The sequence below is a fragment of the Meleagris gallopavo genome, unplaced genomic scaffold (assembly GCF_905368555.1).
Source record: "Meleagris gallopavo unplaced genomic scaffold, MGAL_WU_HG_1.1 scaffold_2, whole genome shotgun sequence".
Lineage (NCBI taxonomy): Eukaryota > Metazoa > Chordata > Aves > Galliformes > Phasianidae > Meleagris > Meleagris gallopavo.
This window is the reverse complement of record NW_028147016.1, coordinates 111,424-181,197: the sequence shown is the minus strand read 5'-3', so window position 1 is coordinate 181,197 and position 69,774 is coordinate 111,424. Positions and strand designations below refer to the sequence as shown.

Genomic DNA, 69,774 nt, shown 5'->3' with positions numbered 1-69,774 from the left:
AAAGTCCAGGGCAGCAATCTTGCTTTTTGCCTCACTTCTTCCACCCGAGATATTGAACTCAACCAGCTCGTGATCGCTGCATCCCAAGCTGCCCCCAAACTTCTCATCCCTAACAACCCCATCCCCGCTGGAAAGAACAAGGTCCAAAATCACCCCGCTCCTTGCTGACTCCTCCAACACCTGCGTGACAAAATTATCTTCAGCGCGTGTGCCTGGCCATATTGCTTACCCTGCAGACACCTGGATGATTCAAGTCCCCCATGAGAACCAGCGCCCATGGGTTTGCAAGGCTACTTCCAGCTGCGTGTAGAAGGCGTCATCGACTTCATCCTCCTGATCTGGTGACCTGTAGTACAATACCCACAACAGTGTCAGCCATACCAGCCCTGCTTTTCATTTTCACCCACAAGCACTCCACACGTTCTTCACCTCTCACGAGGTGCACCTCAATCCGTTCTAGTAGCTCTCTCACATAAAGGGCAACTCCTCCACCTCGCTTCCCCAGCCTGTCTTTCCTGAAATGGTCTTCCATGAAAGCATTCTGATCATGTGAGCTGTTGCACCACATCTCCGTGATTGCAGTGAGATCACTGGCCCTGCGGTGACTGTACACAGATCTCCAGCTCATCTTGTTTGTTTTCCACGCTGCGCATATTGGTCTACAGGCTCTTTAGAGAAGCAGCAGTCCTAGAACACAGGAAGAATTTGGATGGGGTATTGGCAACATGACCTTCTCTGAGGAGTCCCCGTATGATCCTATGGGACAGCTCAGAGGCTTTTCCCTGCCATCTCCAACAGTGACAACCTCGCCTAGTCCTTCTCTGCCCAATTCCCCTCCCTTCCCCCTTCAAAACTAGTTTAAAGCCCTGGTAATCAACCCAGACAGCTTGCTCCCCTCAGCACTTGTGCCCTGCTTGCTCAGTCAGAGTCCATCAATAGCCCACTACCCGCTATCACAAAGGCCTGCACAAGATCAGAATACCCAAAGCCTTGATCGAGCCTTGATCAGTTGGGCAGCAAATGGGAGCCTCAGTGCCCCCCAGCCAGGAGCCCCCAGTTACCAAGACTCTCCATGCTTTTTTGGTGGCACTGGTATTGATGCAGCACTCTGTCCGTCCCCAGTCACAGATCACACAGGTTGGAAGGGACCTCAAGGATCACGATTCTCCAACTCCCCTGCCACAACCTTCACATTTAATACTAGATCATGGGCTACCAACCTTCACATTTAATACTAGATCAGGCTGCCCAGGGCCCCATCCAACCTGGCCTTGAACACCTTCAGGGACAGGGGCATCTGCAACCTCTCTGAGCAACCAGCACCTCACCACTTTCTCTGTAAAGAACTTCCCCCTGACATCCAACCTCAATCTCCCCACCATCAACTTAAAACCATTTCCCCTTGTCCTGCAGTCATCAATCCCTTCAAAGAGTTGATTCCCCTCCCGTCTGTAGGCTCCCTTTAGGTACTGAAAGGCTGCAGTGAGGTCACCCCACAGCCTTCTTTTCTCCAGGCTGAACAAGCACAGCTCCCTCAGCCTGTCCTCAAAGGGGAGATGCTGCAGCCACCCGAGTCATCTTCGTGGCTCTCGTCTGGACCCTCTCCAACAGCTCCCCGTCTTTCTGTTACTCCCCGCATTCTCAACGTGCTTCTCCGGGAATGAGTTCTGACTATTTTTCTGATCCTCCTGGCCCGTTTCTGGCCCGAGAAACTCAAATCTATTACGTGGGGAACACTTTGCAGGGCTTGGTGGCACACACAGCACACCCGTCACAGGACCGTTCCCACCACGTCTCACTCATGCTGATGCTGCTGGAGCACACAGGGCCTCCAACTTTGGATGCCAACGTGAAAACCCAGTAACACATCTCACTCATGCTGATGCTGCTGGAGCACACAGGGCCTCCAACTTTGGATGCCAACGTGAAAACCCAGTAACACGTCTCACTCATGCTGATGCTGCTGCAGCACACAGGGCCTCCAACTTTGGATGCCAACGTGAAAACCCAGTAACACGTAACAGCCTTGCACATGGGCGCCTGGGGGGATGGTTGTTCCCTTGGGAGCTCTGTCTGTGGCCGTGTTGATTCCACGAGTGCAGAGGTGACCTGCGACGCAGAGGGCACAGCTTTCTGCGGGGTGGATGCAACTACTGGTAGAATTCACCAGCACCAAGCCTCCCAAGTGAACATCCAACCTGAGAATGGAAGCCCCCCTCCTCCATGCCCACCATTCCACCACCACAAGGAAAACAAACCGTTGTGGCATCTGAAATGCTCCTGTTCCTGCAGTCGTGGCACTGCAGTCACAACTGTGCAGGGACTCATGTCCGCAACAAAAGGACTTTTCCCCAGAGCAGAGGGAAAGCAGGGAAGTTTAGAGGCAGATGAGTTTTCTTACTCTGAATGCAAATAAACGTGACGTGTGACAAACCATGGGGAGGGAAATCCACCATTAAAATGACTTTTTCAGGAAAAAAATAATGGAAAAACAGCTTCGCTGGCTCACCAAAATCAACCTCCACTTCCTGCCAACTGCATTCCAAGCACAGCAGCTTTAGCTGTGCCCAGCAAACGTGAAGGCCCTGCTGTAGGAGATCTCGGACTTCCCAAAGTCAAAGCAAAAACCTTCAAGCTCAAAAGGGATCACTTGCAAGGCAAGCACGCGCTGGAGAGCAGTCTGATATCTCTGTGCTGGGGATGAGCTGCTTGTGCAACCTGAGGGTTTGCACTGCCTTCTGCTCCCTCCACCTCCAGACAACTGTGATGGTGCACTGAGGAAGAACAAGCTCAGCTTTTTGTAGTTTTATCGGAGACAAACAAGGCTTGGTGTTATACAGCTGATCAAAGCATTCGAGAAGGGCAGGAGAAACGATGGTTGGGAAGCATGGTTGGGAAGGATGATAGGGTCGTGTGAAAGAAATGCCTTTTCAAAAGCAAGCAGTGAGCTGGAGGAGGCACCCAAACCAAATCCTGCTTGCACCTTTCCCTCTCCTCATTCCACAGGCTGACATTTATTTTCGGAACAAAAAACAAGACTACAGTGAAGAAAGCTTCAGTACAACTCAGCTACTTTATTCACCCCCTTCCCTTTCCATGGCAGGTGATTCTCAGAAAACCTCCAAGAGCCACGTTACTGCTCTGTGACCCTTCTCTCAGATTCATCAGCGCACTCACAAATTACTGAGAGCAACACATGCACACAGACACACAGAACATCCCTACACGGCCGCTTCTCCTTAGGAAACGGCATCGAAAAGCTGCTGGCAGGAAGAGCAGAAGAGGAAGCCAGCATGGTGAGAGAACTGCTTTGGGTAGCAAGGAGAGGCCATCTGAAGCTCCTGGGTTAAGTCCCTTCTGAGAGGGTGCCGGTGATGCACCAGCAACACTTGTAGGGCCGGTGAGGAGCTCTGCGCTCTGCACAAAGCCCTGCTCACACTCGAGGCATTTCTAAGGCTTCCTGCCATGTGAACTCACTGGTGCAGGCACGGATTGGACTTCGCCCAAGTGCAGACACTCTCCCCTGGTTCTTCGGGGTCTACTGAGGGTTGAGCTCCAGATGAAGCTCTTCCCACACACCCTGCAGACAGGATTTTTTCCCTCCTGCTGACAAATCGGCCCAGTTGAGGTTTCCTTTGGGTCCTCACCTGCTGCCCCACAGCAGAGGAGTTTCTATGGGGAGGTAAGAGGTGACTGTCCTTGCACACAGCCCTGGCAGAAACGTGTCGCCTGGCAGGGGGCTTCCATGGCTGTGACACATCCCACTCTGGATTCTCCACCGTATGGCCACTCAACACGGCTGAAGGACAGCAATATGCATAATTCTCACGCGAAGAAGGAGAAAGAGGATTCGGTTTGGCTGCAGAGCTCTTCCACTACTCAAGGGATTCGTAAGGTTCATCACCGCACAAAGCCACAGTCGGTCACCAGGCCGGGGCTCTGGCTGAATCTCTTCCCACGTTCGGGGCTCTGCAGGCTCCGTACCTTGCGTGGCTGTTGAAGGTTCCCAGAGTCTTGAGATGCTTCTACGGCCCGTGTGCGCTGTGGATGTGCTTGTGGGCGCTGAGACTGGAGCTGCTTTTGAAGCTCTTCCCGCACTCTGGACACTTATAGGGTCTCTCCCCTGTGTGGATGCGCTGGTGGTAGACGAAGTGGGAATGGCTTTTTAAGGTCTTCCCACACTCGGAGCACTTGTAGGGTCTGTCCCCTGTGTGGAAGCGCTGGTGGCGCTTCAGTTCAGAGCTGCTCTTGAAGCTCTTCCCACACTCGGAGCACTTGTAGGGTCTCTCTCCTCTATGGAAGCGCAGGTGGTAGATGAGGTGGGAACTGCTTTTCACCGTCTTCCCGCACTCGCAGCACTTGTAGGGCCTCTCCCCCGTGTGGCTGCGCTGGTGGCGCTTCAGTTCAGAACAGCTTTTGAAGCACTTCCCACACTCGCAGCACTTGTAGGGACTCTCTCCTGTGTGGAAGCGCTGGTGGTAGGTGAGGTGGGAGCTCCTTTTGAAGCTCTTGCCACACTCGGAGCACTTGTATGGACTCACTGCTGAGCGTCTGCCCTGGCGGTTAACGACGCCGGAATCTTTTTCAAAGCTACTTCCACACTCTGCGCATGGATTCTGCTTTTTCGTCTGGCTCACATCCTTGCTCCTGGGTTCTTCAGGCTCCTTTCGGCCTGTGTTCAAGTCCAGCGGGCTGCTTCCTGTCTTTGGCACGCAGTTTCCCAGCGGCTCCATGATGCGCTCACCCCGACCTTGCTCCAGGCCTCCTTGGACATCCCTTCTGATTTCTTCCACACAGACACTACCCCAGCACTTTTCGGCCGCACCGCTTTCCTGCAGATCCTCCAACACATCTGAAATCTCAGTTCCTGCTGGATGACAGGAAATCCAGAAATAGCGCACAGTGCCCAAAATAAAACACAGACGGAGACGGCTCTTCCAGCCCCAACCTCTTCCATCGCTCCACCAACTCACCTGGGCTGAGGTCTCCTGGAGCAGCCTCAGGGCTGCGCACATCTGGGATACAGGGCTCTTCCCCTCCTTCAAGCAGGGAGATCAGCACGGGCTTGGGGGCTGGAAGTGGAGCTTCGATGTGAGAAACAGGGGAGATGAGAGCATTTCCATCGTTCTGGCATAGTGCCTGCTCAACATCTCCACTCTGCGTCCCTTCCCAGGGAGAAACCACACTTGGGGCCTGAATGACACTGGGCCCACAGCTTCCTTTGAATGACCAAAGAATGCTTTTACAACTCTGAAAATTATGAAGGGATATTTTCTTTAAAATTAACTTGTGAACGGCACGTTTATTTTCTGGCAACGTACCTATCACCAAGGCGTCAAAATGTCTATGGCAACTGAATGCAAAATCCTACATTGTAAAGGAGTAAGCAGGGAGCCATCTGTTAGCTGGAGCTGGTGGCACCATGCAGTGCAGCAACACAAGGGCTGGTTTTCTCCCTCCTGGCTGATGCCTGCTGGCCAGCACTGACACCGGGGCTTTTATCAGAGGGTGCAGCATACAAAACCCTCCTGAAACTCACGCTTCCCAGTATTTCCTTTGCTGCTGCTTGTAGTGATCAATATGTAACTGCACTGCACTTATTCAAGACCCAGTCTGCAGAGGCTCATTCTGCACAGCCTGAGCTAACGAGCAAGAAGGAAAGGCAGCAAAGCCCTCACCCAGCGAGGCCACGCACTGGTACGTCTCCAGCATCACGTCCCGGTAGAGCGCTCGCTGCTCCCTGCTGAAATACACCTCCGCAAAGCTCACGGGCTCCTGCAAGCAAAGAGCTCCTTGCTGGGAACAGCCCAGGCCCAGGGAAGCAGCTCGCACAGGACACAAACTCCCGTCCCGGCCGCTTCTCTGGCCCCAGCACACAAATGCTGGCTGAAGCCATCCCTCTCCCCCCTGCATTCACATCCCTTGCCCCTTGCCCTCTCCTGCCCGCTTCCCCCAGCCACCTGAGATGGATGCGCTGCGGCCATCTGCTGCTCTCCTGCAGGACCGATCACGGCTGGAAGGCAGGAGTTGAACTGGAGCCTGCAGGGACAAGAGCAATGGCGGGAGAGCTGTGATCGCAGCAGTCCCTGTCTTTCTCCAGCCCAGCTGCCTGCCTTGGCCTTGCACAGGAAGGCAAGCAGCAACGCACTGAGTAACACTCTGGCTAAAGCTGATTACAGGTCACAAAGCTACTTCGAATTGGGTGGCAGAAAGCACTGACAGCAGAGCCCCGGTTCAGCAGCTGAGGGTACAGGGAGCGTGTGCCTAAAGGCAGTGCATAGCAAGGAGTCGGTCATCTTAATTACCCCCTAAACAGGGAGCAGCCCAAGCTCCCCTTGAGCCCTCCTGCACAGCAACGGGCTGCACGACGAGCCCTCCCCACAATCAGGGATGTCTCTCAAGGTCACACCTGTACGGAGAGCCCTCTCAGCTTGACGTCAAGACACCCTGCTGCTGACGCAGATCTTCTGTAAGAGACCAACAGTTAGGTTTGAGCTTCGTGAGCTTCTCTAAGGTGATGCGTTACAGTGAAGATCTGAAGGTAATCACAGAAATATAGAATGGCCTGGGTTGAAAAGGACCACAATGGCCATCTAGATTCAACCCCCTGCTATGTGCAGGGTCGTCATCCACCACACCAGGCTGCCTGGAGCCACATCCAGCCTGGCCCTGAATGCATCCAGGGATGCAGCATCCACAACCTCTATGGTTGCAACCTCTTCCACTGCGTCACCACCCTCGGAGTGAAAAACTCCCTCCTAATTTCTAACCAAAATCTTGCCTGTCTCAATTTAAAACCATTCCCCCTTGTCCTTTCACTATCCACCCATGTAAACAGCCGTTCCCCCTCTAGTTTATGCATCTCCTTCAAGTCCCGGAAGGCCACAATGAGGTCTCCCCGGCGCCTTCTCTCCTCCAAGCCAAAAAAGCCCGGTTCCCTCACTGTAGTTCTCACTGCTGGGCAGAGCTGTCAGTATCTCAGCCCTCTGCCCACCCGACAGCACCCGAAGGCTCCGGCTGGATGCGCGCCATCCGCAGCCATCCGCACCCAGAATGCCTCGGCGGCTGCATTTCCCTCGTCCCCCGTGAGGGGGCGCTCCTTCCCATTCAGCTCAGCACGCCCACGGCGCTCACTTGCAGGGGACGCTCTCCGGTGTGAGAGCCGTAGAGACCCGCACCGTGCGCCCTTTGCACGAGGCAGCCCGGGCTGCACTTTGCTGACGTTCTCAGCGTGTGCTCCAGTCAGCCCACAGCCTGTCAGCTTTTCGGCGTCTATTACACAGCCCAGTGCCGGAGCTGGCGCAGATGCTGGACGTGCTCAGGGCCCGCAGCTGTGCGCTAAAGCTGCCGGGACAGCCTGAACAAAAGCCTTGGCAGGGGTTTGCACAACCCCAGGTGAGCCATCAGCCCAGCGCTAAGCGCGCTGAAAGGGCCGCTAGAGGCAGATCTGTTGCCTGCTGAGTCCCCGAAGGAAAACTGCGGGCTGCCGGGAGGGGAGGGGAGGCGAAAGTCCCCCCTTGGAGGCTTCACATTCAGGCACTCAAAAGGAGGCACCGGGGAGTTTGACGCTTCCGTCGATCCATGCGTGCAGAGCTGCGGAGCGAGCCTCCCGTGCTCTCTCTCGTGCCTCCCGTGGCCCAGAGGGAGAAACGCGGTCCCAGCCGGGCTGTGTTACAGAGAGCCAAGCGGGCAGCAGAGCACGCTGAGCTCCTCCGCTCACTTCCTCGCTGTCCCAGCACCAACCCCTTCCTGCGCCCCTCCATATACAGCCCGGGCTGCAACACGCCTGCGAACCGCCGCTCCCCTCGGTGCAGCCCGTCGGGCCCAGCAAACCCGCCGTGCCGGGCAGGAGCTGGAGCCGGGACCGGGCTCCCGACGGGGCTACAGCAGTGCCGGTTCCGCCCCGCCCGGTTCCGCTCCCCGCTCCACGGTGCTGCTGGCAGGGGGCAGGAAGCGTGCGCTCCTCGGGACGAGCCACCAAGGGCACCTACCTCGGGTGCGGAGCAGGGCTGCTCCCACCTCTGGTGCGGGCAACCGGGCTCCTGGGAGTCGCGGAGAGCAGAGGATGCCGAGCGCCCTCAGCCCGGAGCTGCCCGCAGGACGCCTTGCTGCACCTCCTGCCACCGCGGGGCTGCCGGACGGCTTCCAGCCAGGCTCCGGCCGCTTCGGCACAGCCTCAGGTCCAGGCGGCGATTCCCACACGAGCGCGTCCGGTGCCGGCCGCCAGACCTGGGGCGGTTTCACAGCTCGTTCTCCTGGCACATCTGCACCCGGGGGAGGGGGGGAGGGAGGGACGGGGGCTGCGTTTTGTTACGCTAATGAAGCGTCGCTCTCTGCTGGGGCTCTTGGCTTCCTTTGCCGGGGACGTTCGCACATCATCGTGGTCGCACATCCCCGCGTTGCTGTCCTGGCGATCCTTTAACTCCTCTCAGCCGTGAGCGGGTCCCAGCAAGAAGCAATCTCCTGCTCTCGAGGGCAGCGTCTCCCTGCAGCCGTCTCGCTTCCAGGCGAATACTAAAAGCTGCCTTACGTGTGCCTGAGGACACTGAGCTCGCGCTGCAGCTCGGGCTGGTGCACCCACCCATCAGTGGTCCCACACTTCGGCTCAGCCTCAGGGATGCAAAGCGGCATTTGCTCCATAGCCAGCAGTGAGGAGAAGCTGGAGCGTCAGAAGTGCAGCACTTTGAGAGCACCGCGAGATAAGATCCTCGTTAAAAGCGTCGATTCCTACCCGCTCTCAGCAGGAGCTGTAACTCCTTCTCTGCCGTGACTCAGAATTCCTCTGCGCTTCCTTCTCTTTGGTTCCTTGCCTTCTCCATGCTTGTCATAGGAGGCTTCCTTAGGAAGACAGAAAACCGCTCAGAGCTACTCTTTCTTCAAAGACTTTCCAGACATTTTCTGCAGGTTTTACTTTCTATTTATTTGTTTTCAGGAGGACTAAGCGACCTGGTCTCTCTATCAGAGAAGCGTTTGTAAGAACGAATGCCAGCCGTCAGACTTTTAATGCCAGTGGGAACTTGGCACCAACGCAATGGCACCCCGTACCCCGCGAGCACCCGATCCCCGCAGTGCTGGCACTGAGAACGCATCTGGGTCATCCAGCAAGAGGCGCTGGGACTTGGGTTGGATTCTGGGTCTCACCTCAAAAAGCAGCAGCGGGTGGCCTGTGCGTTCTTCATCTCCCAGGCCCATGGCAGTAATCGGTGGCTTAATGCAACTTGTGGCTTTAGATGTGCAGCATCAGGCGAGGGTGCTACAGTACTGCTGGTTATGCTCAGCAGTAGTGCTGCACAGCTTTCGTGTCGGTTTCCTGATGAAGAAGCATGCCCGTTTTGCCCTACGCAGACGCAGCCTATGCAGCAGGAGACAAAGCGGAGCAGAACAGAGCAGCTGACAGCCTCCAGTTTGTGCCTTCACCCACAAACTGGTGCCTCTGCCCCGCATTCGGGCTTGGATTTGGCAGAGAGTTGGTGCCTCCCAGAGCACGACGTGACACGCAGCAAACGGCTTGGATGGGACACGACGGCATTTGGCAGGGAAACTGCTGCTGAGAACAAGAGCCTGCAAGGAAAGTGAAGGGAAAACAGAAATGCCATCACATTTGGTGCAGAAGCCAACCATGCCTCCTTGCCAGCTACTTGCTGATGCTGCCAGACCCGAACCTCCTGCCTGCAGCCCAGAAAGCCCGGCACAGCAGTTAGCAATCTGTTCGCACCCTCATTAAGCCATTAGTGATGGAAAAGCCTCTGGAAATGCCACAGTGCCACTGCCCTGAGACAAATCCCTCCTAAGTGGAGACATTTCTTACATACTATGCCAGCATTAATTTGAATTCGAAGAGAAAAGAAAAAAAAAGAAAAAAAAAAAGAATTAATGCAGCAAACTGCTTCAGTAGTGAACATCAATCTGTTTCATCAGAGCCCTTCTTTCATTAGTCCTAGGTCAATTACACCAACTACTTCTTTTCCAGGATAATTCTTCAGCTATTAAAAAACTGCTTGGAAAAAAAAAAAAAAAAAAAAAAAGCGGGCAAAAGGGGCGAAAGGAATCAGTGGGGGGCAGACGGGCGAGGAGGGAGAAGGAGCGGGACTCGAACCCGCGGCCCTAAGCTCCCGTGGCCACGCCCCCTCCCTCTGACCACGCCCTCCTCCCCTGTGGCCACGCCCCCTAGGAGCCTTTCCTGCCGGGCGGGGCTGAGGCGGCGCGCGGTAGCGTGGCCGAGCGGTCCAAGGCGCTGGATTTAGGCTCCAGTCCCCGAGGGGACGTGGGTTCGAATCCCACCGCTGCCAGCGGGGCGCTGCGCCCGCTTTTGTGCTTCCCCCCCCCCCCAAATGTCCTGGGGCTGCCATACGGTGAGGGGGGGGGGTTCCACTATTCGCCCCCCACCCCTTTAAGGTCCCGGAGGTACCACGTGGTGAGGGGACTCACACTTTTGTGCCCTCCCGGTCCCCACAAATGTCCTGGGTGGTCACACAGTGTGGGAGGGGAGGGGGCACATTTGTGCTTCCCCCCTCCCAAGGTTCTGGGGATCCCAATTTTGTGCCCCGCTCCCCCCAAAGATCCTGGGTGTGGTGCAGGAGGGGCTCCCGCTTTTATGACCCCCTCACCCACCCCCAAGGTCTCAGAAGTTCGCAATGTTGTTCCTCCCCCCCCCCCTCCTCCCCCCCCTTCCAGAGGTCCTGGAGGAGTCACACAGTGCGAGGGGGGGGGCTCCCACTTTTGTGCCCCCCCACAAAGGTCCTGGAGGGTCAAACGGTGCTGAGGTGAGGGGTCCCCAATTTTGTGCCCAGCCCCTCACAGATCCTGGGGGTGTCGCACTGTTTGGGGGGGGGAGTGGGGGGGGCACAGATGGGCACACACCAAGAAAGTGAAAATCAGTAAAACCTTTTATTATTTCCCCGAAAACTCAATTACAACGATTTTTTCCCCAAGTAACACAAAAAGAACCGAAGTAAATGAAGGGGTGGGGGGAGAGGCAAAAAAAAACAGCCCCCCCACCCCACCCCAAAACCACCACCATCGCCGTGGGGTGCATCACAACAACACCTCCCCTCCCCCCCCAATTACCCCCATCTCTGTCTCCCACTCATTAACTAACAACATTCCCCAATTAACACACGCACCCCACCCTCCCCCTCCCCCGCCCCGTTCAATTCCCACAGGGCCGCATCCGCAGCCCCCCCCCTGCCCCACACTTGGGGTCAGCCCCACAACCTAAGAGGGACCCCCCCACGCTCAATTGTCGTCGTCGCTGTCGTCGGGGCTGATGGCCGGGCTGGTCAGGCTGTAGGTGGGCGATGTGGGGCTGTAGCCCGGCGATGTGGGGCTGTAGGTGGAGCCCTTGGGGCTGGTGGGGCTGTAGGTGGGTGAGGTGGGGCTGTACTTGGGGCTGGTGGGGCTGTAGGTGGGTGAGGTGGGGCTGTACTTGGGGCTGGTGGGGGTGTAAACGGGTGAGGTGGGGCTGTAGGTGGGTGAGGTGGGGCTGTACTTGGGAGTGGTGGGGCTGTAGGTGGGCGAGGTGGGGCTGTACTTGGGGCTGGTGGGGCTGTACTTCGGCGAGGTGGGGCTGTACTTGGGGCTGGTCGGGGTGTACTCGGGGGAGCTGGGGCTGTAGGAGGGGCTGGTCGGGGTGTACTTGGGGGAGGACGGGCTGTAGCTGGGGCTGCTGGGGCTGTAGCTGGGGCTGCTGGGGGTGTAGGTGGGCGACTGTGGAGTGTAGCGTGGGCTGGAGGGGGAGTAGCTGGGAGATGTGGGGCTGTAGCTGGGGGAGGTGGGGCTGTAGCTGGGGGAGGTGGGGCTGTAGTTGGGGGAGGTCGGGGTGTAATTGGGCGAGGTCGGGCTGTAGCTGGGAGAAGTCGGGCTGTAGCTGGGACTGGTTGGGGTGTAGTTGGGGCTGGTGGGGCTGTAGTTGGGGCTGGTGGGGCTGTAGCTGGGCGAAGTCGGGCTGTAGCTTGGGCTGGTGGGGCTGTAGCTGGGCGAAGTTGGACTGTAACTGGGTGAGGTTGGGCTGTAACTGGGAGAAGTTGGGCTGTAACTGGGCGAGGTTGGGCTGTAACTGGGTGAAGTTGGACTGTAACTGGGCGAGGTTGGGCTGTAGCTGGGCGAGGTTGGGCTGTAGCTGGGCGAGGTTGGGCTGTAGCTGGGCGAAGTGGGGCTGTAGCTGGGCGAAGTGGGGCTGTAACTTGGAGAAGTGGGGCTGTAGCTTGGAGAAGTGGGGCTGTAGCTCGGCGAGGTCGGGCTGTAGTTGGGGCTGGTGGGGCTGTAGCTGGGCGATGTCGGGCTGTAGCTCGGAGAGGTGGGGCTGTAGCTGGGGCTCTGCGGGGTGTAGCCCCCAGGCGAGCGCGGCTCGTAGGCAGGTGATGTGGGGCTGTAGCTGGGGGACATGGCCCCGCCTGCAAAGCCACAAAGCAGAGTGGGGGTGAGTAAGGGGTCCGGAGGCGTCCCAGTGCTGGGGGGTCCCCCGGTGGGTGGGAGCACTGACCTGGGGAGGGGATGTAGGGGCTGGAGGGCCCCGGGGATCCAGGGGAGCCAGGAGTGGGTGACCAGGCAGGTGAATAACCGGGGCTGAAACCGCTGGCGTCTGAAGCAGCGCTGGGGGAGAAGCCGGCCCCCCCGGGGTCATGCCGCTGCCTGGGGGGGGGAGGAGAGAGAGAAAAGGGTCAGGGGGGGATCAGAGCGATGCACAAAGACACCCCACGTGGGATCACCCCATGCCTGTTCCGTAGAGTCCAGCAGCTCCCCATAACCCTGCCCCACATCCCCCCCCACATTCCCCCATGCATCCCAGAGATCTCCAGAAGGCCCCCCCCACCCTACCCCCACTGCTTCGCATGGACCCCCAGAAGCCTCCCCCCACCCCTGCACCCCAGAGACCCCCAGAAGCACCCCCACCCTGACTCGCTGCCCCCCATGGACCCCCTATGAGCCACCCTGCCCCCCACAATATACCCCAGAGACCTCCAGAAGCCTACCCCTGCCCCCCACTACCCCCCCCTCCCTGCCCCCCATGTTACCCTGACTGCTGCAGTTCACCCCCCCCCTCCCAACCCCTCCTCATGTTTCCCAGGGACCTCTAGGAGATCCCCCCCACCCAACCCTGTCCCACATGTTACCTCCAGGAGCCCACTCTGCCCAGACCCCCATGTTGCCCCCTCCCACCCCCCCAATCCCCACCCTGCCCTCCCACAACGTATCCTGGAGACCTCCCCCCCATCCTGTCCTCCACTGACCCCCATGCAACCCAGTGATCCCCAGGAGCACACCCCACTCCTGCCCCACGTTACCCACGGGAGCTCACCCCCCTCCTCCCCCCACCCCTGTCCCACATTACCCACTGGAGCCCAGCCCCTCCTCCCCCCCCCCTGCCCCACATCACCCACGGGAGCTCACCCCCCTCCTCCCCCCACCCCTGTCCCACATCACCCACTGGAGCCCAGCCCCTCCTCCCCCAACCTGCCCCACATCACCCACGGGAGCCCACCCCCCTCCTCCCCCTGCCCCACATCACCCACAGGAGCCCCCCACCCCACAGATCTGTGAGGGCCCCCTCACCTGTCCCATACCACCCCCCTACCCCCCCCACCCAATCTCCCCAGTGCTCCCAGTACGCCTCCCCCTCACCACCCCCCCACGCACCCACACTGGGGGACCAGGCCCCATAGGCAGGAGTGGCCCCCTGGTTCCAGGGCGTCATGGCGGGGGACATGTTCCCCATGGGGCTGGGAGCCGAGCCGAAGAACATCCCGGTGGCTGCGTGGAGAGAACGTCAGTGGGACAGACTCCAAAATGTGGGAGTCCCCCCAGTCCCAAAGCGGGGACCCCGAAGTCGGTCACCCCCCCATCCCACTGCAGGGATCCCAAAAACGGGGACTCCCTAAATCCCAACTTGAGGTCCCTACAATCTCACTGCAGGGAACACAATATGGGGTTCCACGGGGGCTGCCCACTACAGGGACCCCAAAGTTGGGGTTCTGTTGGGACCCCCCAGTCCCAACATGGGGTCACTACAATCCCACTACAGGGACCCCAAAGTTGGGGTTCTGTGGGGACCCCCCAGTCCCAACATGGGGTCACTACAATCCCACTACAGGGACCCCAAAGTTGGGGTTCTGTGGGGACTCCCAGTCCCAACATGGGGTCACTACAATCCCACTACAGGGACCCCAAAGTTGGGGTTCTGTTGGGACCCCCCAATCCCAACATGGGGTCACTGCAATCCCACTACAGGGACCCCAAAATTGGGGTTCTATGGGGACCCCCCAGTCCCAACATGGGGTCACTACAATCCCACTACAGGGACCCCAAAGTTGGTGTTCTATGGGGACCCCCCAGTCCCAACATGGGGTCACTACAATCCCACTACAGGGACCCCAAAGTTGAGGTTCCATAGGGATCCCCAAAGCAGGGACGCCAAAGCAGGGACCCCCTCAGGGCTCTCAGTTTGTCCAGCCCACCCCCATCCCACTGCGGGGACCCCAAAACCGGGGACCCCTCCATCCCAACGCGGGGACCCCAGAGCGTCACCCGCACATCAGAGACGCCTACAGCCCCTGAACCTCCCACTGCCCCCCGTTGTCACCCAGCCATCGGACGGGCAGCTGCAGCCACCACCCCCCGACTCACAGCCGCCCACTCCCAGGCCAGGGATGGCACTGGGGATCTCCATCCCATGCTTGCACTTCTCAGCATCCAGCAGCAGGTCGAAGCAGCCGGTGCCAGCAGGGGCCAGCTGTCCCAGCATGATGTTCTCTGACACCCCTTTCATCGGGTCGCTCTCGCCGTGCGCTGCTGCCTCCATCAGCACGTCCACCTGCGGGACCCTCGGGAGTCAGACCCCAGAAATGGGGATGGCGAGGCCAAAATCTGGCACCTCGACCCCAGAAATGGGGATGGCGATGCCAAAATCTGGCATTCGACCCCAGAAATTGGGATGGTGACCCCAAAATCTGGCACTCGACCCCAGAAATTGGGATGGTGACCCAAAATCTGGCACCTCGACCCCAGAAATGGGGATGGTGATCCCAAAATCTGGCACCTCGACCCCAGAAATGGGATGGTGATCCCAAAATCTGGCACCTCGACCCCAGAAATGGGGATGGTGATCCCAAAATCTGGCACCTCGACCCCAGAAATGGGGATGGTGACCCCAAAATCTGGCACCTCGACCCCAGAAATGGGATGGTTGACCCCAAAAATCTGGCACCCACCCCAAATATGCAAACCTCGACCCCAGAAATGGGATGGTGATCCCAAAATCTGGCACCTCGACCCCAGAAATGGGGATGGTGACCCAAAATCTGGCACCTCGACCCCAGAAATTGGGATGGTGACCCCAAAATCTGGCACCTCGACCCCAGAAATGGGGATGGTGATCCCAAAATCTGGCGTCCGACCCCAGAAATGGGATGGTGACCCCAAAATCTGGCTCGACCCCAGAAATGGGATGGTGACCCCAAAATCTGGTGTCCGACCCCAGAAATGGGATGGTAGACCAAATCTGCTCGAACCCCAGAAATGGGATGGTGACCCCAAAATCTGGCGTCCGACCCCAGAAATGGGGATGGTGACCCCAAAATCTGGCATCCGACCCCAGAAATGGGGATGGTGACCCAAATCTGGCACCTCAACCCCAGAAATTGGGATGGTGACACTGAAATCTGGCATTCGACCCCAGAAATTGGGATGGTGACCCCAAAATCTGGCGCCTCGACCCCAGAAATTGGGATGGTGACCCCAAAATCTGGCATTCAACCCCAGAAATGGGGATGGTGACACTGAAATCTGGCGTCCGACCCCAGAAATGGGGATGGTGACCCCAAAATCTGGCGTCCGACCCCAGAAATTGGGATGGTGACCCCAAAATCTGGTGCCTCGACCCCAGAAATGGGGATGGTGACCCCAAAATCTGGCACCTCAACCCCAGAAATGGGGATGGTGATGCCGAAATCTGGAGTCCCAACTTCAAAACTGGGGATGGTGACCCCAAAAACCAAAAACTGATCCTGACCCCAGAAATGGGGATGGTGACCTCAAAAACTGAAATCCTGACCCCAGAAATGGGGATGGTGACCTCAGAAGCTGGCACCCTGACCCCAGGTATGGGAACCAGGACCCCCAAAATAGGTATTATAATCCTAAAAATGGGTGCAGCAACCCCAGAAACAGGTCCTCTGACCCCGAAAACTGGTGTAGCAACAACAAAACAGGCACAGCAACTCCAAAAATGGAGACTGTAGCCCCAAAAATGGGTATTATAGTCCAAAAAATGGGTAAAGTAACCCCAAAAATAGGCATTAACCCCCAAAATGAGCACAGCAATATCAAAAAAAGGGGGTGGTGACCCCAAATCCCTCAAGAAAAGGCATTATACCAAAAAAATGGGTAAAGTAACTCCAAAAACAGTTATTAACTCCAAAAATGGGCGCAGCAATCCCAAGATCAGGGACTGCAATCCCCAAAAAAGGGCACAGTGACCCCCTAAACGAGCGTCATAACCCCAAAGATGGGGGAACAGCAGCCCTAAGACCCCACAGACACCCCACACAGCTGCTGACCGTCTCCTCAAAGGAGCACTTCATGAGGGGCCCGGTGTCCTGCCGGTTGACGCCGTGCCGGGTGATGGCCATCAGGTGTCCCCTGGACGTCATGGTGTCGCACAGCAGGGCCAGGTGACGGTAGTTGACGTAGGAACCGTCAAAGGAGATGACGTGGTACAGCTCCCGCTCCAGAGCCTTGCGCACCGCCTCGATGCCCAACACCTGAACAGGGGGACACAGAACGCTGTAACAACACGCCGACAACCCAAGGACCATCCGCAACACCCGCAGGGCGCAACACCCGCAGGGCGCAGCACCCGGCACGCTGCGGTGTCACCCAACACCCTGAGGACCATCCGCAACGCCCACAGGGCGCAACACCCGCAGGGCACAACACCCGCAGGGCACAATACCCGGCATGCTGCGGTGTCACCCAACACCCTGAGGACCATCCGCAACACCCGCAGGGTGCAACACCCGGCACACTGTGCTATCACCCAACACCCCAAGGACCATCTGCAACACCCACAGGGCGCAACACCCACAGGGCGCAACACCCACAGGGCGCAACACCCGGCACACTGTGGTGTCACCCAACACCCTGCGGACCATCCGCAACACCCGCAGGGCGCAACACCTGCAGGGCGCAACACCCGGCACACTGTGGTGTCACCCAACACCCTGAGGACCATCCGCAACACCCGCAGGGTGCAACACCTGCAGGGCGCAACACCCGGCATGCTGTGGTGTCACCCAACACCCTGAGGACCATCCGCAACACCCGCAGGGTGCAACACCCACAGGGCGTAACATCCGGCATGCTGTGGTGTCACCCAACACCCTGAGGACCATCCGCAACACCCACAGGGCGCAACACCCGGCACGCTGTGGTGTCACCCAACACCCCAAAGACCATCCGCAACACCCGCAGGGCGCAACACCCGCAGGGCGCAGCACCCGGCACGCTGCGGTGTCACCCAACACCCCGAGGACCATCCGCAATACCTGCAGGGCGCAATACCCGGCATGCTGCGGTGTCACCCAACACCCTGAGGATCCTTCGCAACACCCGCAGGGCGCAACACCTGCAGAGTGCAACACCCAGCACGCTGCGCTGTCACCCAACACCCTGAGGACCATCTGCAACACCTGCAGGGCGCAACACCCTGAGGACCATCCACAACACCCGCAGGGCGCAACACCTGCAGGGCGCAACACCCAGCACACTGCAGTATCACCCAACTCCCTGAGGACCATCTGCAACACCTGCAGGGCGCAACACCCTGAGGACCATCCACAACACCCACAGGGCGCAGCACCTGCAGGGCGCAACACCCAGCACACTGCAGTATCACCCAACTCCCTGAGGACCATCCACAACACCTGCAGGCACAACAACCGGCACGCTGCGGTGTCACCCAACACCCCAAGGACCATCTACAACACCCGCAGGGCATAACACTTTCAGGGCGCAACACCCTGAGGACCATCCACAACACCCGCAGGGCGCAACACCCGGCACGCTGCACTGTCACCCAACACCCTGAGGACCATCCGCAACACCCACAGGGCGCAACACCTGCAGGGCGCAACACCCAGCACGCTGCGGTGTCATCCAACACCCCAAGGACCATCTGCAACACCCGCAGGGCGCAACACCCAGCACACTGCAGTGTCACCCAACACCCTGAGGACCATCCCCAACACCTGCAGAGCACACCTGGAATGCTGCAGTGTCACCCAACACACCAAGGACCATCCCCAGCACCTAATGGAAAGTGATACTGTAGCGTCACCCCAAAATCCCAAGGACCATCCTCCAACAGCTGCAGAGAACACCTGAGGGTGACACCTGGCACACTGCAGTATCACCCACCAGTCCTGAGGACTGTCCCCAACACCCTGGGGAAGGTGACACCCAGAATCTGTAGCATCAACTCCAAAAGCCCCAGAGCCACCCTCAACACCTACAGAGTGCAACATCTGGAACACTGCAGTGTCACCCCAGCACCCCGACAACCATCCCCAGCACCCACAGAGGAACCCACGGGTGTCACCCAGCACACTGCTGTGTCACCCAACACCCCGACGACCATCCCCAGCACCCACAGAGGAACCCACGGGTGTCACCCAGCACACTGCAGTGTCACCCCAACACCCTGACAACCATCCCCAGCACCCACAGAGGAACCCACGGGTGTCACCCAGCACACTGCAGCGTCACCCCAACACCCCGACAACCATCCCCAGCACCCACAGAGGAACCCACGGGTGTCACCCAGCACACTGCAGCGTCACCCCAACACCCCGACAACCATCCCCAGCACCCACAGAGGAACCCACGGGTGTCACCCAGCACACTGCAGCGTCACCCCAACACCCCGACAACCATCCCCAGCACCCACAGAGGAACCCACGGGTGTCACCCAGCACACTGCAGCGTCACCCCAGCACCCCGACGACCATCCCCAGCACCCACAGAGGAACCCACGGGTGTCACCCAGCACACTGCAGTGTCACCCAACACCCCGACGACCATCCCCAGCACCCACAGAGGAACCCACGGGTGTCACCCAGCACACTGCAGCGTCACCCCAACACCCCGACAACCATCCCCAGCACCCACAGAGGAACCCACGGGTGTCACCCAGCACACTGCAGCGTCACCCCAGCACCCCGACGACCATCCCCAGCACCCACAGAGGAACCCACGGGTGTCACCCAGCACACTGCAGTGTCACCCAACACCCCGACGACCATCCCCAGCACCCACAGAGGAACCCACGGGTGTCACCCAGCACACTGCAGTGTCACCCAACACCCTGATGACCATCCCCAGCACCCACAGAGGAACCCATGGGTGTCACCCAGCACACTGCAGCGTCACCCCAGCACCCCGACAACCATCCCCAACACCCACAGAGGAACCCACGGGTGTCACCCAGCACACTGCAGCGTCACCCAACACCCCGACAACCATCCCCAGCACCCACAGAGGAACCCACGGGTGTCACCCAGCACACTGCAGTGTCACCCAACACCCTGACGACCATCCCCAGCACCCACAGAGGAACCCACGGGTGTCACCCAGCACACTGCAGCGTCACCCAACACCCCGACAACCATCCCCAGCACCCACAGAGGAACCCACGGGTGTCACCCAGCACACTGCAGTGTCACCCAACACCCTGATGACCATCCCCAGCACCCACAGAGGAACCCACGGGTGTCACCCAGCACACTGCAGCGTCACCCAACACCCCGACGACCATCCCCAGCACCCACAGAGGAACCCACGGGTGTCACCCAGCACACTGCAGTGTCACCCAACACCCCGACAACCATCCCCAGCACCCACAGAGGAACCCACGGGTGTCACCCCACGACTCACAGTGAAGATCTCGACGATGTCATTGGAGGTGGTGCGCACCGGGTCCACGTCCTTCTCGCTCAACACCCGCATCAGACTGACCCCGTCAGTCTCCAGGATCCACTCCTGCAGTGCCTTGAACTCCCCATCCTCCGTGATGATGATCTTCTTCTTGTTGTCTGTCTGGGGCAGGTGCATGTACACCTGGGGGAGGAGAGGGAGGTCAGCACCCATGGGTGCTTCCGTGCGCCGGCAGAGCGCCTGGCAACCCTGAAACCTCCCAACAGCCACCACTATGAGCACCCGTGGGTGCTCGGGTGCACTTGGAGGACCCCAATGATCTCCTTGGGATCCCACGGGATGTACTCCGAGCCCTCACGGGTGCTCCCATGGATCTACAGGACGACCCGGGCACCCAAACACCTTCGAGAGTTCCTGTATCCAACCCCAATAAGCACCCATGGGCGCTCCTGGGGCACCTGGAGGGACCCCAAAACACCTCCCTGGGTTCCGACACCCAACCCCAGCAGCACCCCCGGGTGCTCCCCCAGCACCTTGCTGATCTGCTCGATGCCCTGCAGCGTCATGTCGGTCAGCATGTTGGACTCGATGCAGCGCAGGAAGACGTCGTCATCCATCTTGTCCACCACCTCCTCCTCCTGCGGGCAGCGGGTGACAAAGGTGTGACGCCAAGCGACAGACAAGTGGCACTGGGGTGACCGACGACACGGTGACAGCGGAGAGACAGCGGGGGACTGAGCGAGGGGTGACAGCACGGAACAGAGAAATGGCACTGGGTGACAAGAGGGGGTGGCATCAAGTGACAGAGAAGTGACGCTGACCGACATGGGGGAAACACTGGCTAAGTGACAAAGGAGTGACGTGGGGAGGTAGGTGACCAAGGGGTGACAGCTGGGTGACACCAAACCGGCAAAGCACTGGGGTGGCACCGAGTGACAGGGAGGTGACAGAGGGGGGTGGTGACAGCACTCCCACCTCCTGCATCTTGTTCTCGTCGCTGTTCATGATGCGGATGCGCAGCACCAACTTCTCGGCGTTGTCGTCGTTGAAGATGCAGTTGAGGTCATCTCCAAAACCTGGGAGGTGGGGGAACGTGGGGGGGGGGTGACCCCAACCCATCAGGATCTCCCCCCAGGACCCCCCCCCCCCCCCTTGCAATGCCCTCGGCTTTCATTCAGAAGCCCCCTCCTCACCCAGCATCGCCCACCCGGGATCCCCCTTAATGCCTCAATGCCCTTCAGAACCCCCTAAAATCCCCCCCAAACCCCTCCCCTCCCCAAGCCCTCCTTTACGTGCCTCCCCCACCCCCCTTTAATCCCCTCAAAATCCCCCCCCCCCCCCCCCCCCCCCCAGGACTGCCCAACACCCAAAGCAGCCTCTCCCAACCCCCAGGATCCTCTGACCATCCAATTCACCCCCAATCCTGGACCCCCCCCCCCCCCCAAGGACCCTCCAAATTCCAGGACCCCTAAGGACCGCTCCCACATCTACCTCCTCAAACCCTCCCAAAACACCCAGGACCCACCAAAAGCCTCCCAAAGAAGCCAGCCAGCACCCACCCAGATCCCTTCAAGCCCATCCTAGGACCCGAAAGCAAATCCCCCTCCCCCCCCAGCCCTCCAAACTCCTCTAGAGCCCCAAAGAAGCCCCCCATGACCCTCCAGGACCTCCAAGAAACCTCCTAGGACCCCCTCAAGGACCCTCCAAAACCCCTTAGGGCCCCAAGGCAGCCTCCCATGACCCTCCAAACCCCCCCCAGGATGTCAAGGAAGCCCCCCAGGACGGTCTAGAATCCCAAGGAAGCCCCTCAGGACCCCAAACAACACCTCCAGGACCTCCCCCCAACACCCTCCAAACCCCCTTAGAGACCCCAGGTCCCTCAAAAAACACTCCCAAGACCCTCTAAACCCCCCCAGGACGCCAAGGAAGCCCCCCAGGACGCCAAGGAAGCCCCCCAGGACGCCAAGGAAGCCCCCAGGACAATCTAGAATCCCAAGGAAGCCCCCAGGACCGTCTAGAATCCCAAGGAAGCCCCCAGGACGGTCTAGAATCCCAAGGAAGCCCCACAGGACGGTCCAGAATCCCAAGGAAGCCCCTCAGGACCCCAAACAATACCTCCAGGACCTCCCCCCAGCACCCTCCAAACCCCCTTAGGAGACCCCAGGTCCCTCAAAAAACACTCCCAAGACCCTCCAAACCCCCCCAGGACGCCAAGGAAGCCCCCCAGGACGGTCTAGAATCCCAAGGAAGCCCCTCAGGACCCCAAACAATACCTCCAGGACCTCCCCCCAACACCCTCCAAACCCCCTTAGGAGACCCCAGGTCCTCAAGAAACACTCCCAAGACCCTCAGAACCCCCCCAGGACGCCAAGGAAGCCCCCCAGGACAGTCTAGAATCCCAAGGAAGCCCCCCAGGACGGTCTAGAATCCCAAGGAAGCCCCTCAGGACCCCAAACAATACCTCCAGGACCTCCCCCCAGCACCCTCCAAACCCCCTTAGGAGCCTCCAGGTCCCCCAAAAACCACTCCCAAGACCCTCCAAACCCTCCAGGACCCCTAAGAAACCTTACACCCCCCCCCCTCTGCCCCTAAGGGGACCCACCAGCGTTGATCTTCTCGGCGATCTGCTCCATGGTCAGCTTGCGGTCCGTCATGTGCTTGCGGTCCAGCTCGATGCGGAGCAGCCAGGGAGAGATGCGGCTGACGTCGAAGTCCGGCATCTCGTAGTAAACGTTGACCCACTCCTGGTCCTCGGCCACCACCGTGCTCTGCGGGTTGGGGTCGTAGTAGATGGCAGTGTTGGCTGTCACCTTGCGCAGGGTGGTGTGCTCCAGGCGGCACAGGATGTCCTGGGGGGGGGGAAAAAGGGGTGGTGGTCAGCATCAGGTCATGAGGACACAGGGGGTCACGGGGATGTGGAGTCAGTGGCCACCGCTGCAGGGCTATGAGGACACAGAGACACAGGGTCAGCATCAGGGTGCGAGGACACGGGGCCACCAGTGGGCCACGATGCCACAGAGACACAAAGAGTCACGGGGCCACCAGTGGGGCACCAAGACATGGGGCCACCAAAGGGCCGCCAGGACACGGGGGCCACCAAAGGACCACCAAAGGGCCACCAGGACACAGGGCCACCAAAGGAACACCAGGACACGGGGGGCCACCAAAGGACCACCAAAGGGCCACCAAAGGGCCGCCAAAGGGCCGCCAAAGGGCCGCCAAAGGGCCGCCAAAGGGCCGCCAGGACACGGGGCCACCAAAGGAACACCAGGACATGGGGGCCACCAAAGGACCACCAAAGGAGCACCAGGACACGGGGGGCCACCAAAGGAACACCAGGACACGGGGGGCCACCAAAGGACCACCAAAGGGCCACCAAAGGGCCACCAGGACACGGGGGGCCACCAGTGGGCCATGAGGACACGGGGGCCACCAAAGGACCACCAGGACACGGGGCCAAAGGACCACCAGGACACAGAGGCCACCAAAGGACCACCAAAGGGCCACCGAAGGACCACCAGGACACGGGGGCCACCAAAGGGCCACCAGGACACGGGGGCCACCAGTGGGCCACCAGGACACGGGGCCACCAAAGGACCACCAAAGGGCCACCAGGACATGGAGCCATCAAAGGACCACCAAGACACAGGGGCCACAAAAGGACCACCAGGACACGGGGGGCCACCGAAGGACCACCAGGACACGGGGGGCCACCGAAGGACCAACAGGACACGGGGGGCCACCAAAGGACCAACAGGACACGGGGGGCCACCAAAGGACCAACAGGACACGGGGGGCCACCAAAGGACCAACAGGACACGGGGGGCCACCAGTGGGCCATGAGGACACGGGGCCAAAGGACCACCAGGACACGGAGGCCACCGAAGGACCACCAAAGGACCACCAAAGGACCACCAAAGGACCACTAGGACACGGGGGCCACCAAAGGGCCACCAAAGGACCACCAAAGGACCACCAAAGGACCACTAGGACACGGGGGCCACCAAAGGGCCACCAAAGGACCACCAAAGGACCACCAAAGGACCACCAAAGGACCACTAGGACACGGGGGCTACCAAAGGGCCACCAAAGGGCCACCAAAGGACCACCAAAGGACCACCAGGACACGAAGGCCACCAAAGGACCACCAGGCCACGGGGGCCACCAGGCCACCGCAGGGCTGTCCCCAGGTCCCACCTTGGCACGTTCAGCATCGCGGGCGCTCTGTCCCAGCAGGAAGACGGTGAGTGATGGAGTTTTGGGTTTCTTGGAGATGTTGATGAGCTCCTTCAGCCGTGGGACGCCCAGCGTGACGTTCTTGGCTGACACACCAGCGTAGTGGAAGGTGTTGAGGGTCATCTGCGTGGCCGGTTCCCCCAGGGACTGCGCTGCCAGTGCACCCACCATCTCGCCGGGGTGAGCCTGGGGGGGTCAGAATCACGTCCTAAGAAGGTCCCAAAGGTGGTCCTGGACACCAGCACCAGGTTCTAGACCCTCAAGGGTCCCGAATGTGGTCCCAAAGTGGTCCTGGGCCCCAAAATCCAACCCCACACATCTCCGTGGGGAGCAAATGGGACACACTGGGGGATGCCAAGACCACTGAATGACCCCAAGTCAGTCCCTATACCCTCCAAATACGGCCCTCCACCTTCACTAGGAGACGTGGGGACACATGGGGGGAACACCAGGGCCAACTGATGATCCCAAATCTGACCCTACATCCCCCAAATCTGACCCTACAACCCCCAAATCTGATCCTACAACCCCCAAAATCCATCCTTACACCCCCCCCCCAATCTGATCTTACATCTCCACGGGGAGAATTTGGGACACGCGGGAAGACCCCAAGACCACCCGATGACCCCAATTCAGTCCCCACGGCCTCCAAACAGGGCACTCCTCCTTCACTGGGAGACATGGGGACACGCGGGGGGAACATCAAGACCACCTCACGTCCCCAAATGTGACCTTACACCCCCCAAATCTGTCCCTCCACCTCAATGGGGAGCCACCGGGACACACGGGAGGACCCCCCCCCAGGGCCTCCCACCCCCCGAATCTCGCTCACGATGGCCTGGTTGAACTTGGACTCGATCTCCCCCAGCAGCCAGTCGAAGGCCTCCCCGCTCAGTCTGAACTCCTCCACCATGCGGCGGCTGCAGAGCGTGGAGCGCAGGTGGATGTTGAAGAGCAGCGTGGCGTTTTCCTGCGCCTGCCTGCTCAGAGGGTCCTCCCCATTGACGATCACCAGCTTACGGCTCAGCTCCTTCACGCCTGGAATTGGGGAGGAGGAGGCAAGGCGGGGGGACCCCAGGTCACTTCAGAGCTGTTATTGGGGTCCGTGGATCATCCAACGCCACCTTATGGGGACCTCGAGTTCTTTCGAGGGGGCCCTGAGGTCTTCGAGCTTGTTCTGGGTGCCCATGAGCTCCTTCTGGGGGTCCGTGAGCCCCTCAAGTTCCTTTGGGGATCCCTGGGTTCCTCCTGTGGACCTCAAGTTCCTTCTGAAGGTCCCTGAGCAACTACGCCTGGGGTCTCCAAGTCTGTTCTGGGGGTCCCTGAGCTCCTTATGGGGTCCTCAAGTTCCTCCTTGGGGACACTGAGCTCCTTACGGGGTCCTCAAGTTCCTCCTTGGGGACACTGAGCTCCTTACGGGGTCCTCAAGTTCCTCCCCGGGGACACTGAGCTCCTTACGGGGTCCTCAAGTTCCTCCCTGGGACACTGAGCTCCTTACGGGGTCCTCAAGTTCCTCCTTGGGGACACTGAGCTCCTTACGGGGTCCTCAAGTTCCTCCTTGGGGACACTGAGCTCCTTATGGGGTCCTCAAGTTCCTCCCTGGGGACACTGAGCTCCTTACGGGGTCCTCAAGTTCCTCCCCGGGGACACTGAGCTCCTTACGGGGTCCTCAAGTTCCTCCCCGGGGACACTGAGCTCCTTACGGGGTCCTCAAGTTCCTCCTTGGGGACACTGAGCTCCTTATGGGGTCCTCAAGTTCCTCCCCGGGGACACTGAGCTCCTTACGGGGTCCTCAAGTTCCTCCCCGGGGACACTGAGCTCCTTACGGGGTCCTCAAGTTCCTCCCCGGGGACACTGAGCTCCTTACGGGGTCCTCAAGTTCCTCCCCGGGGACACTGAGCTCCTTACGGGGTCCTCAAGTTCCTCCCCGGGGACACTGAGCTCCTTATGGGGTCCTCAAGTTCCTCCTTGGGGACACTGAGCTCCTTACGGGGTCCTCAAGTTCCTCCTTGGGGACACTGAGCTCCTTACGGGGTCCTCAAGTTCCTCCTTGGGGACACTGAGCTCCTTATGGGGTCCTCAAGTTCCTCCTTGGGGACACTGAGCTCCTTATGGGGTCCTCAAGTTCCTCCCCCGGGACACTGAGCTCCTTACGGGGTCCTCAAGTTCCTCCTTGGGGACACTGAGCTCCTTATGGGGTCCTCAAGTTCCTCCTTGGGGACACTGAGCTCCTTACGGGGTCCTCAAGTTCCTCCCCGGGGACACTGAGCTCCTTACGGGGTCCTCAAGTTCCTCCTTGGGGACACTGAGCTCCTTACGGGGTCCTCAAGTTCCTCCTTGGGGACACTGAGCTCCTTACGGGGTCCTCAAGTTCCTCCTTGGGGACACTGAGCTCCTTATGGGGTCCTCAAGTTCCTCCTTGGGGACACTGAGCTCCTTACGGGGTCCTCAAGTTCCTCCCCGGGGACACTGAGCTCCTTACGGGGTCCTCAAGTTCCTCCCTGGGGACACTGAGCTCATTACGGGGTCCTCAAGTTCCTCCTTGGGGACACTGAGCTCCTTACGGGGTCCTCAAGTTCCTCCTTGGGGACACTGAGCTCCTTACGGGGTCCTCAAGTTCCTCCCCGGGGACACTGAGCTCCTTATGGGGTCCTCAAGTTCCTCCCCGGGGACACTGAGCTCCTTATGGGGTCCTCAAGTTCCTCTTTGGGGACACTGAGCTCCTTATGGGGTCCTCAAGTTCCTCCTTGGGGACACTGAGCTCCTTATGGGGTCCTCAAGTTCCTCCTTGGGGACACTGAGCTCCTTATGGGGTCCTCAAGTTCCTCCTTGGGGACACTGAGCTCCTTACGGGGTCCTCAAGTTCCTCCCTGGGGACACTGAGCTCCTTACGGGGTCCTCAAGTTCCTCCTTGGGGACACTGAGCTCCTTACGGGGTCCTCAAGTTCCTCCTTGGGGACACTGAGCTCCTTACGGGGTCCTCAAGTTCCTCCCCGGGGACACTGAGCTCCTTACGGGGTCCTCAAGTTCCTCCTTGGGGACACTGAGCTCCTTATGGGGTCCTCAAGTTCCTCCTTGGGGACACTGAGCTCCTTACGGGGTCCTCCAGTTCCTCCCTGGGGACACTGAGCTCCTTATGGGGTCCTCAAGTTCCTCCCCGGGGACACTGAGCTCCTTATGGGGTCCTCAAGTTCCTCCTTGGGGACACTGAGCTCCTTACGGGGTCCTCAAGTTCCTCCTTGGGGACACTGAGCTCCTTACGGGGTCCTCAAGTTCCTCCCCGGGGACACTGAGCTCCTTACGGGGTCCTCAAGTTCCTCCTTGGGGACACTGAGCTCCTCACGGGGTCCTCAAGTTCCTCCCTGGGGACACTGAGCTCCTTATGGGGTCCTCAAGTTCCTCCTTGGGGTCTCTAAGCACTTTCTTTGAGTCTCCAAGTTCCTTATGGGGTCCCTTAGCTTCCCCTTGGGGTCCTCATGATCTTTCCTGGGTTTCCAAGTTCTTTTTGGGGGTCCTCCAGTCTCTTCAAGGGATCCCTGAGCTTTTTTTTACGGGGGGGGGAGAGGAAAGGGGAGGCAGATGGGGGTGTTTCTCAAGTCCCCTAAATCCCCCCTTGGCGTCTCCCAGCGCCTCCAGAGGGGTCTCCCGAAACATTTTTGGGGTCCCCCCCCCCCCTCCTCTCACCTTCCACCACCTTGACGGGGTGCAGGTCGGAGGGCAGGCGTGAGTTGATGTGAAAAATCTTCTGAGCGTTCCAGATCATGCGCAGGAGGTTACAGGGCAGCACCACCTGCAGACCCCCCCCCCCATCAAACAAAAAAAAGACATCGTGACCCCCAAAAAATGACCAGATCCCCCCCCCCCCCCCCCAAATCTGAAGACTGGGCAACAGAGCATCAAAGGGGACGACAGACCCCCAAAAAGGGAGCTGCCTCCCAACCCCTCCCCCAGATACAGAGACCCCAGTCTGGGTGACAACTCCCTGCTACAGCATCCTGACAACCCCCCGACGTTTGGGTGACAGCACCCTGCAGCAACACCCTGACATCAGCCCAACACCTTTGCCTCAGCTCCCTAGAACCACCACCACCCCAACAACACCCTGACATCAGCCTGACGGTTCCCTAGAACAACACCACCCTGACAACACCCTGACATCAGCCTGACGGTTCCCTAGAACAACACCACCCCAACAACACCCTGACATCAGCCTGACGGCTCCCTAGAACAACACCACCCCAACAACACCCTGAGGGCTCCCTAGAACAACACCACCCCAACAACACCTTGACATCAGCCTGACGGTTCCCTAGGACAACACCACCCCAACAACATCCTGACATCAGCCTGACGACTCCCTAGAACAACACCACCCCAACAACACCCTGACATCAGCCTGACGGTTCCCTAGGACAACACCACCCCAACAACACCCTGACATCAGCCTGACGGTTCCCTAGAACACCACCACACCCCAACAACACCCTGACATCAGCCTGACGGTTCCCTAGAACAACACCACCCCAACAACACCCTGACATCAGCCTGACAGTTCCCTAGAACAACACCACCCCAACAACACCCTGACATCAGCCTGACGGTTCCCTAGGACAACACCACCCCAACAACACCCTGACATCAGCCTGACGGTTCCCTAGAACAACACCACCCCAACAACACCTTGACATCAGCCTGACGGTTCCCTAGAACAACACCACCCCAACAACACCCTGACATCAGCCTGACGGCTCCCTAGAACAACACCACCCTGACAACACCCTGACATCAGCCTGACAGTTCCCTAGAACAACACCCCAACAACACCCTGACATCAGCCTGACGGTTCCCTAGAACAACACCCCAACAACACCCTGACATCAGCCTGACGGTTCCCTAGAACAACACCCCAACAACACCCTGACATCAGCCTGACGGTTCCCTAGGACAACACCACCCCAACAACACCCTGACATCAGCCTGACGGTTCCCTAGAACAACACCCCAACAACACCTTGACATCAGCCTGACGGCTCCCTAGAACAACACCACCCCAACAACACCCTGACATCAGCCTGACGGCTCCCTAGAACAACACCACCCCAACAACACCTTGACATCAGCCTGACGGTTCCCTAGGACAACACCACCCCAACAACATCCTGACATCAGCCTGACGACTCCCTAGAACAACACCACCCCAACAACACCCTGACATCAGCCTGACGGTTCCCTAGAACAACACCCCAACAACACCCTGACATCAGCCTGACAGTTCCCTAGAACAACCACCCCAACAACACCCTGACATCAGCCTGACGGTTCCCTAGGACAACACCACCCCAACAACACCCTGACATCAGCCTGACGGTTCCCTAGAACAACACCCCAACAACACCTTGACATCAGCCTGACGGTTCCCTAGAACAACACCACCCCAACAACATCCTGACATCAGCCTGACGGCTCCCTAGAACAACACCACCCTGACAACACCCTGACATCAGCCTGACAGCTCCCTAGAACAACACCACCCCAACAACACCCTGACATCAGCCTGACGGTTCCCTAGAACAACACCCCAACAACACCCTGACATCAGCCTGACGGTTCCCTAGAACAACACCACCCTGACAACACCCTGACATCAGCCTGACGGTTCCCTAGAACAACACCCCAACAACACCTTGACATCAGCCTGACGGTTCCCTAGAACAACACCACCCCAACAACATCCTGACATCAGCCTGACGGCTCCCTAGAACAACACCACCCCAACAACACCTTGACATCAGCCTGACGGTTCCCTAGAACAACACCCCAACAACACCTTGACATCAGCCTGACGGTTCCCTAGAACAACACCACCCCAACAACACCCTGACATCAGCCTGACGGCTCCCTAGAACAACACCCTGACAACACCCGGACACCCCAGCGGCGGTAGCTCCCAAACAACAATCTCCTCACACCCCCCAAAACCATCGCTATACCCCAAAACCACACCCCAAAGGCACAGCCCCCCAAAAGGATGGCACCCCACAGGGATGCCCAGCACACCGCACTGACAACCTCCACCTACACCCCGAAAAGAACCCACCAACAGCCACAGGGTGGGAACAGCCATCCGAACCCCCCCCCCCCCCCGAAACAAAGCCCCGAGCCCCGACAACAGTCACAGGCGCATCAGGCTGTCGCTGTCACCTTGCTGTCACCGGTGGGGAAGATGACACGCAGCACCTCGCGGTCCTCGCGCATCCTCTCGAACTCCCGCTCCAGCTCGTTCTGGATGTGGGCATTGCTGAGGATGTCCTTCACCAGCTCCTCCTGCAGCGTCCGGCGCAGCGCACGCTCGTTGGTGTAGTCGAATTTGAACCTGGTGCGATGGAGAAAAAGGGAGGGTGGTGATGTCAATCGGACGAGGCAGATGGAGGCTGTGGGGCTGCGGAGACCCCAACACGCGTCCTGATGCGGGGAGGAGGAGAATGAGGACCCCAGAATGTGCCTTGATGTGAGGAGGAGAGGATAGGGGGCCCAAAAATGTATCCTGGTGTGGGAGAGGAAAGGATTGGGGACCCCAAAATGTGCCCTGATGTGAGGAAGAGAGAATTGGGGACCCCAAAATGTGCCCTGATGGGAGGAAGAGAGAATTGGGGACCCCAAAATGTGCCCTGATGGGAGGAAGAGAGAATAGGGGACCCCAAAATGTGCCCTGATGTGGGAAGGAGGAGCATGGGGACCCCAAAACACATCCTGGTGTGGGAGAGGAGAGGATTGGGGACCCCAAAATGTGCCCTGATGTGAGGAAGAGAGGATAGGGGGCCCAAAAATGTGCCCTGATGTGGGGAGGAGGAGCATGGGGACCCCAAAATGTGTCCTGATGTGGGAGAAGAGAGGATTGGGGACCCCAAAATGTGCCCTGATGCGAGGAAGAGAGAATTGGGGACCCCAAAATGTGCCCTGATGTGGGGAAGAGAGGATAGGGGACCCCAAAATGAGTCCTGGTGTGAGGAAGAGAGGATAGGGGGCCCTAAAATGTGCCCTGATGTGAGGAAGAGAGGATAGGGGGCCCCAAAATGTGCCCTGATGTGGGGAGGAGGAGCATGGGGACCCCAAAATGTGCCCTGATGTGGGGAGGAGGAGCATGGGGACCCCAAAACACATCCTGGTGTGGGAGAGGAGAGGATCGGGGACCCCAAAATGTGCCCTGATGTGAGGAAAAGAGGATTGGGGACCCCAAAATGTGCCCTGATGTGAGTAAGAGAGGACTGGGGACCCCAAAACACATCCTGGTGTGGGAAGGAGGTGCATGGGAACCCCAAAATGTGCGCTGATGTGGGGAGAAGGAGCACGGGGACCCCAAAATCTGCCCTGGTGGGAGGAAGAGAGAATAGGGGACCCCAAAATGTGCCCTGATGTGGGGAGGAGAGAATAGGGGACCCCAAAATGTTCCCTGATGTGGAGGAAGGAGGATCACGGGGACCCCAAAACACACCCTGGTGTGGAGAGGAGAGGATCACGGACCCTAAAATAGGCCCTGGTGTGGGGAGAGGCAACCAGGGCCCCCAAAACCCTGGAGATTTGTGATCCTTGAGGTCCCTTCCAACCCAGGCCACTCTGTGATGGGGGGAAGCCCGTGGTCCGAGGGGATTTTTGAAGCTGGGTCTCAACTGGCATCTGGGGCTGAGGAGAGGATCGGGGACCCCAAAACAAGCCCTGGTGTGTGGAGATGCAACCAGAGCCCCCCAAAACCCAACCCGCCAAGGGGAGGGGCGGCTTGGGGACCCCGTGATGCGATTTTGGGGTACCGGCGGGGTCCTTACTTCTTCTCAAAGGCTTTGTTGGAAGGCTTGAGGGTGGCGAGGTTCTGGAACTCGACGCTCTCCCCCGCCAGCCCGTCCTCCCCGTAGCGCAGCTGCACCACCTGGTTGATGGAGTTGCGCACCGTGGCGTCATACTTCACCATCACCGACTCCATGGATTTGATCAGCCGGCGCTGGATGTACCCTGGGGGAGGGAAGGATGGGAGGGGGGCACGGTCAGACCCGGGGAATTTTGAAAGGGTTGGTAACCGCACGACAAGGGGAAACGGTTTGAAGTTGAGGGAGGGAAGATGTCGGGGGATGTCGGGGGGAAATGCTGGGCAGGGAGAGCGGGGAGGTGCTGGAACAGCTGCCAGAGAGGCTGCGGATGCACCGTCCATCCCTGGAGGTGCTCAAGGCCAGGTTGATGGGGACCTGGGCAGCCTGGGCTGGTGTGAAATGGTTTGTGGCCTGTGGTGGGGGGCTGGAGATTTGTGATCCTTGAGGTCCCGTCCAACCCGGGCCATTCTGAGATGGGGGGAAGCCAGGGGTCCGAGGGGAGTTTTGAGGCGGGGTCTCAACAGGCTGAGCTGAGAGGTGGGCGCACCAACAGGCAAGCTCACACCCACCCCCAACAGCTGGGTACCCACCCCCCCAACAGCTGGGTACCCACCCCCCCAACAGCTGGGCCCCCACCACCCCAACAGCTGGGCCCCCACCCCCACCTCCAACAGCTGGGCCCCCACCCCCACCTCCAACAGCTGGGACCCCCACCCCTCCAACAGCTGGGACCCCCACCCCCAACAGCTGGGCCCCCACCCCCAACAGCTGCCCCCCCCCCCAACATGTGGGACCCCCACCTCGCCAACAACTGGGACCCCCCACCCCCCCCGAACAGCTGGGCCCCCACCTCCCCAACAGCTGGGCCTCCAACCCCCAACAGCTGGGTCTCCACCCTCCAACAGCTGTGGTCCCACCCTCAACAAGTGGGTCCCCACCCCCCAACAGCTGAGCCCCCACCTCCCAAACAGCTGGGCCCCCACCCCCACCAGCTGGGCCCCCCACCCCCACAGCTGCGCCCCCACCCCCCACAGCTGGGCCCTCACCCCCAACCCCAACAGCTGGGCCCCCACCCCCTCAACAGCTGGGCCCCCACCCCCTCAACAGCTGGGCCCCCACCTCCCCAACAGCTGGGCCCCCACCTCCCCAACAGCTGGGCCTCCAACCCCCAACAAGTGGGTCCCCACCCCCCAACAGCTGAGCCCCCACCTCCCAAACAGCTAGGCCCCCACCCCCACCAGCTGGGCCCCCACCCCCCACAGCTGGGCCCTCACCCCCAACCCCAACAGCTGGGCCCCCACCTCCTCAACAGCTGGACCCCCACCCCCCACAGCTGCGCCCCTACCCCCCACAGCTGGGCCCTCACCCCCAACCCCAACAGCTGGGCCCCCACCCCCCATTAGCTGGGCCCCCACCTCCTCAACAGCTGGGACCCCACCCCCCCAACAGCTGGGACCCCACCTCCCCAACAGCTGGGCCTCCAACCACCAACAGCTGGGCCCCCACCCTCCAACAGCTGTGGCCCCACCCTCAACAAGTGGGTCCCCACCCCCCAACAGCTGAGCCCCCACCTCCCAAACAGCTGGGCCCCCACCCCCACCAGCTGGGCCCCCACCCCCCACCCCCCACAGCTGCGCCCCCACCCCCCACAGCTGGGCCCTCACCCCCAACCCCAACAGCTGGGCCCCCACCCCCCAACAGCTGGACCCCCACCTCCCCAACAGCTGGGCCCCCACCCACACCCCCAACAGCTGGGCCCCCACCTCCCAACAGCTGGGCTCCCACCCCCCAACAGCTGGGCCCCCACCCTCCAACAGCTGTGGCCCCACCCTCAACAAGTGGGTCCCCACCCCCCAACAGCTGAGCCCCCACCTCCCCAACAGCTGGGCCCCCACCCCCACCAGCTGGGCCCCCACCTCCCCAACAGCTGTGGCCCCACCCCCAACAGCTGTGGCCCCACCCCCCAACAGCTGTGGCCCCACCTCCCAAACAGCTGTGGCCCCACCCCCACCAGCTGGGCCCCTCCCCCCCCCTACAGCTGGGCCCTCACCCCCAACCCCAACAGCTGGGACCCATCCCCCAACAGCTGGACCCCCACCTCCCCAACAGCTGGACCCCCACTCCCCAACAGCTGAGCCCCCACCTCCCCAACAGCTGGGCCCCCACCTGCACCCCCAACATCTGGGACCCCACCCCCCACCAGCTGGGCCCCCACCTCCCCAACAGCTGTCCCCCCCCCCCCCCCCCACCAGCTGGGCCCCCCCCCCTCCCCCACCAGCTGGGCCCCCACCCCCGCTGCAGGATGCCCCCACACACTGGCAAGGCCCCCTCCCTCAATACTTGGACCCCCCCCCCCCCCCCCCAGCACCAGGCAGCCGCCGCTCACCGGTCTCGGCCGTCTTGACGGCGGTGTCGATGAGCCCCTCCCGGCCGCCCATGGCGTGGAAGAAGAACTCGGTGGGGGTGAGCCCTGCCAGGTAGGAGTTCTCCACGAAGCCGCGGCTCTCGGGGCCGTAGTCGTCCTTGATGAAGTGGGGCAGCGTGCGGTGCTTGAACCCGAACGGGATCCGCTTCCCTTCCACGTTCTGCTGCCCCACCACAGCGATCACCTGCAAGCGGGGACGGGACAAGGGGTGCAGGTTGAGGTGGCCGGGGGCACCTTTGGGTGCGAAACCCAGCAGGAACGCTCCCCAACCTGCAAGAGCTCCCAAAGACCCCCCCCCTCCCCCCAAGAACCCCTACGATCCCCCAAAAACTGGGAGACGTTGGCCTTGGAGCACACGGACCATCGCCAGACCCCCCCAAAAAGACCCCGCTCCACGAGATCCACCAAACCCTACAGGTACCCTCCCCAAACCCACAGAGCTCCTGCAGTCCCCCCTAGGATCCCAAGACCCCCTGGGAACCCTAAAGATGCCCCAGGATCCCCCAAAACTGGGAGACGTTGGCCTTGGAGCACACGGACCATCGCCAGACCCCCCTCCACGAGATCCACCAAACCCCACGGAGCTCACGGGGACCCCCCCCAACCCGCCCAGGACCCTCCCCAAATACCTGGGAGATGTTGATTTTGGACCCCTTGGCCCCTGAGACCACCATGGACTTGAAGTTGTTGTACTCAGAGAGGGATTTCTGGGCAGAGGAGCCGGTTTTGTCGCGGGCGTCGTTGAGGATGCGGTTCACCTGGTTCTCAAAGGTCTGCCGCAGCGTGTTGCCTGGGGTGGGCTCCAGCTCGTTGTTGTGGGCCTTCTCAATCACCTGCGGCAACCCAGGGTGGGATTGGGGACCCAGAATCCAAGAGAGGGGCGAGAAAAACCCAAAACGGGACCAAAAATCCCCAAAACGGCAGCAGAATCCCATAGAGAGCACCAAAATCCTATAGAGAGCACCGAAACCCCATAGAGCGCACCAAAACCCCACAGAGACCCAAAACCTAAGAGAGGGGTGAGAAAAACCCAAAACGGGACCAAAATTCCCCAAAACGGCAACAGAATCCCATAGAGAGCACCAAAAGCCCATAGAGAGCACCAAAACCCCATAGAGGGACACCAATATCCCAGAGAGACCCAAAACCTAAAAGAGGGGTGAGAAAAAACCCAAAACGGGACCAAAATCCCCAAAATGGCAGCAGAATCCCATAGAGAGCACCAAAATCCTATAGAGAGCACCGAAACCCCATAGAGCGCACCAAAACCCCACAGAGACCCAAAACCTAAGAGAGGGGTGAGAAAAACCCAAAACGGGACCAAAATTCCCCAAAACGGCAACAGAATCCCATAGAGAGCACCAAAATCCTATAGAGAGCATCGAAACCCCACAGAGAGCACCAAAAGCCCATAGAAGGACCCCAATAACCCAGAGAGACCCAAAACCTAAGAGAGGGGCAAGAAAAACCCAAAACGGGACCAAAAATCCCCAAAACAGCAGCAGAATCCTATATAGAGCACCAAAACCCCATAGAGAGCACCAAAACCCCATAGAGAGCACCAAAACCCCATAGAGAGCACCAAAACCCCATAGAGACCCAAAACCTAAGAGAGGGGTGAGAAAAACCCAAAACGGGACCAAAAATCCCCAAAACGGCAGCAGAATCCCATAGAGAGCACCAAAATCCTATAGAGAGCACCGAAACCCCACAGAGCGCACCAAAAACCCATAGAAGGACCCCAATAACCCAGAGAGACCCAAAACCTAAGAGAGGGGTGAGAAAAACCCAAAACGGGACCAAAAATCCCCAAAACAGCAGCAGAATCCTATATAGAGCACCAAAACCCCATAGAGAGCACCAAAACCCCATAGAGACCCAAAACCTAAGAGAGGGGTGAGAAAAACCCAAAATGGGACCAAAAATCCCCAAAACAGCAGCAGAATCCCGTAGAGAGCACCAAAATCCTATAGAGAGCACCAAAACCCCATAGAGGGACACCAATATCCCAGAGAGACCCAAAACCTAAGAGAGGGGTGAGAAAAACCCAAAACGGGACCAAAAATCCCCCAAACAGCAGCAGAATCCTATAGAGAGCACTAAAAGCCCATAGAAGGACCCCAATAACCCAGAGAGACCCAAAACCTAAGAGAGGGGTGAGAAAAACCCAAAATGGGACCAAAATCCCCCAAATGGCAGCAGAATCCCATAGAGAGCACCAAAACCCCATAGAGAGCACCGAAACCCCATAGAGTGCACTGAAACCCCACAGAGAGCACTAAAAGCCCATAGAAGGACCCCAATAACCCAGAGAGACCCAAAACCTAAGAGAGGGGTGAGAAAAACCCAAAATGGGACCAAAATCCCCCAAACGGCAGCAGAATCCCATAGAGAGCACCAAAACCCCATAGAGAGCACCAAAACCCCATAGAGACCAAAAACCTAAGAGAGGGGTGAGAAAAACCCAAAATGGGACCAAAAATCCCCCAAACAGCAGCAGAATCCCGTAGAGAGCACCAAAATCCTATAGAGAGCACCGAAACCCCATAGAGCGCACCGAAACCCCACAGAGAGCACTAAAAGCCCATAGAAGGACCCCAATAACCCAGAGAGACCCAAAACCTAAGAGAGGGGTGAGAAAAACCCAAAACGGGACCAAAAATCCCCAAAACAGCAGCAGAATCCTATATAGAGCACCAAAACCCCATAGAGAGCACCAAAACCCCATAGAGACCAAAAACCTAAGAGAGGGGTGAGAAAAACCCAAAATGGGACCAAAAATCCCCAAAACAGCAGCAGAATCCCGTAGAGAGCACCAAAATCCTATAGAGAGCACCAAAACCCCATAGAGGGACACCAATATCCCAGAGAGACCCAAAACCTAAGAGAGGGGTGAGAAAAACCCAAAACGGGACCAAAAATCCCCCAAACAGCAGCAGAATCCCATAGAGAGCACCAAAACCCCATAGAGAGCACCAAAACCCCATAGAGAGACACCAATATCCCAGAGAGACCCAAAATCTCGTAGAGATGCACAAAACCTCACGTAGGAACCCCAAAATCCCATAAACGGCACCGAACTCCCACAGAGGACCCCACAAACCCACAGAGACAGAAAGACTCGAAACCCCGCAGAAGGACCCCAAATCCCTGCAGATCCCAAATCCCACCCGACAAACCCCAGACCCCAAAGCCCCCCCACCAAGCTCCCCAGTCCCCCCCCATCCCCCCCCTCCCCCGATCCCAAACCCACCCAGGAGCCCCCACCCCCCAAATCCCCCCGCAGACCCCCAACCGACCCCGACCCCAAATCCCCCCCTGACCCCACACCTCCCAGCTCCCTCCACACCCTCAAAAAAAAAAAACCCCAAATCCCACGACCCCCCCCGCCCCCAATTCCCAATCCCCCCCCCCCCCCCAAACGCCCCACAGACCCCACAAATCTCAACCCCAGACTCCAAATCCCCCAAATCCCCCCATCCCCCAGCCCTCTGCCCCCCCCACCCCCAATTTCCTCCCATCCCCCCGGACCCCAACCCTCCCCCCCACCCCCCAAAGGCCCCTGGACCCCCCCGCCCCCCCCCACACCCCCCAATTTCTCCCATCCCCCCCGGACCCCAACCCTCCCCCCCACCCCCCAAAGGCCCCTGGACCCCAACACCCCCCCCGCCCCCCCCGCCCCCCCAATTTCTCCCATCCCCCCGGACCCCAACACTCCCCCCCGCCCCCCAAAGGCCCCAGGACCCCAACACCCCCCCGCCCCCCCCGCCCCCCCAATTTCTCCCATCCCCCCGGACCCCAACCCTTCCCCCCACCCCCCAAAGGCCCCTGGACCCCAAGACCCCCCCGCCCCCCCCCCCCCCCAATTTCTCCCATCCCCCCGGACCCCAACCCTCCCCCCCTCCCCCCAATTTCTCCCATCCCCCCGGACCCCAACCCTCCCCACCACCCCCAAAGGCCCCTGGACCCCAACACCCCCCCGCCTCCCCCCCAATTTCTCCCATCCCCCCAGACCCCAACCCTCCCCCCCACCCCCAAAAGGCCCCTGGACCCCAAGACCCCCCCCCGCCCCCCACCTCGATGACGTCCTGCTTGGCTTTCTTGATGGTGTTCTGGATGTCCTGGTACGTCTTGGCATCAGCGATGGAGTCCCCGATGCCAATGGTGTGACCTGGGATTGGGGGGGGACGGGGTGGGGGGGGGGGGTGAAAAATGGGGGTCATAAGGGGGGGGGAAGGGGGGGGGGGGGGGGCGCAGACTCCCACCCCGTATCTGGACCCCAATCCCTGTGGGTCTCTAAGGGGTCTCTGGTTGAAGGGGGGGGGGGTGCCTTAGAGGTGCCTGTTATGGCATAAAATGGGGAGTATGGGGTCTCTGACCCCACAGAATGTCCCTCCCCCCCCCCCCCCAGTAATTCTATGGGGGTTCCAATACCTCAAGGCAACCCTATGGGGTTACTGAGCCCCCAGATAATGGTATGGGGTCTGCAATATCCCAAAGGAATTCCACAGGGGTTCTGAGCCCTCCCCCAATAAACCTATGGGGTCACTGAGCCTCCAGATAATGCTATGGGGTCTGCAATATCCCAAAGGAACTCCACAGGGGTTCTGAGCCCTCCCCCAATAATCCTATGGGGTCACTGAGCCCCAAAATAATGCTATGGGGTCTGCAATATCCCAAAGGAACTCCACAGGGGTTCTGAGCCACCCCCCATAACCCTATGGGGTCACTGAGCCCCCAAATAATGCTATGGGGTCTTCAATATCCCAAAGGAACTCCACAGGGGTTCTGAGCCCCCCCCCATAACCCTATGGGGTCACTGAGCCCCCAGATAATGCTATGGGGTCTGCAATATCCCAAAGGAACTCCACAGGGGTTCTGAGCCCTCCCCCAATAACCCTATGGGGTCACTGAGCCCCCAAATAATGCTATGGGGTCTTCAATATCCCAAAGGAACTCCACAGGGGTTCTGAGCCCCCCCCCATATCCCTATGGGGTCACTGAGCCCCCAAATAATGGTAGGGGGTCTCTGACCCCACAGAACGCCCCCCCCCCCCCCCCCCAGTAATTCTACGGGGGTTCCATGATGGAGGAGGGGGCGTCAGTCTGGCCTGAAACTGGGGAGAGGTTGGGGTGGGGGTTGTCCTCACGTCCCTGGGTTCCCACTGTGCCATAAAGCGGTGGGGGCCCCCCCACATCCCACATCCACTCCCATCCACGTCCCCTCACACCCCCCCAACGGCCCCCCTACATCCCCAACCCCACAAGAACCCATATCCCCTCCCCCCTCCCCCCAAGACAAGCCCCCAAAGCCCCCACACACCCCACCCAGCCCCCCCCAACCTCCTCACACCCCACAGAACCCCCAACACTCCCCATCCACCCCTCCGCAGCTCCCCCCAGACCCCACCGCCCACCTCAACCCCCCCCGAGCCCCCACCCCACCCCAAAGCCCCCCAACCCCCAGCCTCCACCCACCCCAAACGCCCCCCAGCCCCCAGCCCCCAGCCCCCGCCCTCCCCAACCCCCCCCAGCCCCCAGCCCTCCCCAAACCCCCCCAACCCCCCGCCCACCCCAAACCCCCCCAAGCCCCCACCCACCGCCAACCCCCCCCAGAGCCCCCAGCCCCCGCCCACCCCAACCCCCCCCCCCCCGAGATCCCACCCGCCCACACCCAAACCCCCCCACCCCAAAGCCCCCCCAGCCCCCAGTCCCCACCCACCCCAAATCCCCCCCCCAGAGCCCCCAGCCCCCATCCACCCCAAACCCCCCCCACCCCAAAGCCCCCCCAGCCTCCAGCCCCCACCCACTCCAAACCCCCCCCAGCCCCAGCCCACCCTAAACCCCCCCCCATCCCAAAACCCCCACAGCCCCCAGCCCCCACCCACCCCAAACCCCCCCCAGCCCCAGCCCACCCCAAAGCCCCCCCCAGCCCCCAGCCCCCACCCACCCCAAACCCCCCCAGCCCCAGTCCACCCCAACCCCCCCCACCCCAAAGCCCCCCCAGCCCCCAGCCCCAGCCCACCCCAAAACCCCCACAGCCCCCAGCCCCCCCACCCCAAAGCCCCCCAAGCCCCCAGCCCCCACCCACCCCAAACCCCCCCCCACCCCAAACCCCCCCCAGCCCCAGCCCACCCCAAACCCCCCCCAGCCCCCAGCCCCCGCCCACCCCAAACCCCCCACCCACCCCAAACCCCCCCCACCCCCCACCCACCCCAACCCCCCACCCACCCCAAACCCCCCCCACCCCAAAGCCCCCGCAGCCCCCAGCCCCCCCTACCCTCGATGAGCAGCCAGTTGTTGATGACGGTCTGGATGTTGCTGTAGAAGAGCCTGGTGGTGTCGTGGCCCATCTCCAGGTAGGAGATGTGCACCAGCGAGCCGGCCGAGGTGCCCAGGGACTTCTTGCACAGGATGCCCATGATCAGCTCCCCGTTCTCCACCACCACCTGCGTGTGGGGGAAAAAAGCCTCGCAGGGGGGGGCAGTAGGCAGGAAACCCCCAAAAAGCTGAACCCCCCCCCCCCGACCCAGCCGGTAACGCTAGGGGGGAATCGGAGCCCCCTCCCAATAACGCTGCGGGATCAGCAGTACTTCACAGTAAGGCCATGGAGCCTCCGAGCCCCACAGCAACTCTATGGGGTCTGCAATATCCCAAAGGAACTCCACAGGGGTTCTGAGCCCCCCCCATAACCCTATGGGGTCACTGAGTCCCCAAATAATGCTATGGGGTCTTCAATATCCCAAAGGAACTCTACAGGGGTTCTGAGCCCCCCCCATAACCCTATGGGGTCACTGAGCCCCCAAATAATGCTATGGGGTCTGCAATATCCCAAAGGAACTCCACAGGGGTTCTGAGCCCCTCCCCATAACCCTATGGGGTCACTGAGCCCCCAAATAATGCTATGGGGTCTGCAATATCCCAAAGGAACTCCGCAGGGGTTCTGAGCCCCTCCCCATAACCCTATGGGGTCACTGAGCCCCCAAATAATGCTATGGGGTCTGCTATATCCCAAAGGAACTCCACAGGGGTCCTGAGCCCCCCCCCCCCATAACCCTATGGGGTCACTGAGTCCCCAAATAATGCTATGGGGTCTGCAATATCCCAAAGGAACTCTACAGGGGTACTGAACCCCCCCCAATAACCCTATGGGTCACTGAGCCCCCAAATAACGGTAGGGGGTCTCTGACCCCACAGAACATCCCAGCCCCCTTCAGCCCCAGTAATTCTATGGGGGTTCCAATACCTCAAGGCAACCCTATGGGGTCACTGAGCCCCCAGATAATGCTATGGGGTCTCCAATATCCCAAAGGAACTCCACAGGGGTTCTGAGCCACCCCCCATAACCCTATGGGGTCACTAGCCCCTATGGGGTCACTGAGCCCCAGAATAATGCTATGGGGTCTTCAATATCCCAAAGGAACTCCACAGGGGTTCTGAGCCCCCCCCCCAATAACCCTATGGGGTCACTGAGCCCCCAGATAATGCCCGGTATGAGGGGTCTTCAATATCCCAAAGGAACTCCACAGGGGTTCTGAGCCCCCCCCCATAACCCTATGGGGTCACTGAGCCCCCAGATAATGCTATGGGGTCTTCAATATCCCAAAGGAACTCCACAGGGGTTCTGAGCCCCCCCCCATAACCCTATGGGGTCACTGAGCCCCCAAATAATGCTATGGGGTCTTCAATATCCCAAAGGAACTCTACAAGGGTTCTGAGCGCCCCCCCATAACCCTATGGGTCACTGAGCCCCCAAATAAGGCTATGGGGTCTCAATATCCCAAAGGAACTCTACAGGGGTTCTGAGCCCCCCCCCATATCCCTATGGGGTCACTGAGCCCCCAAATAATGCTATGGGGTCTTCAATATCCCAAAGGAATTCCACAGGGGTTCTGAGTCTCCCCCCATAACCCTATGGGGTCACTGAGCCCCACAATAACTCCATGGGGTCTTCAATATCCCAAAGGAACTCTACAGGGGTTCTGAACCCCCCCCCAATAACCCTATGGGGTCACTGAGCCCACAAATAACGGTAGGGGTCTCTGACCCCACAGAACATCCCAGCCCCCTTCAGCCCCAGTAATTCTATGGGGGTTCCAATACCTCAAGGCAACCCTATGGGGTCACTGAGTCTCCAAAATAAGGGTATGGGGTCTGCAATATCCCAAAGGAACTCTACAGGGGTTCTGAGCCCTCCCCCAGTAACCCTATGGGGTCACTGAGCCCCCAAATAATGGGATGGGGTCTCTGACCCCACAGAACGCCCCCCCCCAGTAATTCTATGGGGATTCCCTATGGGGTCACTGAACCACCCCCCACCCAAAATAACCCCATGGGGTCTCCAATACCACAAGTAACCCTATGAGGTCTCTGAGCCCCCCACCCCAATAACACTCTGGGGTCTCGAGCTCCCCAGGACACCCCCCAAATACACCTCATGGGGTCTTTGAACCCCCCAATAACAGTACAGGATCTCCAATATCCCAAAATAACCCTATGGGGTCTCTGTGCCGCCCCATATCCCTCTGGGGTCTCTGAGTCCCCCCAAAATAACGCTCTGCCGTCTCCAAGCCTCCCAACACTGCTATGAGGGCTCTGAGTCCCCCCAAATAATCCTACGGGGTCTCCAATACCCAAAAACACCTCATCGGGGTCTCTGAGACCCCCAGTAAGGCTACAGGGCCTCCAGCACCCCAACATAACCCCATAGGGTCCCTGAGCCCCCAGCAAGGCTACAGGGCCTCCAGCACCCCAACATAACCCCATAGGGTCCCTGAGCCCCCCAGTAAGGCTACAGGGCCTCCAACACCCCAACATAACCCCATAGGGTCCCTGAGCCCCCCTAAGGTACACCCCAACATACCCCATAGGGTCTGAGTCCCCCAGCAAGCTATGGGCTCGAGTCCCCCCCCCAACAAAACCCACTACGGGGTCCCCTGAGCCCCCCAGATACCCAAGCACTCCACACGGTCCCAATAACCCCATAGGGTCTCTGAGCCCCCCAGTAAGGCTACAGGGCCTCCAACACCCCAACATAACCCCATAGGGTCCCTGAGCCCCCCAGTAAGGCTACAGGGCCTCCACACCCCAACATAACCCATAGGGTCCCTGAGCCCCCCAGTAAGGCTACAGGGCCTCCAGCACCCCAACATAACCCCATAGGGTCCCTGAGCCCCCCTAGGACACTCCCAACTACCCCTATGGGGTCTGTAAGTCCCCAGCAACGCTATGGGGGCTCCGAGTCCCCCTCCCCCCCAAAATCACACTACGGGGGCTCTGAGCCCCCAGAATACCCCAAGCACCACTACGGGGTCTCCAATACCCCCCTATTTAGGGTCTCTGAGCCCCCCCAGTGACACCATAGCGACTCTAATAAACCCCCCTAAATACCCCCCCCAACCCCCCCAACCCCACTCCTTCAGGACCCCCGGACCCTTCCGGGACCCCCCCCAACCTTGGTGTCCCCTGGGGAGATGTGCTTGTAGGGCCCGCTGTCCTCGTCGTCGGGGTGGGTGCTGTGGGTTCGGATGCAGTTGATGTGACCAGGGATGATGAGCGAGAAGATCTGCTTCCCCGTCCAGAGCGGGCGAGGTTTGAGGATGGCTGGCTGCGGCACCTTGCCGTCCCACGTCGAAAGGAACATCAGCAGATTCATCACCTCCCCCTGCAGGGAAATCGGGGAGGGAGGCTTCAGCACCCCTAAATGATGGGGGGGGGGGGTTTGATGGGGGGGGGGTGAGGCTGGAAATTGGGAGGGTTGGTCAGGAAGTGCCAAAAGGGCTGAGAAGTGGACCCAAGTTGGAGGCGTTGGCACCCAAAGGTGCATCCCGACATCCATTGGGGTGGGATGGGGGGCTCAGGGACCCTATGGGGTTATGTTGGGGTGCTGGAGGCCCTGTAGCTTACTGGGGGGCTCAGAGACCCTATGGGGTTATGTTGGGGTGCTGGAGGCCCTGTAGCCTTACTGGGGGCTCAGGGACCCTATGGGGTTATGTTGGGGTGTGGAGGCCCTGTAGCCTTACTGGGGGGCTCAGGGACCCTATGGGGTTATGTTGGGGTGCTGGAGGCCCTGTAGCTTACTGGGGGCTCAGAGACCCTATGGGCTTATGTTGGGGTGCTGGAGGCCCTGTAGCCTTACTGGGGGGCTCAGGGACCCTATGGGGTTATGTTGGGGTGCTGGAGGCCCTGTAGCTTACTGGGGGGCTCAGAGACCCTATGGGGTTATGTTGGGGTGTTGGAGGCCCTGTAGCCTTACTGGGGGGCTCAGGAGCCCCTATGGGGTTATGTTGGGGGGCTAGAGCCCTGTAGCCTTATGGGGGGCTCAGGGACCCTATGGGGTTATGTTGGGGTGTTGGAGGCCCTGTAGCCTTACTGGGGGCTCAGGACCCTATGGGGTTATGTTGGGGTGCTGGAGGCCCTGTAGCCTTACTGGGGGGCTCAGGGACCCTATGGGGTTATGTTGGGGTGCTGGAGGCCCTGTAGCCTTACTGGGGGGCTCAGGGACCCTATGGGGTTATGTTGGGGTGTTGGAGGCCCTGTAGCCTTACTGGGGGGCTCAGGGACCCTATGGGGTTATGTTGGGGTGCTGGAGGCCCTGTAGCGTTACTGGGGGCTCAGAGACCCTATGGGGTTATGTTGGGGTGCTGGAGGCCCTGTAGCCTTACTGGGGGCTCAGGGACCCTATGGGGTTATGTTGGGGTGCTGGAGGCCCTGTAGCTTACTGGGGGGCTCAGGGACCCTATGGGGTTATGTTGGGGTGCTGGAGGCCCTGTAGCCTTACTGGGGGGCTCAGGGACCCTATGGGGTTATGTTGGGGTGCTGGAGGCCCTGTAGCCTTACTGGGGGGCTCAGAGCCCCTGTAGTGTGATTTTGGGGGGGAGGGGGACTCGGAGCCCCCATAGCGTTGCTGGGGGACTTACAGACCCCATAGGGGTAGTTGGGAGTGTCCTAGGGGGGCTCAGGGACCCTATGGGGTTATGTTGGGGTGCTGGAGGCCCTGTAGCCTTACTGGGGGGCTCAGAGACCCTATGGGGTTATGTTGGGGTGTTGGAGGCCCTGTAGTGTTACTGGGGGGCTCAGGGACCCTATGGGGTTATGTTGGGGTGCTGGAGGCCCTGTAGCCTTACTGGGGGGCTCAGAGACCCCGTTGAGGTGTTTTTGGGTATTGGAGACCCCGTAGGATTATTTGGGGGGGACTCAGAGCCCTCATAGCAGTGTTGGGAGGCTTGGAGACGGCAGAGCGTTATTTTGGGGGGACTCAGAGACCCCAGAGGGATATGGGGCGGCACAGAGACCCCATAGGGTTATTTTGGGATATTGGAGATCCTGTACTGTTATTGGGGGGTTTCAAAGACCCCATGAGGTGTATTTGGGGGGTGTCCTGGGAGCTCGAGACCCCAGAGTGTTATTCGGGTGGGGGGCTCAGAGACCCCATAGGGTTACTTGTGGTATTGGAGACCCCATAGGGTTATTTTGGGTGGGGGTGGTTCAGTGACCCCATAGGGAATCCCCATAGAATTACTGGGGGGGGCGGGGGGGTGTTCTGTGGCGATGTCAGGAGCATCCTGACATCCACCCCGGGTGGATTTGGGGTGCCCCCGATGACCCCAAAGCAGAGCCAATGTCACCCAAAGGTGCTCCCGACACCCCAGCATGCTGACCCCCAAATGCCCCAGAAATCCCCTAAGAACCCCGCTGTGCCTTCAGAGCGCCCCAAATAGCACCAGAATTGTTCCAGAATTGCCCCAAATTGGACCCAAATGTCACCCAAAGGTGCTCCTGACTGTCGTCCCTACAACACTGACACCTCCAGAGAGCCCGCGGTGCATTTAGGGCACCCCAAAACTGCCCCAAATCCTCCCCACTGTGACCCACAACCCCCATTCCCACCCCATAACTCCCACCCCATAAACCCACAGCTTCCCTCCCCGTAACTCCCCTCCCTACCCCATAAATCCCCCGTATCTCATGACTTCCCACCCCCCTCCAACCCGTAACGACTCCCCACCCCACGACCCCGTAGCTCCAGTGACTCCCCACCCCACAACCCCTACATCCCCACCCCATAACCCCATCCCAACCTTATAACCCCCAATGCCTTCCCAACTCGCAGCCCCCTCCGTAACCCTGCCTTCCCACCCCGTAACCCCAAATGCCTTCCCACCTCACCATCCCCACCCCGTAACTGCCCACCCCACAATTCCACAACCTAACCCCATGACTTCTCACCACGTAACCCCCCCCCAAATGCCCCACAACCCCCCTGCCCCCAAAATCACAGACTGATAGAATCGTCTCTTCCAACCACGGAAACCAAGCGGGACTCGAGGATCCATCCTATCCATCTCCCCCGGCTGCCTTCCTTTCCCCCATCCCTTCCATCTCCCCCCGGACGCCTTCCTTTCCCCCATCCCACCCATCTCCCCCCGGCTGCCTTCCTTTCCCCCATCCCACCATCTCCCCCCAAAGTGCACCTTAAGGAGACCCCCAAGGACACCCCAAAGGACCCCCAAGGACCCCCAAGGACCCCAAAGTGCACCTTAAGGAGACCCCCAAGGACACCCCAAAGGACCCCCAAGGACCCCAAAGTGCACCTTAAGGAGACCCCCAAGGAGACCCCCAAGGAGACCCCAAAGGAGACCCCCAAGGACCCCAAAGTGCACCTTAAGGAGACCCCCAAAGAGGCCCCAAGGACCCCAAAGGGCACCTTAAGGAGACCCCCTGAGGACCCCAAAATGCACCCCAAGGAGACCCCCCCTAAAGAGACCCTGAAGGAGAGCCCAAAGCGCACCTTAAGGAGACCCCCAAGGAGGCCCCCAAGGACCCCAAAGTGCACCTTAAGGAGACCCCCAAGGAGACCCCAAAGTGCACCTTAAGGAGACCCCAAAGGAGACCCCCAAGGAGACCCCCAAGGAGACCCCCAAGGAGACCCCAAAGTGCACCTTAAGGAGACCCCAAGGAGACCCCCAAGGAGACCCCCAAGGAGACCCCAAAGGAGACCCCAAAGGAGACCCCAAAGGAGACCCCAAAGTGCACCTTAAGGAGACCCCCAAGGAGACCCCCAAGGAGACCCCCAAGGAGACCCCAAAGTGCACCTTAAGGAGACCCCCAAGGAGACCCCCCCCCCAAGGAGACCCCCCAAAGCGCACCTGAAGGACCCCCCCGGAGCGCCCTCACCTGGTTGCGCGCCGACCCCTGCATGACGACGGCGGGGCGCACGGCGAGCGGCGGCACGGGCAGCACGGTGCAAACCATCCACTCGGGGCGGGCGAACTTGGGGTCCATGCCCAGCACCAGGCACTCGTCGTCGGGGACGCGCTTCAGCACCTCGTGCACGCGCTCGGGGCTCAGCAGGATCTTCTTCTCCTGCGAGTCCTCGTTGACGTGCTTCCACTCGGCGTACAGCTCCAGCCCCACGCGCCGGATCCGCGGCTGGTAGCGCCCGCAGCCGCCGTGACCCTACAAGGTTATGGGGTCAGGAATGGGGTCATGGATAGGGTTACAAATGGGGCTGGTAGCGCCCGCAGCCGCCGTGACCCTACAAGGTTATGGGGTCAGGAATGGGGTCCTGGATAGGGTTACAAATGGGGCTGGTAGCGCCCGCAGCCGCCGGGACCCTACAAGGTTATGGGGTCAGGAATGGGGTCCTGGATAGGGTTACAAATGGGGCTGGTAGCGCCCGCAGCCGCCGGGACCCTACAAGGTTATGGGGTCAGGAATGGGGTCAGGAATGGGGTCAGGAATGGGGGCAGGAATGGGGCTGGTAGCGCCCGCAGCCGCCGTGACCCTATAAGGTTATGGGGTCAGGAATGGGGGCAGGAATGGGGTCAGGAATGGGGGCAGGAATGGGGCTGGTAGCGCCCGCAGCCGCCGTGACCCTACAAGGTTATGGGGTCAGGAATGGGGTCAGGAATGGGGCTGGTAGCGCCCGCAGCCGCCATGACCCTACAAGGTTATAGGGTCAGGAATGGGGTCATGGATAGGGTTACAAATGGGGCTGGTAGCGCCCGCAGCCGCCGGGACCCTACAAGGTTATGGGGTCAGGAATGGGGTCAGGAATGGGGTCAGGAATGGGGCTGGTAGCGCCCGCAGCCACCGTGACCCTATAAAGTTATGGGGTCAGGAATGGGGTCATGGATAGGGTTACAAATGGGGCTGGTAGCGCCCGCAGCCGCCGTGACCCTATAAAGTTATGGGGTCAGGAATGGGGTCATGGATAGGGTTACAAATGGGGCTGGTAGCGCCGCAGCCGCCGTGACCCTACAAGGTTATGGGGTCAGAATGGGGTCAGGAATGGGGCTGGTAGCGCCCGCAGCCGCCGTGACCCTACAAGGTTATGGGGTCAGAATGGGGTCAGGAATGGGGCTGGTAGCGCCCGCAGCCGCCGTGACCCTACAAGGTTATGGGGTCAGGAATGGGGTCATGGATAGGGTTACAAATGGGGCTGGTAGCGCCCGCAGCCACCGGGACCCTACAAGGTTATGGGGTCAGGAACGGGGGGCAGGAATGGGGCTGGTAGCGCCCACAGCCGCCATGACCCTACAAGGTTATGGGGTCAGGAATGGGGCTGGTAGCGCCCACAGCCGCCGTGACCCTATAAGGTTATGGGGTCAGAATGGGGTCATGGATAGGGTTACAAATGGGGCTGGTAGCGCCCGCAGCCACCGGGACCCTACAAGGTTATGGGGTCAGGAATGGGGCTGGTAGCGCCCGCAGCCGCCGTGACCCTACAAGGTTATGGGGTCAGGAATGGGGGCAGGAATGGGGTCAGGAATGGGGCTGGTAGCGCCCGCAGCCGCCAGGACCCTACAAGGTTATGGGGTCAGGAATGGGGGCAGGAATGGGGCTGGTAGCGCCCGCAGCCGCCGTGACCCTATAAGGTTATGGGTCAGGAAGGGGGTCAGGAATGGGGTCAGGAATGGGGCTGGTAGCGCCCACAGCCGCCATGACCCTACAAGGTTATGGGGGCAAGAAGGGGGTCAGGAATGGGGCTGGTAGCGCCCGCAGCCGCCGGGACCCTACAAGGTTATGGGGTCAGGAATGGGGCTGGTAGCGCCTGTAGCCACCAGGACAATACAAGGTTATGGGGTCAGGAATGGGGCTAGTAGCGCCTGCAGCCGCCGTGACCCTACAAGGTATGGGGTCAGGAATGGGGCTGGTAGCGCCCGCAGCCGCCGTGACCCTACAAGGTTATGGGGTCAGGAATGGGGCATGGATAGGGTTACAAATGGGGCTGGTAGCGCCCGCAGCCCCGTGACCCTATAAAGTTATGGGGTCAGGAATGGGGCTGGTAGCGCCCGCAGCCGCCGTGACCCTACAAGGTTATGGGGTCAGGAAGGGGGCAGGAATGGGGCTGGTAGCGCCCGCAGCTGCCGTGACCCTACAAGGTTATGGGGTTAGGAATGGGGTCAGGAATGGGGCTGGTAGCGCCCGCAGCCGCCGTGACCCTATAAGGTTATGGGGTCAGGAATGGAGTATGGATAGGGTTACAAATGGGGCTGGAAGCGCCCGCAGCCGCGGGACCCTACAAGGTTATGGGGTCAGGAATGGGGTCAGGAATGGGGCTGGAAGCGCCCGCAGCTGCCGTGACCTACAAGGTTATGGGGTCAGGAATGGGGTCAGGAATGGGGCTGGAAGCGCCCGCAGCTGCCGTGACCCTATAAGGTTATGGGTCAGGAATGGATTACAAATGGGGCTTAGGTAGCGCCTGCATCGCCGTGACCTTACAAGGTTATGGGGTCAGGAATGGGGTCATGGATAGGGTTACAAATGGGGCTGGTAGTGCCAGCAGCTGCATGACCCTACAAGTTTATGGGGTCAGAATGGGTCATCTATATGGTTACAAATGGGGCTGGTAGCGCCCGCAGCCGCCGTGACCCTACAAGGTTATGGGGTCAGGAATGGGGTCATGGATAGGGTTACAAATGGGGCTGGAAGCGCCCGCAGCCGCCGGGACCCTACAAGGTTATGGGGTCAGGAATGGGGTTACAAATGGGGCTGGTAGCGCCCGCAGCCGCTGTGACCCTACAAGGTTATGGGGTCAGGAATGGGGTCATGGATAGGGTTACAAATGGGGCTGGTAGCGCCCGCAGCCGCCGTGGACCCTACAAGGTTATGGGGTCAGGAATGGGGTCATGGATAGGGTTACAAATGGGGCTGGTAGCGCCCGCAGCCGCCGGGACCCTACAAGGTTATGGGGTCAGGAATGGGGTTACAAATGGGGCTGGTAGTGCCCGCAGCCGCCGTGACCCTACAAGGTTATGGGGTCAGGAATGGGGTTACAAATGGGGCTGGTAGTGCCCGCAGCCGCCGTGACCCTACAAGGTTATGGGGTCAGGAATGGGGTTACAAATGGGGCTGGTAGTGCCCGCAGTCGCTGTGACCTACAAGGTTATGGGGTCAGGAATGGTGTCAGGAATGGGGCTGGTAGCGCCCACAGCCACCCGGACCCTATAAGGTTATGGGATCAGGAATAGGGTTATAAGATCATTAATAGGATTGTTAACGGGTAATTAGTGGGGCCGGTAACGGGGCTGGGAGCATCTGCTGCCGCTGTGACCCCGTAAGGGTTAGAAGCTCATTAACGGGGTCGTTAATAGGGTCGTTAATGGTGTCGTGCATAGGGTGACCAATAGGGCTCCTAGCGGCAGCCCAGTGTGGCTCTATGAGGGTCGTTAACGGGGTAATTAGTGGGGTCAGTAACGGAGCTGGTGGCGCCTGTGGCCACTGTGGCCCTATAGGATCATTAATAGGACTGTTAATAGGGTCCTTAATAGAATCCTTAATAGGGTCCTTAATAGGGCTCTTAATAGGGCTCTTAATAGAGCTCTTAATAGGGTCCTTAATAGGGCTCTTAATAGGGCTGCTAGTAGGGCTGTTAACAGGGTCGTTAGTAGGGCTGTTAATAGTGCTGGTTAATAGGGTCGTTAACAGGGATGTTAACAGGGTCGTCAATAGGGCCGTCAATAGGGCCGTCAATAGGGCCGTCAATAGGGCCGTCAATAGGGCTGCTAGTACGGCTGTTAATAGGGTCGTTAATAGGGTTGTTAATAGTGCTGGTTAATAGGGTCGTTAACAGGGATGTTAACAGGGATGTTAATAGGGTCGTTAATAGGGTCGTTAATAGGGTCGTTAATAGGGTCGTCAATAGGGCTGTCAATAGGGCTGTCAATAGGGCTGTCAATAGGGCTGTCAATAGCGTCGTTAACAGGGTCGTTAATAGGGTCGTTAATAGGGCTGTCAATAGGATCGTTAATAGGGCCGTCAATAGGGCTGTTAATAGGGTCGTTAATAGGGCTGTCAATAGGGTCGTTAATAGGGTTGTTAATAGGGCTGTCAATAGCGTCGTTAACAGGGTCGTTAACAGGGTCGTTAATAGAGTCGTTAATAGGGCTGTCAATAGGGTCGTTAATAGGGCTGTCAATAGGGTTGTTAATAGGGTCGTCAATAGGGCCGTTAGGGGGGGGTCCATAAGGGGCTGAGAGCCCCTGCAGCCACCACGGCCATACAAGGTTACGGGCTCATTAACGAAGGCTGCTCATTAGCGGGTCTCCTCATTAACGGGGTCCCTCATCAGCGCCGCTGCGCCACGGCGGGCTTCTCATTAGGAGGGCGCCCTAACGAGCGGCTGTGCCAATTAAGGAGCGCTAATTAGCGGGCTCACCTTCTCGCGGCCCGGCTCGTCGCCCTCGTGCTGCTCCACCCCGAATTTGTGGTCCATCTCCTCCCCCCCCTCGCAGATGTTTTTCCCCTTGCACAGGTCGTAGACGTGGGTCAGCCTCTTCTTGGGCTGCCCCTTGGACTTGGCCAGGATGTCCTTGATTTTAGGGTTGTTCTGTAGGGACGGGGGGGGAAAAGGGGTCACCCCACAACTCCAGCGCTGGATCACCCCAAATCCACCCCCAAACCCCCCCCACGACTTCCAAGAACCCCAACAAGTCCCCATGTTTCTGAGATGTCCCCAAAACCCCACGCTTCCAAGAATCCCACCCCAAAAACCCCAAACCACCCCCTTTAATACCCCGATCCTCCACCTCCAGTCCGCCAACCCCCAAAACCCCAAACCTGTCCCCCAAAACACCACACTTCCAAGAATCCCACCCCCAAAACCCCAAATCAACGCCTTTAATACCCCCAACCCCTCCACTTCCAGCTCCCCAAAACACCAAAAGCCCCCAAATCTGTCCCCCAAAACCCCACACTTCCAAGAACCCCACCCCAAAAACCCCAAACCACCCCCTTTAATACCCCGACCCTCCACCTCCAGTTCCCCAAAACACCAAAACCCCAAACTCTAAGCCCCAAAACCCCAACTTCCAAGAACCCCATCAAGTCCCCACGTGTCCGAGATGCCCCCAAAACCCCACACTTCCAAGAATCCCACCCCCAAAACCCCAAACCACCCCCTTAATACCCCAACCCTCCACCTCCAGCCCCCCAAAACCCCAAACCAGTCCCCCAAAACCCCACGCTTCCAAGAATCCCACCCCAAAAACCCCAAACCACCCCCTTTAATACCCCGACCCTCCACCTCCAGTTCACCAACCCCCAAAACCCCAAACCTATCCCCCAAAACACCACACTTCCAAGAATCCCACCCCAAAACCCCCAAACCCCCTTTAATACCCCCAACCCCTCAACTTCCAGCCCCCCAAAACACCAAAAGCCCCCAAACCTGTCCCCCAAAACCCCAACTTCCAAGAATCCCACCCCAAAAACCCCAAACCACCCCCTTTAATACCCCGACCCTCCACCTCCAGTTCCCCAAAACACCAAAACCCCAAACTCTAAGCCCCCAAAACCCCAACTTCCAAGAACCCCATCAAGTCCCCACGTGTCCGAGATGCCCCCAAAACCCCACACTTCCAAGAATCCCACCCCCAAAACCCCAAACCACCCCCTTAATACCCCGACCCTCCACCTCCAGCCCCCCAAAACCCCAAACCTGTCCCCCAAAACCCCACACTTCCAAGAATCCCACCCCCAAAACCCCAAATCAACGCCTTTAATACCCCAAACCCCTCCACTTCCAGCCCCCCAAAACACCAAAAGCCCCCAAATCTGTCCCCCAAAACCCCAAACCTGTCCCCCAAAACCCCAACTTCCAAGAATCCCACCCCAAAAACCCCAAACCACCCCCTTTAATACCCTGACCCTCCACCTCCAGTCTGCCAACCCCCAAAACCCCAAACCTGTCCCCCAAAACACCACACTTGCAAGAACCCCACCCCAAAACCCCAAACCACCCCCTTTAATACCCCAACCCTCCACCTCCAGTTCCCCAAAACAGCAAAACCCCAAACTCTAAGACCCCAAAACCCCAACTTCCAAGAACCCCATCAAGTCCCCACGTGTCCGAGATGCCCCCAAAACCCCACACTTCCAAGAATCCCACCCCCAAAACCCCAAACCACCCCTTTAATACCCCGACCCTCCACCTCCAGTCCACCAACCCCCAAAACCCCAAACCTGTCCCCCAAAACCCCACACTTCCAAGAATCCCACCCCCAAAACCCCAAACCACCCCCTTAATATCCCGACCCTCCACCTCCAGTTCCCCAAAACAACCAAAACCCCAAACTCTAAGCCCCCAAAACCCCAACTTCCAAGAACCCCATCAAGTCCCCACGTGTCCGAGATGCCCCCAAAACCCCACACTTCCAAGAATCCCACCCCAAAAACCCCAAACCACCCCCTTTAATACCCCCAACCCCTCCACTTCCAGCCCCCCAAAACACCAAACCTGTCCCCCAAAATCCCAAACCAGTCCCCCAAAACCCCACACTTCCAAGAATCCCACCCCAAAAAGCCCAAACCACCCCCTTTAATACCCCGACCCTCCACCTCCAGTCCACCAACCCCCAAAACCCCAAACCTGTCCCCCAAAACCCCACACTTCCAAGAATCCCACCCCAAAACCCCCAAACCCCCTTTAATACCCCCAGCCCCTCAACTTCCAGCCCCCCAAAACACCAAAAGCCCCCAAATCTGTCCCCCAAAACCCCAAACCTGTCCCCCAAAACCCCACGCTTCCAAGAATCCCACCCCAAAAACCCCAAACCACCCCCTTTAATACCCCGACCCTCCACCTCCAGTTCCCCAAAACACCAAAACCCCAAACTCTAAGCCCCCAAAACCCCAACTTCCAAGAACCCCAACAAGTCCCCATGTTTCTGAGACGCCCCCAAAACCCCAACTTCAAAGAATCCCACGCCAAAAACCCCAAACCACCCCCTTTAATCCCCCGACCCTCCACCTCCAGTCCGCCAACCCCCAAAACCCCAAACCTGTCCCCCAAAACCCCACACTTGCAAGAATCCCACCCCAAAACCCCAAATCAACGCCTTTAATACCCCGACCCTCCACCTCCAGTTCCCCATCCCCCAAAATCCCAACCCCCCAAAACCCCAACTTCCAAGAACCCCATCAAGTCCCCACGTGTCCGAGATGCCCCCAAAACCCCACACTTCCAAGAATCCCACCCCAAAAACACCCAAACCACCCCCTTTAATACCCCGACCCTCCACCTCCAGTCCACCAACCCCCAAAACCCCAAATCTGTCCCCCAAAACCCCACAATTCCAAGAATCCCACCACAAAAACCCCAAACCAACCCCCTTAATACCCCCAACCCCTCCACCTCCAGCCCCCCAAAACACCAAACCCCAAACTCCAACCCCCCAAAACCCCAAACCTGTCCCCCAAAACACCAAAAGCCCCCAAACCCCAAACTCCAACCCTCCAAAACCCCAAATCTGTCCCCCAAAACCCCAACTTCCAAGAACCCCAACAAGTCCCCATGTTTCCAAGACGCCCCCAAAACCCCACACTTCCAAGAATCCCACCCCAAAACCCCAAACCAACCCCTTAATACCCCCAACCCCTCCACCTCCAGCCCCCCAAAACACCAAAAGCCCCCAAATCTGTCCCTCAAAACCCCAAACCTGTCCCCAAAACCCCACACCTCCAAGAATCCCACCCCAAAACCCCAAACCAACCCCCTTAATACCCCGACCCTCCACCTCCAGTTCCCCAAAACACCAAAACCCCAAACTCTAAGCCCCCAAAACCCCAACTTCCAAGAACCCCAACAAGTCCCCATGTTTCTGAGATGCCCCCAAAACCCCACACTTCCAAGAATCCCACCCCCAAAAACCCCAAACCACCCCCTTTAATCCCCCCAACCCTCCACTTCCAGCCCCCAAAACACCAAAACCCCAAACCTGTCCCCACATTTCTGAGACACCCCCAAACCCCACGCCTCCAAGAATCCCACCCCAAAACCCCAAACCACCCCCTTTAATACCCCGACCCTCCACCTCCAGCCCCCCAAAACACCAAACCTGTCCCCCAAAAACCCCACGCTTCCAAGAATCCCACCCCAAAAACCCCAAACCAACACCTTTAATACCCCGACCCTCCACCTCCAGTTCCCCAAAACACCAAACCCCAAACTCCAACCCCCCAAAACCCCAAACCTGTCCCCCAAAACACCACACTTGCAAGAATCCCACCCCAAAACCCCAAATCAACGCCTTTAATACCCCGACCCTCCACCTCCAGTTCCCCATCCCCCAAAATCCCAACCCCCCAAAACCCCAACTTCCAAGAACCCCATCAAGTCCCCACGTGTCCGAGATGCGCCCCCCAAAACCCCACACTTCCAAGAATCCCACCCCCAAAACCCCAAACCACCCCCTTTAATACCCCGACCCTCCACTCCAGCCCCCCAAAACCCCAAACCAGTCCCCCAAAACCCCACGCTTCCAAGAATCCCACACCAAAAACCCCAAACCACCCCCTTTAATACCCCGACCCTCCACCTCCAGTCCACCAACCCCCAAAACCCCAAACCTGTCCCCCAAAACCCCAACTTCCAAGAATCCCACACCAAAAACCCCAAACCACCCCCTTTAATATCCCGACCCTCCACCTCCAGCCCCCCAAAACACCAAAACCCCAAACCTGTCCCCACATTTCTGAGACGCCCCCAAAACCCCACGCTTCCAAGAATCCCACCCCAAAAACCCCAAACCACCCCCTTTAATACCCCGACCCTCCACCTCCAGTCCACCAACCCCCAAAACCCCAAACCTGTCCCCCAAAACACCACACTTCCAAGAATCCCACCCCAAAAACCCCAAACCAACCCCCTTAATAACCCCCAACCCTCCACTTCCAGCCCCCCAAAACACCAAAAGCCCCCAAATCTGTCCCTCAAAACCCCAAACCTGTCCCCCAAAACCCCAACTTCCAAGAATCCCACCCCAAAACCCCCAAATCAACCCCCTTAATACCCCGACCCTCCACCTCCAGTTCCCCAAAACACCAAAACCCCAAACTCCAACCCCCCAAAACCCCAAATCTGTCCCCCAAAACCCCACACTTCCAAGAATCCCACCCCAAAAACCCCAAACCACCCCTTTAATACCCCGACCCTCCACCTCCAGTCCACCAACCCCCAAAACCCCAAACCTGTCCCCCAAAACACCACACTTCCAAGAATCCCACCACAAAAACCCCAAACCAACCCCCTTAATACCCCCAACCCCTCCACCTCCAGCCCCCCAAAACACCAAACCCCAAACTCCAACCCCCCAAAACCCCAAACCTGTCCCCCAAAACCCCACACTTCCAAGAATCCCACCCCCAAAACCCCAAATCAACCCCTTTAATACCCCCAACCCCTCCACTTCCAGCCCCCCAAAACACCAAAAGCCCCCAAATCTGTCCCTCAAAACCCCAAACCTGTCCCCCAAAACCCCACGCTTCCAAGAATCCCACCCCAAAAACCCCAAAACCACCCCCTTTAATACCCCGACCCTCCACCTCCAGTTCCCCAAAACACCAAACCCCAAACTCCAACCCCCCAAAACCCCAAACCTGTCCCCCAAAACCCCACACTTCCAAGAATCCCACACCAAAAACCCCAAACCACCCCCTTTAATACCCCGACCCTCCACCTCCAGTCCACCAACCCCCAAAACCCCAAACCTGTCCCCCAAAACACCACACTTCCAAGAATCCCACCCCAAAAACCCCAAACCCCAGGTCCTGCACCTCCAACCCCCCAAAAACCCCCAAATTCTCACCTCCATCTCGCCAAACCCAACCCCAAAACCCCAAGCCCCCAACCACCACACCCTAAACCCCACCTCCCCCGCAAACCCATCTCCCAAAACCCCACCCCCAAATCCCCCAAAAAACCCCAAGCCCACTCCCAAAACCCAGGCCCCACAACTCCATTCCGCCAAGACCCCCAAATTCTCCCCTCCAGCCCCCCAAAAGCCCCAAACCCCACAACTCCAACGCCCCAAAACCCCAAATTCTCACCTATAGCCCCCCAAAAGCCCAAACCCCACATCTCCAACACCCCAAAACCCCCAAATTCCCCTCCAGCCCCCAAACCCATCCCTCAAAACCCCAGACCCCCCTGTCCCCAACCCCTAAAAAACCCCAACTCCCCAAAAACCCCAAATCCCCCCTACCCCTGAAAGACCCCCCTCAAAACCCCCAAACCCCCCCCCCAAACCCCACCTCCAGCCCCCCTAAAACCCCCACAACCCTCACCCAAAAACCCCAAAGACCCCAAACCCCCCAATAATCCCCATCCTCCAACCACAAACCCAAAAAACCACTCCCAAACAAACCCCCTACCCGTGAAAGACCCCCCCCCTCAACCAACCCCCAAGCCCCCCCATAACCCCACCTCCCACCCCCCCTAAAACCCCAACATACCCTCACCAAAACCCCAAAACCCCCAAACATCCCCACCTCCTCCCCCCCCAAAACCCCAAAACCCCCTACCCCTGAAAGACCCCCAACCCCCACACCCCAACCCCCCCATAACCCCACCTCCAGCCCCCCAAAAGCCCCAAACCCCACAACTCCAACACCCCCAAACACCCAAATTCTCCCCATCCAACCCCCCAAACCCATCCCCCAAAACCCCAGCCCCCAAACCCATCCCCAGCCCCTCCAAAACCCCAAACACCCCAAAAACCCCAAATCCCCCTACCCCTGAAAGACCCCCCCAAAAGCCCCCAAGCCCCCCCAACTCCATCTCCAACCCCCCCAAAACCCCACCTCCAGCCCCCCAAAAGCCCCAAACCCCACAACTCCAACCCCCCAAACCCATCCCCCAAAACTCCAACCCCCCAAACCCATCCCCCAAAATTCCAGACCCCCAAACCCATCCCCAGCCCCTCCAAAACCCCAACTCCCCAAAAACCCCAAATCCCCCCTACCCCTGAAAGACCCCCTGCGAAAGCCCCCCATCTCCACTCCAACCCCCCAACCCCCACCTCCTCCCCCTAAAACCCTAAACCCCCCTACCCCTGAACGACCCCCAACCCCCCAAAACCCCACCTCCAGCCCCCCAAAGCCCCAAACCCCACAACTCCAACACCCCCAAACCCCCAAATTCTCCCCTCCAGCCCCCCAAACCCATCCCCAGCCCCTCCAAAACCCCAACCCCCCAAAAACCCCAAATCCCCCCTACCCCTGAAAGACCCCCCTCAAAACCCCCAAGCTCCCCACTCCACCCCCAATCCCCCCCCAAACCCCACCTCCAGCCCCCTAAAACCCCACAACCCCCCCCAAGAACCCCTAAATCCCCACTTCGAGCCCCCAGTCCACTCCCCCCCCAACCCTGACCCTGACCCTAACCCTGACCCCAACCCTGACCCTAACCCTGACCCTGACCCCAAACCTAACCCTGACCCTAAGCCTGACCCTGAACCCGACCTTGACCCTGACCCCAACCCTGACCCCGACCCTAACCCCGACCCCAACCCCAACCCTAACCCTGACCACAACCCCGACCCCAACCCTAACCCTGACCCCAACTCCGACCCTGACTCTGACCCCAACCCCGACCCTAACCCCAACCCCGCTCTTGACCCCGACCCTAACCCTAACCCCGACCCTAACCCCGACCCAACCCTAACCCTAACCCCGACCCTGACCCCGACCCCAATTCCGACCCCAACCCTGACCCCAACCCTGACCCTAACCCCGACCCTGACCCCAACTCCGACCCCAACCCTAACCCTGACCCTAACCCCGACCCTGACCCCAACCCTAACCCCGACCTTGACCCCGACCCCGACCCGACCCTAACCCTACCCCGACCCTAACCCCGACCCCAACCCCGACCCCGACCCCGACCCCGACCCCAACTCCGACCCCGACCCCAACTCCGACCCCAACCCCGACCCTGACCCCAACCCCGACCCCGACCCCAACCCCGACCCCAACCCGACCCCAACTCCGACCCCGACCCCGACCCGACCCCAACCCCGACCCTGACCCCAACCCCGACCCCAACTCCAACCCCGACCCTGACCCCGACCCCAACCCTGACCCCAACCCCGACCCCAACTCCGACCCCGACCCTAACCCTGACCCTAACCCCGACCCTGACCCCAACCCTAACCCCGACCTTGACCCCGACCCCGACCCGACCCTAACCCTGACCCCGACCCTAACCCCGACCCCAACCCTGACCCCAACCCCGACCCCGACCCCAACCCTAACCCCGACCCCAACTCCGACCCCGACCCTGACCCCAACCCCGACCCTGATCCCAACCCTAACCCCGACCCCAACTCCGACCCCGACCCTGACCCCGACCCCAACTCCGACCCTGACCCCGACTCCGACCCCGACCCTGACCCCGACCCTAACCCCGACCCCGACCCTGATCCCAACCCTAACCCTGACCCCGACCCCGACCCCAACCCTGACCCCGACCCCAACCCTGACCCCGACCCTGACCCCGACCCTGACCCCGACCCCAATCCCAACCCCGACCCTAACCCTGACCCCGATCCTAACCCCGACCCCAACCCCAACCCCGACCCCAACCCCAACCCCAACCCTGACCCCAACCCCAACCCTGACCCCAACCCCAACCCTGACCCCAACCCCGACCCCGACCCCAACCCCAACCCCGACCCCAACCCCAACCCCGACCCCGACCCCGATCCCAACCCCAACCCTGACCCCGACCCCAACCCTGACCCTGATCCCAACCCTGACCCTGATCCCAACCCTAACCCTACCCCGACCCTGATCCCGACCCTGATCCCAACCCTGATCCCAACCCTAACCCTGACCCCGACCCCGACCCTGATCCCGACCCTAACCCCGACCCCGACCTTAACCCTAACCCTGACCCCAACCCTAACCCTGACCCCGACCCTGACCCCGACCCTGACCCCGACCCTGATCCCGACCCTGACCCCGACTCCGACCCTGACCCTAACCCCGACCCCAACTCCAACCCCGACCCTAACCCCGACCCCAACCCTAACCCCGACCCCAACCCTAACCCCGACTCTGACCCCAACCCCAACCCCGACCCTGACCCCAACCCCGACCCTGACCCCGACCCCAACTCCGACCCCGACCCTAACCCTGACCCTAACCCCGACCCTGACCCCAACCCTAACCCCGACCTTGACCCCGACCCGACCCTAACCCTGACCCCGACCCTAACCCCGACCCCAACCCTGACCCCAACCCCGACCCCGACCCCAACCCCGACCCCGACCCCAACCCTAACCCCGACCCCAACTCCGACCCCAAAACACCCCCAAAAAGGACCCCAAAAAAAATTGACCAAAAATGGGGGCCCCCAAAAAAAACCCCCCAAAAAACCCCAAAAAAATGACCCTGGGGGGGCACAAAGGGCCCCAAATCACCCCCAAAACCCCAAAAAGGCCCAAAAAAAACGACCCAAAAAGGGGGGCCCAAAGGGGCCCAAAAAAAGGGACCCCCCCAAAAGGCCCCAAAAACCCCCCCAAAGGGGGCCAAAAAAAAGGCCCCCCCCAAAATGGGGGCCCAAAAAGACCCCAAAAAAAACCCCCCCAAAAAGGGGGCCCCCCAAAAAGGGCCCCCAAAAACGCCCCAAAAAATGGAACCCCCCTTTAAAAAGGGCCAAAAAAGGGGCCCCAAAAGGAATCCCCCAAAAGGGGGCCCAAAATGGGACCCCCAAAAAACCCCCAAAAAGGGAATCGCCCCAAAAAAGGGGCCCAAAAAAAGGGGGGGGCCCCCCAAAGGGGCCCCCAAAACACCCAAAAAGGGCCCAAAAACCCAAAAAGGGGGTCACCCAAAAAGGGGGGGCCCAAATGGGGGCCCAAAAAAAGGGAGCCCCCAAAAAGGCCCCAAAAGGGGCCCCCCCCAAAAGGGGACCTAAAAAAAACCCCCCAAAAAACCCAAAAATGGCACCCCCAAAAAAAAACCCCCCAAAAAGAACCCCCCCCAAAAAGGGGCCCAAAAAGGCCCCCCAAAAACACACCCAAAAAAAAAACCCCTTAAAAAAGGGCCAAAAGGCCCCAAAAAGGAACCCCCCCCAAAAAGGGCCCCCCCCAAAAAGGACCCCCAAAAAAACCCCAAAAAGGGAATCAACCCAAAATGGGGACCCCCCCAAAAATGGGGACCCCAAAAAAACCCAAAAGCAGCCCCAAAAAGACCAAAAAAAACCAAAAAGGCCCCAAAAAAGGGACCCCAAAAAAAAGGAACCCCCCAAAAGGCCCAAAGCCCCAAAAATGGAATGACCCAAAAAAGGGGGCCCAAAAATGGGCCCAAAAAAGGGAGCCCCCAAAAAAAGGGCCCAAAAGGAAACCCCCCCCCAAAGGGGGGGCCCAAAAAGGCCCAAAATGGGAACCCCCCCAAAAAGGGGGGCTCCCAAAAAAAGACCCAAAAAGGCAGCCCCCCCAAAAAAGGGCCAAAAAAAGGCCCAAAATGGGAACGACCCAAAAAAGGGGGGGCCCCCAAAAAGGGGGAACCCCCCCCAAAAGGGCCCAAAATGGAGCCCCCCCAAAAAGGAACAAAAAAGGGGGGGGCCCCCCAAAAAAAAACCCAAAAAGGGGGCCCCCCAAAAAGGGACCCCCCAAAAGGCCCCAAAAAAGGCCCCAAAAAGGGGGGCCCCCCAAAAAAGGGCCCCCCAAAATGAACTCCAAAAAAAGGCCAAAAAAGGCCCAAAAATGGCCCCCCCCCCCCAAAAAGGCCCAAAAAAAAACCCAAAAGGACCCCCCAAAAGGGGCCCAAAAAGGGACCCCCCCTCCTTCCCCAACCCAAACCAACGGCCCCAAATGGACAATTTCCCCAAAAAAACCCCAAAAAAGGGGGTCAAAACCTGGGAAATTTTGGGGGGGGGGTTTAAACTGGGAGCCTTTTGATCTTTTTTGGGGGAATTAATCTTGGGGGAAATTGGGGCAAATGGGGGAAATGGGGATTTTGGGGGGAAAAAAAGGGGCAAGGGAGGAATTGGGGAATTTTGGGGCAGACCAGAGGAATTTGGGAAAAAGGAGGGGAAATTTGGGCAATTTTGGGGGGAAAAAAGGGGAAAATTTTTTTTGGAAAATGGAAATTTGGAATTTTGGGGGAGACGAGGAATTTTTTGGGAATTTTGGGGGGGCCAGGAATTGGGAAATGGGGGGAAATTTGGGAATTTTGGGGGAGACCGAGGAATTTGGGAAAAAAGGGGAAAAGGGGCAAACCAAAAATTTGGGGCAAAGGGAATTGGGGAAATTTTTTGGGAAAGAAGGGGAATTTGGGGAATTTTGGGGGGATGAAAAATTTGGGCAATTTTGGGGAAAAGAAGGAATTTTTGGGGAATTTTGGGGGAACGAAGAAAATTTGGAATTTTGGGGGAACTGGGGGAATTTGGGGAAATTTTGGGGGGAGACCGAGGGAATTTGGGGAATTTGGGCAGAGGGGGAAAAGGGAAAAAGGGAATTTTTGGGGAATTTTGGGGGGGAAAAAAAAATTTTGGGGGAAGGGGGGTTTGGGGGAAATTTTGGGGGGAAAACCAAGGGTTTGGGGGGCAATTGGGGGAAAATGGGAAATTTGGGGCAAAAAAGGGGAAAAAATTTGGGGGGCAATTTTGGGGGAACCGGGGAATTTTGGACAAAATGGAGGAATTTGGGGAAAAAAATTGGGGGGGAATTTTTGGGGGGAGAGCGGGGGAATTTGGGGGAAAAGGAGAATTGGGAATTTTGGGGCCTGGGGGGAATTTTGGGGGAAAATTTGGGGGGGAGACTGGGAATTTTTGGGAATTTTGGGGGGAATTTTGGGGAAAAAGGGGGAATTTTTGGGAAAAGGGAATTTTTGGGCAAAATGGAGGAAAATTTTGGGGGAATTTTGGGGGGAAATGAAAAAATTTTGGGGGGAATTTTTGGGGGAATTTGGGGGGACCAATTTTGGGGCAATTTTGGGGGAAATTTGGGGGGGCCTCATCGGGGCAAATTTGGGGGAAAAAGATGGAATTTGGGAACTCGCGAAGGGGGGGATTTGGGGGAGTTTTGGGCCGTCTGAAACAATTAAAAACCCCCTCCAAGGGGGGGAAAAATTTGGGTAAAAATTCGGGATTTTAGAAAAAAATTTGGATTAATTTAAATCACAATAAAAAGAAGAAAATTCGGGCCCCCACTCACTCCCCGAATTGGGGGAATTTGGGGAAAGTTGGGGGCCATTTTTGCTTTGGGGCTTTTTCACCCTTTTGAAACGGGAAAATTGCAAAAAAAGGGTCGCTTTGGGGATTGGGTCATTTAGGGGGGAAGTTTTTGGGGAAATGACGGGGAAATGGGGGGAAGGGGGGAAATCTGGAAACTCGGGGGAAAAATTTTGGGGGGCCCCCTTAAAAAGGTTTGGGGCTTTTTGGGAGAATTTAGGGTTCTGAAAGCATTTGGGAACCCAAATTTAAAAAAAATTTTGGGGGAAATTCCCGGATTTGTGCAATTCCTAGAAATTCTGGATAACCCAAAAAAACAATTCAGGCAACGATCTTTGGGTCCCCTGGGGGGATTTGGGGGGAAATTAGAGATCGATGGGATTTGGGGAATTTTGGGGGAGACTTTATAAATTTTGGGGCCAACAGAAAACAGGAATAATTTGCAACAAAAACGGGGAAAATTTGAGCCTTTTTGGAGAGCTTGGGGGCCGCACCGGGGAATTTAATAATTTAATTTTAAATTTAATCACGCTTGCGCAGAACTCCGCAGGCAATTCGGGAAACCGGGGAAATTGTAAAAATGGGGCGTTTTCACCCCTTTTTTGTAGAAAAAAAAAATATAAAACTTGAATCATTCCATAAACGGGTTGTTCACGGGGGAAAAATAAAGGGCATTATGGGTTTGGGGGGCGATTTGGGGAATTTTGGCTGGGGGTCGGGGGGCATTTGGGGGCATTTGAGGGGGGTAGGGGTTTTTGGGGTAATTTGGGGAAAACTCTGAAAAATTTGGGGGAAATTTTGGGAAAAAATTTGACAGCATTTGGGAAACGTGGGGTTCCCCCAGAATTTGGAGAATTTGGGGACGGGTTCTGAACTTTGGGGGGAATTTAGGAAATTTTCCAAAAAATTGGAAAAATTTTTGAAAAACTCGGAAATTCTGGCAAATTTTGGGGGAAATTTCTATAAAAGTTTCCCTTGAGCTGCGGAACTATCGATTTTGGAATTCCACAAATTTTGGGGCATTGGGCGTGATCCTTCAATTTGGGCATTTCCACCTAAATCGGGCATTTGGGGGGGGATTTCAAGTTTTGGGGGCAACTTCGTGCAGATTTGGGTAATTTTGGGAATCTCGGGGGGGGGCAGGAAACCGATGAATTTGGGGGAATTTGGGAGAATTTCCTCTTTTTGAAACTTTTTGGGCAATTCAGGGGAATTTCACACCCTGGGATCGCTTTGGAAAACCCGAAGCGCTCTACCCACTTCCAGGACTTTCGGGGTTTTTTGGGGGGTTTTCTGGCATTCTGGAGAAATTTCTGAAAAATTTCTGGACAACTTTGGGATAATCCTGGAGAATTCAATTCGGGGCTAAATTTTGGGGCGACCTGTAAACCGAGAAATTTTGGGGCGACTGAGGGTTTTGGGGATCGTTTCAGAAATCTAACCCCTAAAAAACTGAGATTTGAGAACACTAGGCTTCCTAAAACCCCAAATCACCCCCTCCCATTCACAACAAAAAACCCAAAAAAAAACCTTATTTTGGGGGAAATTTGGGGGGATTTTTGGGGGGTTTTGGGGGTTATTCCGACATTCGGGCTCCTTTGGGGGCACTTGGGTTTTTTTTTTTGAGAGCATTTGGGGTGTGGTCTGGGCCCCCCCCCCCTCACCCGCAGGTCTGGGGAGCGCCCGGGTTTTCTCATGACGCCCTGCCGGGGGTCCACAGCCCCCCCAAATTTGGGCCCCCCCCTCTGGGTCCTCGGGTACCGGGTGCCCCCCTCCCACCGACATCCCTTTTTGGGAAGGGGGGAAAAAAAAAAGGGTCACCCCCCCCCCAAATCCCCAAACTCATCCCAAAACCCCCCCCCCCTCCCCCCAACCCACCGGGGGCCCAGTTTCCTCCCCCCCCAAATGAACCTAAAGATTCCACACCTTCCCCCCCCGCAGGACCCTGAAGGACCCTAAAGGATCCCCCCCCAAAGGGTCCCCCAAAAGGGCCCCAAAGCCCCCCCCAGCCCCAAAGGGGCCCCCAAAAGACCCGAAGGGCCCCCTCCCCCAAAGGGCCCTCTAAAGGTCCCCCTCCCCCAAAAGGGGCCCTAAAGGCCCCCCCCCCCCAAAGGGACCCCCTAAAGGACCCCCGAAGGGCCCCCCCCCCCCCCAAAAGGGCCCTAAAAAGGGCCCCCCCCCCAAAGGGCCCCTAAAGGCCCCCCCCCCCCAAAGGACCCCCTAAAGGACCCCCCAAAGCCCCCCCCCCCAAAGGGGCCCCCCAAAGGACCCCCCCCAAAAAGGGCCCAAAGCCCCCAAACCCCAAAGGACCCCAAAGGACCCCAAAAGACCCCCACCCCAAAGGGACCCCCAAAAAAAACCCCCAAAAAGGGGTCCCCCCCAAAGGCCCCCACCCCAAAGGGGCCCCCAAAAGGCCCAAGGCCCCCCCTTTTTTTCCCAAAGGGACCCCCAAAGGACCCCCACCCCAAAGGGGCCCCCAAAACAATCCCAAAGCCCCTCCTGTCCCCAAAAAACCCCCCAAAAGGACCCCCCAAAGCCCCCCCACCCCAAAGGGACCCCCCCCCCCCAAAGGCCCCCCCCCCCCAGAAAAAAAATTTCCCACCCCCCCCGGACCCCAAAAATTTTACTCCACCCCCAAGAAAAAAACCCCAATATTCCCTCCCCACCCCCCCCACCCCCTGTGGGACCCCAAAAATTTTTCCCCCCCCAAAAAAGGCCCCCCAGAGTTCCCCCCAAAAAAGGGACCTAAACCCTTTCCTAAAACACCCTTTTTAAAAAATTTAAAAAACCCACAGATTGCAAAACACCCCACAAGCAACCCCCCCCCCCCCCCCCCAAAAGAGATCCACAGGATTCCCATAAATCCAAAGACCCCCCAAAAACCCCAAAAAACACAGCAACCCCCACCATAAAACCCAACCCCCTCTGCCAACCCCCCCCCCTCCTCCCCCCCCAAAAAAAACCCCCAAAAAAACCACAGGGGAGTCCATCGGACCCCCATGGGGCCCCACCCCCCCCAGGCCCCCCCCAAATTTAAAATCCCAAAGACCCCCCCCAAGGAAACCGAACGCCCCTCACCCCCCCCCCCCCCCCAAGACCCCCCCCCCCCTCCCAAAAGGGCCCACACCCACTAAAGGGAAATCCCCCCAGGCCCCCCCATAAAAACCCAGACCCCCGGGAAAACACCATAATAACCCCACCATGGCCCCCATAGGGCTAAAAGCCCCCCCCCCCCCCCCCCCCAAAACCCACCCTCCAATAGCACCCAGGAACTCCCCCCCCCTTCCCCCCCCCCCAAATGGCCATCACAGAGCCCAGAACCCCCCCAAACCCCCCAAAATCCCCCCAAAAACCCCAAAAACCCCCCCAAAAACCCCCCCCAGTGACCTCCGTGGGGCTCAAAGTCCCCCAAAAACCCACCCCGGGAAACCCCCCTGGGCCCCCCAAGGCACCGCAGCAAACCCCCCACAAGTGACCCCCCCGGGCCCAAGCCCTTTCCCCTGCCATCCCCCAAAAAAACCCCCAGGACCCCAAGGACCCCCCCTCCCCCCCCCCCGGGAAACCCTAAAAGGGGCCCCAGAGACCCCCACAAACCAAAAACCCCCCCCCGGGTAGGGCTAAAACCCCCCCCCCCAAAAAAACCCCCCAGGCCCCCCCAAAACAAATTCCTCAAATCCCCCCCCCCCCCCCCCCCGGGGACACCCAAGACCCCCCCAAAAACACCATGACGACCCCCCAAGCGCCCCCCATAGGGGTCCAGAGTCCCCCCCAACGGCCCCCAAAACCCCCCTCCCCCCCCCCGCCAGAGACCCCCAAAGTCCCCTCTAACACCCCCCCCCCACCCCCTCCCCCTCCGACCCTCGGGCCGCACTACCGCCCCCCCCCTGGGGGGGGCGCTTTTTCCCGGGGGGGCCCAACGGCAGGGGCGCGTGCGCAAAACGCCCCTCTTCCCCCCTCCCCCGCCGTCTCCCTGTTTTTCCCCGGGCCCGCCCCTCCGCCCCGGGGCCCCCCCCCCCCTCCCCACCCCTTTCCCGGTCCCGCCCCGGGCCCCCCCCCCACCCCCCCCCGCGCTGTAACCATCTCATCGGGCTGAGGATCCCGAACTGCACCCGCTTGATGGTGCGCAGCGGGCACGCGCTGCGCCCGACGGCGCTCCCCCCGTGCATGGCTCCCCCGGGAAAAGGGGCCCCAAAAGACGCCGCCCTACAGCTCTACCCGCGACCACCCGCTAACCGGTTTAACACTCCCGCGCCCGGCAAAAGCCCGTAACACCGCCGCCCCGGACCCCCCCCCTTTTTCCCTTTCCCGGGCCGGGGCGCCCCTCTCCGCGCGACTGAGCTCAACCCCCCTCCCACCGCCTTATATAGCCTCCTCACTGGGGGGGGCGGGGTTTAACGCAGGGGGGGCGGGCCAGACCCGGGCTCCGCTCTTTTTCCCGCCCGCCGCGATGGGCGGTTTTGTTGAGTTTTCGTGAGAGGGCGTGGCTTTTCCCCCGGGGCCCTTTTTCCCCTTTTCCCCGGGTTTACGAGCGTTTTCCGGAAGTGGCCGGGGAATTTCCGAGCGGTTTTCCGCTTTGAGGCCCCACTCATCCCCGGGCCCTTTCGGGGGGCGCTGTGTTCGCCTTTGGGGGGGGCCCCCGGGGACCTGCGGGGAAAACTGAGGCTTCGGGCCTGTGCGGAGCGTTGGAAGAGAAAGGGGGGAAAAAAATTTTGGGGGTAAAGGTGGGGGGGTCCTAGGGGGGGAAAAAGGGGGGTTTGGGGGGAAAAAAAGGGGGATTTTTGGGGGGGGGGAAAAAACCCCCGGGGAAAAGGGGGGTTTGGGGAAAAAAGGGTTTGGGGAGAGAAAGGGGGTTTTTTGGAATGGGGGAAATTTTGGGAAGAGTGGGGGATTTGGGTTTGGGGGAAAAGGGGTTTGGGGGTAGAAAGAATTGGGGGGCAAAAGGACAAATTTGGGGGGGGAAAAAGGGGTTTGGGAGGGGAAAAAGGGGGATTTTAGGGGGGAAAAAAAAGGGTTTTGGGGGCAGGGGGATTGAAGGGGAGAAAAGGAATTTGGGGGGGGAAAAGTTTGGGGGGGAGGGGAAGGGGGGGGGGAGATGAAAAAATGGAAAATTTGGGGGGGGTTTTGGGGGTAGAGGGGGGGGTTTGGGGGTTTGGGGAACAAGGGGGGGTATTTGGGGGTCACATGGGGGGGTTTATGGGGCTTTGGGGGAATTTGGGGAAAAAAGGGGGGGCAATTTTTGGGGGGGGGGGGGGGGCATGGGGGATTTAGGGGGGAAGAAGGGGTGTTTTAAGGGGGGCGGGTGTTTTGGGGGTTTGGGGGGAAAAGGAGGGGGTTTAGGGGGCACAAGGGGGGGTTTTTGGGGATCACGTGGGGTAATTTTTGGAGCACGGGGTAATTGGGAGAACAGGAGGAGCCTTATGGGGCGTGGGGGAATTGGGGGGGACGGGGGGGTTTAGGGAAGAGGGGGGGGATTGAGGGGGGGCAAGGGAGTAGATTTGAGAAAACTGGGGGGTATTGGGGGAGCGTGGGGGGTATTTAGGGGGCGTGGGGTATTTTAGGGGACAGCATGGGAATTTCGGGCACGTGGGGGTGTTTAGGAGGGTGGGGGTTTGGTGGAACAAAAAGGGGGGGTATTTAGGGGGGGGGCCCGGGGGATTTAGGGGGAGCCCCGGGGGCCGTTCAGCAAAACCCCCTGGGGGCATTCATTTTGCTTTGGGGGGGTTTTTTGGGGGTGTATTTAGGGGGAGAGGGGGGTATTTAGTGGGACAGGGGGAGTTTTTAGGGGGCGCAGGGTATTTAGGGCACACTGGGGGGGGTTAGGGGTTTCATGGGGGTATTTAGGGGGAACGGGGATTTTTGGGGGCAGGGGG

The 69,774-nt window shown here is 59.1% G+C and overlaps 4 protein-coding genes and 1 non-coding gene across 5 annotated transcripts in view; 1 reads left to right on the top strand and 4 right to left on the bottom strand.

Moving 5' to 3' along the window:
* Positions 1–3,059: 3,059 nt before the first annotated feature.
* On the bottom strand, positions 3,060–8,757 carry LOC104915703 (uncharacterized). Its single transcript, XM_085215061.1, has 6 exons — positions 7,992–8,757; positions 6,308–6,467; positions 5,961–6,040; positions 5,679–5,775; positions 4,974–5,084; positions 3,060–4,870 (listed from the first exon to the last, which is right to left on the bottom strand). Exons 3-6 carry the CDS (start codon positions 5,982–5,984, stop codon positions 4,026–4,028), a joined length of 1,077 nt encoding a protein of 358 aa, XP_085071187.1. The 5' UTR covers positions 5,985–6,040; positions 6,308–6,467; positions 7,992–8,757; the 3' UTR covers positions 3,060–4,025.
* Positions 8,758–10,207: 1,450 nt separating this feature from the next.
* On the top strand, positions 10,208–10,289 carry TRNAL-UAG (transfer RNA leucine (anticodon UAG)). The gene has a single exon. It is a non-coding gene; the product is annotated as a tRNA-Leu (tRNA).
* A 579-nt stretch (positions 10,290–10,868) lies between these two features.
* POLR2A (RNA polymerase II subunit A) lies at positions 10,869–44,130 on the bottom strand. The gene is made up of 19 exons (XM_085215059.1): positions 43,901–44,130; positions 40,727–40,895; positions 38,523–38,617; positions 35,076–35,279; positions 34,408–34,630; positions 31,983–32,166; positions 30,364–30,535; positions 27,847–27,952; positions 24,995–25,200; positions 24,124–24,348; positions 22,529–22,775; positions 20,902–21,002; positions 20,460–20,564; positions 19,927–20,109; positions 16,554–16,757; positions 14,623–14,809; positions 13,636–13,749; positions 12,482–12,630; positions 10,869–12,392 (listed from the first exon to the last, which is right to left on the bottom strand). The coding sequence occupies exons 1-19, from the start codon at positions 44,099–44,101 to the stop codon at positions 11,280–11,282; spliced, it is 4,188 nt and encodes a 1,395-aa protein (XP_085071185.1). The 5' UTR covers positions 44,102–44,130; the 3' UTR covers positions 10,869–11,279.
* Positions 44,131–47,202: 3,072 nt separating this feature from the next.
* On the bottom strand, positions 47,203–68,070 carry LOC146542030 (uncharacterized). The gene is given in 9 exon segments (XM_085215057.1): positions 47,203–47,213; positions 47,595–47,904; positions 52,109–52,394; positions 59,436–59,537; positions 59,798–59,887; positions 59,929–60,000; positions 60,319–60,336; positions 60,338–60,445; positions 67,982–68,070. Coding segments are annotated over 9 exon segments (1,086 nt in total).
* Positions 68,071–68,263: 193 nt separating this feature from the next.
* LOC146542029 (DNA-directed RNA polymerase II subunit RPB1-like) overlaps positions 68,264–69,774 on the bottom strand; it is a 50,407-nt gene continuing 48,896 nt past the window's right edge. The window contains exon 15 of the mRNA XM_085215056.1: positions 68,264–68,574. Within this exon, the coding sequence (XP_085071182.1) occupies positions 68,264–68,574 (311 nt within the window). The remainder of the gene's footprint in view (positions 68,575–69,774) is intronic.

What these genes read in the sequence shown, in the direction of transcription:
- LOC104915703 (XM_085215061.1), bottom strand. Translation starts at nt 5,984, where the DNA reads ATGGCCGCAGCGCATCCATCTCAG. An exon ending in CCAGTGCGTGGCCTCGCTGG is followed by an intron (nt 5,085 to 5,678) that starts GTGAGGGCTTTG and finishes CTCACATCGAAG; the next exon opens with CTCCACTTCCAGCCCCCAAG. An exon ending in TCCAGGAGACCTCAGCCCAG is followed by an intron (nt 4,871 to 4,973) that starts GTGAGTTGGTGG and finishes CCTGTCATCCAG; the next exon opens with CAGGAACTGAGATTTCAGAT.
- POLR2A (XM_085215059.1), bottom strand. Translation starts at nt 44,101, where the DNA reads ATGAATCTGCTGATGTTCCTTTCGACGTGGGACGGCAAGGTGCCGCAG. An exon ending in CCAAGCAGGACGTCATCGAG is followed by an intron (nt 35,280 to 38,522) that starts GTGGGGGGCGGG and finishes GGGTTGCCGCAG; the next exon opens with GTGATTGAGAAGGCCCACAA. An exon ending in CCCCTACATCCCCTCCCCAG is followed by an intron (nt 12,393 to 12,481) that starts GTCAGTGCTCCC and finishes GTGGCTTTGCAG; the next exon opens with GCGGGGCCATGTCCCCCAGC.